The sequence below is a fragment of the Lithobates pipiens genome, unplaced genomic scaffold, assembly GCF_037356315.1.
Source record: "Lithobates pipiens isolate NorthernLeopardFrog02 unplaced genomic scaffold, aLitPip1_a1.2 Scaffold_18, whole genome shotgun sequence".
Taxonomy (NCBI): domain Eukaryota; kingdom Metazoa; phylum Chordata; class Amphibia; order Anura; family Ranidae; genus Lithobates; species Lithobates pipiens.
The window spans coordinates 471,647,053-471,719,141 of record NW_027507758.1 but is presented as its reverse complement, the minus strand read 5'-3'; the positions used below and the strand labels follow the sequence as shown (position 1 = coordinate 471,719,141).

At 42.7% G+C, this 72,089-nt stretch overlaps 1 protein-coding gene across 1 annotated transcript; it reads left to right on the top strand.

Moving 5' to 3' along the window:
* The first annotated feature begins 33,768 nt into the window (after positions 1–33,768).
* On the top strand, positions 33,769–65,139 carry MRPS22 (mitochondrial ribosomal protein S22). The gene is made up of 8 exons (XM_077488317.1): positions 33,769–33,926; positions 38,383–38,543; positions 39,603–39,767; positions 45,104–45,247; positions 47,846–47,929; positions 52,579–52,724; positions 63,706–63,808; positions 64,872–65,139. The coding sequence occupies exons 1-8, from the start codon at positions 33,794–33,796 to the stop codon at positions 64,962–64,964; spliced, it is 1,029 nt and encodes a 342-aa protein (XP_077344443.1). The 5' UTR covers positions 33,769–33,793; the 3' UTR covers positions 64,965–65,139.
* Positions 65,140–72,089: the final 6,950 nt, after the last annotated feature.

Sequence of the window (72,089 nt, the reverse complement as noted above, 5' to 3'; positions counted from 1 at the left end):
ATTAAAATAATCGTTGTGTGTGGGCACTACTCCTCTGCAGCATGTCCTAGCCTAAAAGGCTAAAACTGGTAAAGTATCTGTGCTGTCAATCTATAATATAGTGGAAGGGCTGGGCACATTATCCAAGACCATTATCCAAGTTCCTAAACTGCATATTAATAATGTTTTTATAACATTTTAACAGCTGCTCATTTTAATGAAATTGCTGATTTTCTATTAGATAAGAGTTACATTAGTGTTACTCCAAAAAGTAATCATTTTACAATGCAACAAAACTGCTTTGAATAAGTGAAAGAAAATGAGGAACAGAGCAGAAATACTTCAAGGTTTTACTTCTTGTTTGTAACTATGTCCTACATTCATGACCTAACCTGATCACATTGCCAAATTCCTACACAAAGCTTCCTTGGAAGAAAAAACACACACGAGCAATGGATGCGTATCATAGTGAACCGAATGGAACTGAAGCAATAGTACAGCTGTGGGTGAAAAGCAGATTTACAGGCAGAGACTTGTTCTGAACATGGTGCCAGAACTGAGGGAGATTTGGGGCAGAGTGACCCAAGAGCATCTCACCCTGCACCCCACTCTGCACCCTCCCTGACCTACACCACTCATAGAACTCCTTTTTCCGCTGCACCACCAACACTCTCCGAGGGCAAGCCTGATTAACAAGAGAAAACAGCATATATCAAAAATCAAATAAATTTGTTGAAAAGGAATGTTTGCTTAATCCTCCCGCAGTGTAATTAAGAGTAGTAAATGTTTCTGTAATGTTCTTGCACTGGAAATCATTGCACTGTTGAATCCTGAAATTCTTACTAGAGAAAAGTATAAAAAAAAATACAAGCAGAATTATAATGACAAAAGACATTTTTTCTCACCGTAAATGTGCTTTTTGAATAAATAGCGACATTGGACCCTGAACCCCTGCACAGTTCTACACAAAAGGGGTCAGGCCCCGTTCACATCTGAGTTCCCATATCACTTTTTTGCATGTTTTTATGGCCTCCCTCTGCTCCAAAAAACGTTTCAAAGAAGCTCATGTACCAAATTTTGCCACTGAACCAGGCTTGCATGTTTTGCCGCAATTTTCAGGCATTTTGTCACACAACAATTGTGGCAAAAATCACACCGCGTTTGGAGTTCCATTAAGAAATAATGAAAAGAAAGAAAGGAAAAAAAAGGGCTATGTATAGCAAACAACCAATTAGCTGCAACTTTTCTGTGAGATATTAGCACAGTTCCAATACAGTATAACTTTATAAAGTTGCGCTATTTAAATGAACATAAAAAGCATTAAAAAAAACATAAAAAAACACATAAAAACTGATGTATACGAATATTCCAGGTGAGTTTCACCACCATCCACCACCTTGAGGTGTGATCCTGTGCATTGACACCACCATCTAAGGCTAAAAGGCTTGCTTACCAAATTATGTGGACCTTTCATTACAAAGTACCCAGCCAGGCCTTTATACTTTATACTTAGACGGCATGTCAATCCTCCCAACACGATTATCTTTGGAGTTCCCCCCCAAAAAAAAAAAGGCTCCACATCACAAAATTAATTGTGGATACAGTAAGGCTGCTTTCACACTGGGGCGGTATTCAGGCGTTACAGCGCTAAAAATAGCGCCTGTGTAACGCCTGAAAAAAACCGGCCCCTTTAACTCCAGTGTGAAAGCCGGAGGGCTTTCACACTGGAGCGATGCGCTGGCAGGACGGTGAAAAAAGTCCTGCTATCCGCATCTTTGCAGCGGTGAAGGAGCGGTGTATTCACCGCTCCTATACCGCTCGTACCCATTGAAATCAATGGGACACCGCGGCAATACCGCCGGCAAAGCGCCGCTGCAGCGCCGCTGCAGCGGCGCTTTGCGGGCGGGTTTAACCCCTTTTTGGCCGCTAGCGGGGGTTAAAACCACCCCGCTAGCGCCCGCACATCGCCGCTAAAACAACGGTAAAGCGCCGCTAAAAATAGCGGCGCTTTACCGCCGACGCTGCTCCCGCCCCAGTGTGAAAGCAGCCTTAATAAAAAGGTTGCACTTGCAAGACAGATGCAAATAAAGGGCCTTAATTCGAATGCGTAGGCTGGCACACATACACAAAACCTGTCTTTCCAGGACACAAGAGTAATGGAGATCTCTGCGTGTCACTCCGCCCTTAAGAAATAATGGCACCACAAATGCATTGCATGTTTTACTGCGATTCTGTAATCACAAGCAGAACCATGCCTTTCTGCCTGCAATTCCAACACGCTCTGGTGTGAACGGGGCTCTATCGAAACCCAGAAAGTAAAAGTGATATTAAAGAGAGTGTTTAGTCTTTTTACATATCCAATTTTTTATGCACAGGATGAAAAATACCATTAAAAAATTGGTTTAAATTTATTTAGTTTGATAAATATAAAGTATTGCATGGGATTTTTTAATATTTATACATCCAGCCAACATGCAGAACTCTTGTATCCTTTTAATATGTTTGCCTACCTACTGTATTTTAACGCCTTGAAGCCTAAACCTTTTTCTGACACTTGTTGCTTACAAATTAAAAACAGTATTTTTTGCAAGAAAATTACTTAGAACCCCCAAACATTATATATTTTTTTAGCAGAGACCCTAGAGAATAAAATGACGGTTGTTGCAATATTTTATGTCACACTGTATTTTCACAGCAGTCTTTCAAACTCAATTTTTTGGCAAAAATTACACTTTCATGAATTAGAAAAAAGAACAGTAAAGTTTGCCCAATTTGTTTGTATAATGTGAAAGATGATGTTGCATTGAGTAAATAGATACCTAACACGTCATGCTTTAAAATTGCGCACACTCGTGGGAATGGCGACAAACTACCATACTTAAAAATCTCCATAGGCAATAGTTTAAAAAAAAATTACGGTTACAGTTTAAAGTTAAAGAGGAGGTCTAGTTGCTCTCACTCTAACGATCGCAGCAATACCTCACATGTGTGGTTTGAACACTGTTTGCATTTGCGGGCACGACTTACATGTGTTCACTTCTGTGCGCGAGCACGGAGGTATGGGACACTTTAAATTTAAATTTAAAGTTGAAGCTGTTATAGCTGCAAAGGGTGGGCCAACCCTACGGACTAAGACTGGAATGCCATTAAATTTCTGTGCATGTAAAGGCAGGTGTCCCAATACTTTTGACAATATAGTGTATATATACAAGGAGTTTCAAAGACTATTAACCCATAGACACTACAAATGATGAATTTTGACTAACATCGTGCTGCTATGGAAAGCTGTATATCATTGCTTTTGCATAGTTTAAAGTCATTGTAAAGACCCACATATTTTAATGAAACTAATAAACATGATATACTTACCTGCTCTATGCAAAACCACTGTCTAGATTCTCCTCTTCTTGGGTCCCCCGCTGGCGCTTCTGGCTCCTCCCCTCCGCTGAGTGCCCCCATAGCAAGCCGCATGTTATGGGTGCACTCGTCCGTGCTTGCTTCCAAGCCGGCCCTGTGTCTATGACAGTGGTCTATAAACTGCAGCCCTTTGCTTGCTTATACCCATCCTTTGGAGCACTGTTCTTCCCACTGATATGAGGCACTATTCCTCTCACTGATACAAGGCACTATTCCTCCCACTGACACCAATGATGAGGCACCATTCGTTCCACCGACACCAACAACAGAGCAAAATTCCTCTCACTAATATAAACAATTGGGCACGATTCTTCCAACTGATATCAACGATGGGGCACTATTCCTTCTCCTACTGACCACAGTCACTCCCACTGACCACTAAGCCTGAGGCATTGTTTACTCCCACTGATGCTGGGGTATTTTTTACTCCCAATGGCCACAGTCCATCCCCATAAAGTCTGAAGGACAGTTAACTGTCTCTTTGTTTGGAAAGTTTGGAGAAACGTTAAGCTATTGTATGCCTAGTCACCACCAGGAAGGTCAAGCATTATCTTACCCGTACACTGCAAAACGTTGTGACTTGACAACGTATGATGCTGAATAAACTGCCTACACAACTGTGCTCTTATGCAGGGTTCTAAAGCTCGCTCACATTCTTGGGGTGTCGTATTTTCAACAACTTGGAGCCATTGATACGGTTGAGTTTATGAAAGGACTAACCCCTTAACCGCTATTGCATATTAAGTGTATCTGGGATTTCCTGACAGATAAATGTACAGTGGGATTTGTAAGGTGAAAGCCTCGGGGTTTAACGTCAGCTGATCCAGATTCTCTCGGTATTTTTCTTACAGATTTTATCTAAAGAAGAAACACATGACTGCAAATTGAGCAGCGTCAGAGAACGGCTCAGGTTGTTAGTGTTTCAGGGAGAGGAGATAATGGATCCTGACCTCATTAGCACTAATCTTTATCAACAAGTCAAGGTTTTAAAGATTTCGCTTGTAAAAAGAAACATTTGAGTCTGCACCTCATACAGATCTAAAATAGCGAGCAGGCGGAAAGATCTGATCTTTTGTGTGAAAGCATGGACAAAAAAATTCCAGCAGGATTTATTGTTTACTGTAAACATAACCCATACTGCTCTAGATAACGGGTTGGCAAAAAGATTTCTTTTCCCATGTGACTAAAACAGGGCATAAATCTTAGCTCCCAATTGTCTCTGATTTCGAGGGACTGTCCATGATTTGGAGCAATGTCCCTCATTCCTCCTCATTTGTCCCTCATTTTGGTCTGATCTATATAGATGTATAAAAAATTCACTTTTTATCTATGAAAAAGTGTTTCCCAGTGCTAAACCTTTCATCTGATTTCTAAATTGCTGCATTTGTAAATTCCAATAGCCAATATAAAGGAAGAGTAGTGGTAAAAAGCACTTTTGGGTTGAACCAATCTTTTATTTTTTGGACAATTCTCCTTTAAGGGGGCGTGGCAAGGGGTGTGTCCTTATGCCTGCATAATTTTACCGATAGGTGTCCCTCATTTCCATCTCTAAAAGTTGGGAAGTATGCATAAATGTGAACATCTATCATTGATACACAAATGATCCGATCCCAAATCATCTCTGTTGACTCTACCAGCACAACCACTACCGTAGAGATTTTAGGAAACCTACGCCTATTTCTGTGGAAATAATGGGAAATGCTGAAAAGAACTACACATCTGTGTCATAAGAAAAGACTAAAAGAAAATACCCAAAAAATCCCAGCCTGCCCAGTTGTTAACCAAAAGTGACTGTCATCCATCTGGTTGTTTTATATCTCATTATCAGTCTGTAAATTGCCACCTTTAATCTAGCTGTAATTTCCAGTTTCTGATCAATTTAAGAGTAAAATGATTTACTAAAGGCAAAAAGACTGTGCCCTCCACAAGTGTAGTTGCTCCAGAGCTTAGTAAATGAGGTAAAGCTTCACTTTGCAAAGAAAACCCAATCACGTTCAAGGAAAATAAAAAATACAACATATTTGCTTGCATGTGATTGGATGATGGAAGTCAGCAGAACTTCTGCTCATTTACTAAGCTCTGGAGCAACTGCGCTTGCACAGTGCACAGTTTTTGCTGCCTTTAGTTTATAGTGTATATGAAAGAGGAAGTAAAGCACTGCCTTTATTGTATTTTTTTCTGACCTTCAAAGTAAAGGCGGGGGGGGGGGGGTTATTTACTAAAGGCAAATCCACTTTACACTACAAGTGCACTTGGTAGTAAAGTCGCTGTAGATCTGAGGGGGACATGCAAGGAAAATAAAAAACAGCATTTTTGCTTGCACATGATTGGATGATAAAATCAGCAGAGCTTCCCCTCATTTCAGATCTACCCCTAAGATCTAAAGTGACTGCACTTCCAAGCGCACTTGTAGTGCAGAGTGGATTTGCCTTTAGTAAATCAACCCCACAATGTGCTAGTTTGCATTGCATTCTAGCACATTATGTTAAACTTACCTGCAAACGAAGCACTCCATATATTCGTTATCACTGCTGGAGGTCACATATATCATCGCCCGTCTTCCTTCCAGGTCTGTGGACTCTGGCTGTGTGACTGGCCGGAGCCACCTGATGTCACTCCTGAGCATGCTCGTTGCCGGTGATGGCACAGGCTCTGAAGAGCGCCTTCAAAGCGCATGCGCCGATTACGTCATCGGCGGCATATACAGTAGATATCTCCAAAACAGTGCATGTTTAGGAGATATTTACAGTACCTATAGGTGAGTCTTATTATAGACTTACCCATATTTAAAAATAATTATTGAGGTTTACAACCACTTTAATTGAACATTTTAAATTCTTGATTTTTCCATTTGTGTAGTTGTATTGAATATAGAAGTTTGTAAATGAATCACTAGAGAGAGTACTATTTCTCATTTAAATTGTTACTAAACCCAGGACCCTGCATTCACTATATCTGGTCTCCCACAGTACATAGAACATGGAAATGCGATTATTTTAGTAAATAAAAACTGTTGCGCTAAATACTTTTCTGATCAGCAGTTTATAGCAGTCTTGTGGCTTCTATCAATGTTCGGCAGAGCACTGGCTAAAGCTTGTAGGAGGAGTTTTCATTCTCCTCTGACTGTCCTATGAGGCTGCATGACTCCTGATCCTCTATCGGGAAAGTGATGATTTGCCCTTTGCTGATCACATGCCCCCTCCCAAAAGAAAAAAGAACTCTCTAGCAATACACACCAAACTGAGCATGTGCAGAGTGCCTCCAAGGGCTCTGTGCCATTAGCAGATGGATTGGGGACAGTAAAAGAAGTGGCGGATCAGTGGAAACAGGTTCAAACAGCCTTTTTACACAATCATGAGGAGTATGACAAGCATGCTTTACTGCATATATAGACTGATTTTATTGTTGTGGGTTTAGTAACACTTTAGCCTTTCTACCAGTGATGGCTGGTGTTTTTTTCTTTTGGGGGGGCGGCAAACAACCAACCCCCAGCCCCCCCGGTCGGTCAGCGTTGCCCCCCGGAGGACAGTCGGGACATCAAAGCCTCGCACCCCATCTAGAAAGTGGGCAGGCAGCGTCTCCGGCAGCTTTCTCCATCCTCCTGTGGTGTGGATCATGGCAGCTTCCACCATGCATCCCCCTCCTCCTCCTCCTTGGCTTCCAATAGGATCGCCTGACCTTTCAGCCAATCGGGAAATGGGTATCAGACCCGTGCTTCCTGATTGGAGGAGAGGTGATTCAGTGTTAGAAAAGTGAATATTCATTTTCTTTTCTAACACATCTGGGTGGGCTGCAAGCGCAATGCTCTGCCTGTTTTGAAGCCTATTAGAGGCTATGGCTCTAATTTTTCCCCTGTGTTTTCACCTGGTGACCTTGCCAGTAACATAACTCCTGCACTAGAGTGCCTCCACTCTGAATGAAGGAGCACAGATGAACCTTTGGACAGCAGCAACAGTCAGTCTGGGGGTAGGGGAGTGTTAGATGTACTAGCAGATATAGATACACTTACAAATTGAAGCCAAACTCTAGATAACACTTAAAAATCAGTCACAGCAACAGTTTTTTTTTCTTTTGGGATAATGGTTTTACATGAATAAACTAAGGCTGGGTTCACACATGCTGCGGCTACAGGTCGCAGCATAGGGTTTGGTCCATCCCTGTTCAGGTCTGAATTTTTCCCTTAATTTGCACCTGAATCAAAGCCAAAGATGCACCGTACCCTTTTTAAATGCAGACCGCAGCCACCACGAAGCTGTGTGAACTGGCTCCATTGAGAGCCAGTCACACTCTCCTGTCATGCAAATTGGATGCGGTTGTCGCAAATGTGTGAACCCAGCCTAAAGCTGATCATGGTAAGTATCCATGTTGGTAGTAAATGGTTTGTTCCATCCATTTAATTTATACATTTTAAGGAGAGCGTGTTATGTTTAAGAACAACAGACTTATTGGCCAAATCACCAGGTGAACAAAAAGGAAAGAAAGCAAAAAAAACAAAAAAAAAAACAAATGCACCCATCACATCTAAGAATTGGCAGGCTTTTCTTGTTAAAAAAAAAAAAAAAAAGAATTGGCAGGCTGCAATATAATAAATGCTTGCTTTTGGGTTTAAAATCTCTTTAACCCCCCTAGCGGTTATCCCGAGTCTGGCTCGGGTTAGGAATTTACTAATAGGAGCGGTAACCCCGAGCCAGACTCGGGATCGCTTCGCTGGATGCAGGGGAGGACACCGTGAGACTTACTTACCTTGTCCCCTGGATCCAGCGGTGTCCTCCGCGCTGTGTGAGTGAGCTGTCCTCCGCTCGATTCCCAGAGCTGAATGCCGCCGAGCTCCATTCCCTGTGACGTTACGGCGCACAGGAGCGGAGAACGGCGGCAAATTCAAAAAAGTAAAAGTACACAAAACACACACAGCACTGTAATCTTACAGATTACAGTGCTGTATTACAAAATTACACACCCCCTTTGTCCCTAGTGGTCTGTGAAGTGCCCTGCATGCACTTTTATATTATAAATACTGTTTTTTTCTGCCTGGAATTTGGAGATTGTCCATAGCAACCAAAAACTGTCCCTTTTTCAGTGTTTTAGGATTTGATTACATTATTGAATATTTTTTATTATTCTTTATTATATTATAAACTTTATCATACCCGGGATGTCTGCTAGACTCTGGTTTGAACATATTTAAGAGAGTTATTCCTAAGAATTACAGGACTACAATATAAGACGCCAAATTTCCATGCAAAATAATTGTACCGCTTTCAGCACCTAAATCCAGACTGAATCATACCGCCAGGGAGGTTAAAGAGTAACTCGAATTTTGAATTTTGTTTAAAAAAAAAGAAAACCCCTTGAGGTGATTAATGTACATTGCAGGTTGTTTGTGAGTATTCTGGCTTTTGCTGTGCTCAAAATAAATCCACTTGTCAGTAATACTGCACAATTAAGTTTTTTATACCTATTTTCATGATTATATATATATATATATATATATATATATATATATATATATATATATATATATATAGAGATAGATAGATAGATAGATAGATAGATAGATAGATAGATAGATAGATAGATAGATAGATAGATAGATAGATAGATAGATAGATATATTATTTTTTGCTATATTTTATTTCCACAAAATTTTATTGGTTGCCATACACAGCTGCACTCGATTCTGTTGGCTACAATCTTAGTAAATTCCCCTCAATGTTTTTGAAAACACACATTGATAATATTTTATATCATGTCTTGTAGACCTACCATATATATATATATATATATATATATATATATATACACAAATATACACAAAATGTGAAAAAAAATGTATATTTACTTTATTAGGCATCAGACATTGAAACAAACAAATGTGTCCTGACTATGGTAATTACCCTGACTTTTTTTGTAGGAAAATACATTAAAAAAAACATTCCCTTTGAGAATATCAGTGTTGGCAACGACTCTTTGGGGGAGCTTCAGTCTGCACTGGAACTGATAGTAAGTTTATTTATTATATTATTATTAGTATATTTTGGCCGCTTATTGTGTCAAGTGACTACTGAGGCTTTTGGTGTATATCTCATGAGTTCACTTGAAGGAAAAACTCAATTTTAAATGCAAACTGCTTCTTACTTGTTTAACCTTCTAACAATTTGCATCATTTTCTGAAACTGTGAGGGCTATTAAATTATAAATGATGAAGAAACAAATAATATTCTTAAATAATAAACTGAAATGTGTTGCGCTATCTAGCAAATAAAGTGCAAATGCATAAATATATAAAAATACATCAAGTGAAATTACAACAAATATAAAAGTATGATAAAGTTTAAAACACAAAATCATAAATTATAATATCATAAATAACTATAAATAATTATAACAAATAATTATATAATAATAAAATAAAATAAAACAATAATGTAATCAGATCAAAAACACTGAAATGTGCTGAGTTGCAGAATTGTAACTGTCATTACTTTCAGTGTTTGATGACGACTCTCCCCACAAATCATTATCGCTCAATTCTGCAAGTGATTCTAATTTATTATCACTATTTGCTAGCTGGTCTAAAACCGCTTTTGATGTAAAGGGACGTTTTGGTTGCTATGGACAATCTCCAGTTTCCAGACAGAAAGAACAGTATTTATAATATAAAACTGCATGCAGGGCACTGGACAAACCACTAGGGACAAAAGGGATGTGCAACTATTTCATACAGTAATGTAATCTGTAAGATTACATTGTACTGTATGTATAATGTGTGTTTCACTTTTTGAATTTGGCGCCGTGCTCCGTCCCCGTACGTCGCAACGCTCGCAGGGAATGGAGCTTGGCTCTGTGATGAATCGAGGGGAGGACAAGCCACCACACACTGCGGGGAGACATCGCAGGATCCTGGGGACAAGGTAAGTAAACTGTACTTGGATCCTGCGATGCGATCCTGAGTGTGGCTCGGGGCTACCGTTTTTGGTACTGAAAATCCACCCCGAGCCACACTCAGGGATACTGTCAGGGAGGTTAAACACTTCTAAATTCTCCTGCAAAAACTTTACTAACTTCGATATTTTATAAAGCGGTTGTATACCCGCATAAATTAGTTTTCATTTTTTTAAACCTCTAAGGATTGCATGCCGGAGGCTTCTTTCGGGCAAGGTCCAGCAGCATCTACCTGACCTTCGCAGAAAGAAAAAAACTGAGCAATATATTTTCACATTTTTGTCATGAAAACTAAACCCAGGTAAATAGCTAAATAAATGAAAAATACACATGTGGGAGCTGTTGTAACTGACAAAAAATATGTCTTTCTTTAAAGAGAGCCCTGCCAGACAGCAGAGCCAGGCTGGTGACTGACTTTACTGCAGGTAAGCAATACAGCATTGTTGCTTTCTTGCCCTCTGTCTCTGAAAGGGTAATTTGTGTCCCATAATCTTATCACAGTCTGAAGTCTCATGTACAGCTGACTGTATATATGTTTCTGTCACTTCAGCTTAGCTTTGATCAAATAGAATGTAACCCCCTTCTTAATGTCCCTATACATTAGCACAGACCAGGTCCGTCTTTATATTGATTGGACCCTGGGCAAACATTTTCTTGCCCGTTCCCATGCAATCTCACTCTCCACATGCTTTCAGACATACAATAAATAGCAGCTAGACTCAAAATCTGTTTCATTAATCAGATCCGGCAGCAATTTCAATTGGTTGCAAGAGGTTACAGTGTATCATTACCATTCACTGACTGGCTGCTAGAGGTTACAGCACACATTACGGCTCACTGATTATTTGCTAGAGGTTACAGAACATAAATTCTGCTTGTTGATTGGTTGCTATAGATTACTGTACATAAATTCTGCCCAGTAATTGGTTGCTAGAGGTTACTGTACATTATTACTGTTCACTGATTGGTTGCTTGAGGTTACTGCATATCCTTATCGCTCAATGATTGGTTGCAAGAGGTTGCTAAAGGTGACAGCACATCATCTCCTCACTGCCTGCACACCATGGACTGGGAAGGTGAGGGGACCCATCAATAGACAGAAAACTCATAGGAATCCTAGGACTTCTGGGATCAGTGGCAATGCTGGGGGAGGGTGTCATCTGTGTCAATTTTGGGGGTTAATGGGATCAGTGGCAGTGGTGGGGGTGGGATTAGTTGGGAGGCAGTACGCTGTGGCAAATTCTGAATCATGTAGAGCAAAGCTGGAAATCTTTGGCAAGTATATAGTAGGTGATTTTACGCTGACCACCAATGTAATGGGGAATTTACAATGACCACCAATGTGAGGGGGGATTTACAATGACCATCAATGTGAGGGGGGATTTACAATGACCACCTATATGAGGGGGAATTTGCACTGACCACCATGTAATGGGGGATTTTATGCCACCCACCAATATAAAACAAGGCATTTCTACACTGACACCAATGTAATAGGAGCATTTACGCCAACCACCAGTGTAAGGGGGAATATACACTGACCTCTGTGACGGGAGTCACTTTGGGCGGGGGGCTTGTGGAACCCAGCTTACATTGGAGAGCACTGGAAGCTCCTTGTTCCCCAGTCTCATCTGTACTAATCAGACTCACTGTACAGCCACACTGGAATGTTGTGTGTGTATATATATATATATATATATATATATATATATATATATATATACACATACACACACACACACACACACACAGGACTTTTTTTCTCAGAGAATAGGTGCAGGAACTCAACCATGCTCGCCGCACACACATATCTGCCAAATGGCATCAAATAGTAGCTCTTCCCTCTGCATACAACCCCCTCCCTCCACTGCCCTCATCTTCAGCAGTACTACTTCATGCAGTACTGCTAACATACATGCGTTCTTTAGCCCCTCATGATTCACAACAGACACAGTCAATAAAGGTTGAATAAAAGAACTTTTATTCTTCTTGTTGCAGTCCAGGTGTAATGGTGATAGTGGGAAATATGAGCTGCCTCCTCCTTCTGATTCCTTTTCAAGTAGCTAAGTCGCTTTCCTTTAATGAACTGACCAATGCCCCTCTGAAAAGCACCTTGGTAAATGGATGCTGGAAGTCCCAGGCCTCACCTGCCTTTCTTGCCTCCTGCAATCCTCCCCAGGCCAGTTCAGGAAAGTCCGGAGAACATCCCGATCTACTCCGTCCTCTTTGCAGCTACTTCCCAATTATTGTGGATAGAACCATCCCAGCCGGGATGCCTGGTTCACTTCCCCACGGTTTCTTGGATGACTTGGTGCACTTGAACCATCCAACACTGGTTTTGGTTCCTGCTCTCCAGTGTTGGGGCCTCTGAAACCCCAGGCCTTCAAGCCTGCTCCTTAGAGTCACATTTTGGCTGCTTCTCTGGATTCAGTTTCTTCCCATCCTCCCCAGGAAGCATGTGACCTCAGTATATATCTCAGTCCCGCCACTGCCCATACAAATTAATGATTGGGACAGGGCCATATATGCTGCCTGCACTCCAGTCCCCAGCCCGCCTTCTTTCCAGAACATTTCTTAGGGAAAGCAAGGGAGGATTTTCCAGTGCAGAGTACAGGTGGTCACACCCCCCTCTATTCTACTACTCCTCCCAAACCAAATTAACAACCAGGCCTAAACAAAAAAGGGTAAGGCACTGGCAATTTTACCTAACTCTTACTTATTTGCACCCACCTAAAGGTGGTGGGTGCTACACAATATTGATCTGAAATCTCCCAGCATACTATACTATATTACATTCACTTGCAAGGGAGATTATGCAGTAGGAGCATCAACAACTGGTCAGCAGAAAAATGGAGACCACAGAGGGTACAGCCTACCACGCACCCTCTCCTGCACATGACTGCACTGAACCCTGGGCACCTGTTCTGTATCTCCCTTTTCCCTGTCAAGCACTCAGTGGGATCTACACTACGCTAAGCTATTACTTGTAAACGCAGAAGCTGGACTTCAGTTTTACCAAGTGATAGTGGTGAGCAGGGAGAGCAGGGAGCAGAAGATCTGAGCCAGAGGTGGTGGAACTAAAGGAAAATCCACTTTGCAGTGCAAGTACACTTGAAAGTGCACTTAAAGTGCACTTGGAAGTAAAGTCTGTAGATCTGAGGGGGACATGCAAAGAAAACAAAAAACAGCATTTTAGCTTGCACGTGACTTGATGATAAAATCAGCAGAGCTTCCACTCATTTCAGATCTACCCCTTTTAGGGTTTTTAGATTAAGAGCGACTGCATTTCCAAGTGCACCTGCAGTGCAAAGTGGATTTGCCTTTTGTAAATAACCACCATTTTCTCATACTGTTGGGGACTCTTTGCTGGGTCATTTGGGGTGTAGCTGTATTATGGGATGTGTATGTGTATTTGCTGTGAAGAGGGGGGGTTCCTTCAACAGCTCTCCCTGCTGATTGGACAGTCTACCCCACCCTGAATGCAAAAGGAGGGGGGTTGTCCTGAGTGTTACCTATGTGATTCTGTGTTTCAATAAACAGTTCATGTTCCAGCTTTGCATCCAAACAAGTCCTGCCTTGTTCCTGGTTGTAATATGTGGCAATAATATCTAATATCTATATTCAGACCAGAGGAAGCGGTATATGACGAAAGCACTCAAGCGGAGTATGGGACATTTCATTATTACCTCCATGTAAGGGAGAATTTACACTGACAACCATTGTCGAGGAGAGTTGTACTAACCACCAATGTAAGGTGACACTTTTATACCGACCACCAATGTTAGGGGGGATTTACACTGACCACCGATGTAAAGGAGAATTTACCCTGAACACTAGTGTAAGGGCGATTCTGCATTTACCACCAATGTAAAGGGAAATGTACTCTGATCACTAATGTAATGAAGAATTTATACTAACAACCAATGTAATGGGGAATTTCTACACTAGCCACTAATGTAAGGGGGGATTTACAATCACCACCAATTTAAAGGAGGCTTCTACATGGACCACCAATGTAAGTGAGGATTCCAAACTGACCACAAATGCAATTTTTTTTTTTTTTACTGATTACCAATATAAAGAAGAGTTTCTACACTGGCCATTAGGGATGAGCCGAACACCCCCCTGTTCGGTCCGCATACAGAACATGTGAACAGGCAAAAAATATGTTCGAACACGCAAACACCGTTAAAGTCTATGGGACACGAACGTGAATAATCAAAAGTGCTAATTTTAGGCTTATATGCATGGTATTGTCATAAAAAGTGTTTGGGGACCTGGGTCCTGCCCCAGGGGACATGTATCAATGCAAAAAAGTCATTTAAAACTACTCACGTCTATAATGAATTGTCGGTTTGACAATACACATAAAAGTTCATTGATAAGATGAAGGAAGAAGAAGAACACAGAAGGAACGCCAGAAGATGGAAGAAGAAGAGGAAAGAAGAAATTAATATAGGACTTGTCAAAAAGCATCTCTTGAGTTTTTTTAACCCTTTTGACACTTTTTTTGTGAAATGGTAGGGGTACTTTTCACACGGGGGGGCGGGATCTGGGGGTCCTCTTGTTAAAGGGGGCTTCCAGATTCCGATAAGCCCCCCGCCCGCAGACCCCCACAACCACCGGGCAAGGGTTGTGGGGATGAGGCCCTTCTCCCCATCAACATGGGGACAAGGTGCTTTGGGGGGGTCACTACCCCAAAACACCCTCCCAATGTTGAGGGCATGTGGCCTGGTATGGTTCAGGAGGGGGCCTCTCTCTCATCCCCCCTCTTTTCCTGCAGCCTGCCAGGTTGCATGCTCGGATAAGGGTCTGGTATGGATTTTTGGGGGGGACCCCACGCCATTTTTTTTTTTAAATTATGGCGCGGGGTTCCCCTTAATATCCATACCAGACCTAAAGGGCCTGGTATGGAATTTAGGGGGACCCCCCACGCATTTTTTTTTATTTTGGTTCAGGGTTCCCCTGTGGGGAAATTAAATGTCGTTTTTATTAATGAACTTTTATGTGTATTGTCAAACCAACAATTCATTATAGCCGTGAGTAGTTTTAAATGACTTTTTTTCATTTATAAATGTAATTTTGCTGTCAGACTGTTCTAAACACGGGGAACATATGCCCCTTTACAGGCATACTATAGACACCGCCCAGGTACAAAAGTTAAAGGAATATTACACTTTTATTGTTTCACTTTAAGCATTATTAAAATCACTGCTCTTGAAAAAACAGCCATTTTTAAAACTTTTTTTGCATTGATACATGTCCCCTGGGGCAGGACCCAGGTCCCCAAACACTTTTTATGACAATATCATGCATATAAGCCTTTAAAATGAGCACTTTTGATTTCTCCTATAGACTTTTAATGTGTGTTCCGTGGCTTTCGAATTTGCCGCGAACACCCAAAATTGTTCGCTGTTTGGCAAACTGGTGAACAGCCAATGTTCGAGTCGAACTCATGTTCGACTCAAACATAAAGCCCATCTCTACTGGCCATCCATGTAATGAGGATTTACACTGACCACCAATGTAATGGGGATTTATATTGACTCCTAATATATTGGGAATTTACACTGACCACTAATGTAATGGGGATTTACACTGACCACTAATGTGATAGGAGCATTCACAGTAACCACCGATGTAAGGAGGGATTTACACTGACCACTAATGTAAGGGGGACCTTCACACTGGCCACTAGTGTAAATGAAAGTATTGTACACCAAGCCACAATATAATGAGAATATTTACAGTGACCACCAATGTAACTGAGACATTTAGCCTGTGTTCACATTTGTGTGCATCGGGAATACATGGAAAATTGATTTCCTGACACCACAGAAACATGCTGCCCTTTAGCAGATACACAGCAGTGCCATGAATTGTTAATGACACCCTCACACGTCTGCTGAGATGTGCATATTTACTTGCACCAAATTTACGGTGCCATGGCACCATGTTAATCTGATTAAGGTTTCAACCTCCAATTTACTTACCTTTGCGGAACAGGCAGATGTTAGGCTTACTGACCACAGTTGTAGGCAAAACTTTCCAGCATGCAGAGCTGGGCAGCAATAGTAACAACTTCATACTGAGATATTGGTACACAGACTATTCGATTTTTGAAATCTGTAGCTTTTTACATATTTGGAATAGATAATCGGCCATATAATCTGATAGGGAATAACTGTAATTTGCAGTTTACCACACAGGTGCAGATTAAGGATGACAAAGAGCATGCATACAATGCAGAATAAAACAAAATAGATTATGAAACCTTCACAGACATGGTGGACTCTTCATAGCAATAGGTCGTGGTTGAATCAGTGCAACATTTGGTTGCATAACATAGTCTTTGTAAGACTATAACAACAAAGTTTTAGTAAAAATATTCAGCACACAGTTACTTAAAATTATTCTCATGGGCAGGGTCCTTCTCAGTGAAGTTCAAGGTAACTCAGGTAACAAAAGCGAAGAACAGGTGGGAGCCAAGGTCCAAGGACAAAGAGCCAACCAACTGGAAATTGAGCATTCTGGTTGTAATTGGGAATGGTGTCCCCATACTATCTGTGCCTTTTGGAGAAGTGGCATGCTATTGGGCTCTGGCCCAACAGCCGGCCTGCCAGTTCACAGCAGGCCTGCCAAGAGATGGCCTGTCAGTTCAACTGGCTGCTACACACCTGGCCTTTCTTAACTGCTAAAGGAAGGGGACCTACCTTCCCTTGGTGTGTTTAGGAACCCAAAGTGTTGTCTGAAGTGGAGTTAAAGGGGTCTGTGTCAATCCCAGGGACCTCTTTCCATAGAGCTTGCAATTTTTTGCTGGTGTGCAGCTTTATGCACTCTGTACTCGGGTTAAGGGCCAAAGTCTGACGCTTCCAAATCTTCTTATTCCACAACAATTGGTCTTTAACAAATTACTAGAGTTTAGAAACGTTCTATTTCCACTTCCAAATACAGGAATTCAAAGTCTGTTCATGTTGTTCAGTGAATGGTCTCAAATCGCACTGCACAGAATCCCCTGTGACTTGCGGTTCCCAGTGTAAACTTAGGCTCAAATATGTCTTCGTATAGACTTCTTTGGCATTTCTAAAGAAGACCAATCTAAAAATGTGTAATGGAATATCCAGCAATCCAGAAAATATTTTCTAGATTGCTTGGTTAATACGAGGCTATAAAAATGATGTGATTGGTTACTTACTTAATACAGAACCTTTCCTCTTCTATGTTCAGCTTCAGCAGAAAATGTCAACGCACAATGAAGTTTTCAAATACGACAATTTTGGAGTTAGTAAAATAATCTGCTTCCACTTAGCATTTTTAAAGTATTTTGCCATCCTGTAGTTTCCAGTTTTATAAATCTCTAAAAACAAAAAGCAGCTAGTGAAGTAGATAATAACAATGAAGAAACAAAAAGCTAATTTCTGTATCAATAAGCCCTTATGACTTTTTCAGCCCCGCATACTGTAATTCTAGAGCTTGGTCAGACATAACCGTTCCCTGTTCAAGTTACCTGCAACTTTCAGCCTTGCATAGTTGCTAAATACTGTAGTTCTACAAAATAGAGAAAAAGAATGAAAAAAAAAAGAACAAATGAAATTTTAACAAATCTCATGTCAGGAGATCCTTGTTTTTACTGACATGTTTAAAATTGTTGACTTTACCATAGGAAATAGGATATATTGGCAAATTCTAAATTGTGTTATATCACAATTTGCCCAAATATATTTCAGATTTTCTCCAAAAGGATGGGCAGCTTTGATATGGAAAATGTCCCTGAAAGTTAATAGGAATGCAGAAAAGCACATGGCACAGATGGTTATAATATGTCATGGAAATGAACGCATTGCAATTTTTTTCATTAACACAAAAAAAAAAAAAAAATTTAAAGGTAGCATTGCGTATATAGTCTATTATTGTTTTGTGGAATGCCATTTGCCCATCTGGTTAGTACACAGCATGGTGTGATCTATGCACAACCACAACATCTAACAGGATATAGAAAAAGAGGGCAAATCCTATATGTGTCACTGGAGTTAATGTGTAGATAAGAGGTCTGTCACTGCACAAAGCAGATATTCACACATGGTTTACATTTGTGTTTAATTCAGAGGTTGTTAACCTTTATCGGTCAGGGACCTGGATTAAGCCTGGCATTTTGCTTTGGGACTTATGGTTTGGTCTTGAATTAATAATGTATTTTATTTTTAAAAACTTCACTGTTAGCTGCATATTTTCCCCAGTATTTTCGTAAGTGTCAAGAAACAAGATACTGTTGCAACTTGATAGTAAAGATTTTAGAGATGGATTATTTTAATATACCTTTATGCAGCTCATAAAATGTACTTTTTCAGGCACTGAATAACATATCCCATTGATAAAAATCAAGACACAACATTTGTCAAAGCTCAAAATCCTTACAAAAAAGACAAGCCATAGAGTAATAAACATGGAGATTGCAATTAATGGCCTGCTTCTGAAAATGCTAGCTGCCTTGCACCATGCTTATCTAATGATGTTGATTTACTAAATAGGAAAGAATATTCAATTTTCAAGTGCATATTCATTTGTCTTTTAGTTAATAATGAGAGGCTGTGTTCACGTTAAACACTGGATTATGTGCAAGAAACAAAGAAAATAATGGATTATTGCATGCACATGAATTGATGATTGGAGTAAACACAGCTTCTCCTTATTCACTAATAAAAGTCAATATACAGTATACAAGGGAACTTTCTTCGCTCCATTAGTAAACCAACCATATGGAGACTCTTTGAAAAAGCAGAAGTTTGGCATCCCCACTGCAATAATGGTGTTGTAAAAAAATAAAATTATAGAGCACGCTGATGTGCTTTACAATTTTGCCCTTGACGCCACCGCTCCAGTTCTCCGAAGCCACTGGAACACAAAAAGGAATAAGAGTTGTAAAGAGGAAAAGGGAGAGCGGTGGAGAGACGGGTTTAATGACATGGCTCTCCTGCCTTTTTTTTTTCTTTTATTTATGCTCTCCACCAATTACAGAATTCTCCATGCTCCATTGATCCCAGAAAACACCATAAGGCTTCACCAGCTACACACTGAGGCCCAGTTTTCATGGCATGGTCTGTGGTGTGGGTAGCACAGTGGTGCATAATGGGGAGAGGATAGAAATAACAAAATAGATGTACCTGAAGAGAAAGCAAGTACATACTTACCTTTTCTCCTGCAAATTCTACCAGAATGCTGCTCCAGCTGAGTCCAAAGCTGACACCTGTGGGGTTAGTCTGATGATGCTGAGAAGAAACAGAAAGAACTTTGTGGACAAACCTTCACTCAAGAAAGAAAGGATATATAGAGGATGAGTTAAATGTAATGTAGAATTCACAGGGAAAAAAACATTTCTGGGTGTGTGGACCTTGCAGCATTCAATGGTTCCTTCTTCTGGTCTCTATGTCCTTACAGGACTTATTAGTGACATAATTGTCAGAGGGAGGAACCACTGAACACTGCAGGAGACCATGTTGATTGACACTCCCGGATGGGTCAGTTTTCCTTCAACCCTCTTGGGAACGGGGTGGGGGCGGTGGATTTATTAAAACTGGAGAGTGAAAAATCTTGTGCAGCTCTGCGTAGAAACCAATCAGCTTCCAGGTTTTATTGATAAAGCTTTATTGAACAAGCTGAAGTTAGCAGCTGACTGGTTATCATGCAGAGCTGCACCAGATTTTGCACTCTCCAGTTTTAGGACATTTCCCCCAGGGTGTCCACATTCAATGGTTAGAGTTAAGTATTCATTTTTTAACCAGGCAGACATTGATCTGTGGTCCATAGTAAATCAGGCTCGGTGCTTTGGAAAGTGCAGCTGGTCTTTCCCACGTGTATAACTAAAATAAATGCTGAAAATGCAATGCATTATCTTTAATTGGAGCCCATCTCTAGGCAAAAATTAAACATTACAAATACATATATGGGAACTGTTTACATGCTAAAGGATTTCTATTATGTTTAGCTTTTTTAGTATCCAGAAAGCACAACCTTATTCTCAACCTCCACTGCATCAACAGTATAATTTGATCAAATACATAACCTCCGTCTGCTCATTGAACAGAAAGGGGTGACGTAACACACTGATGAGGTCATCTGCCTGCTCTCTCTGCTCTCTTCTCCTGCCAGCATATGTGCAATGAAGCAAAGACTGATTGGCTCCTGGGGCTGACCCTTCATACTACAAGAGTCTGATATCAGAACAAACATAGGCGCTTAAAGCAACAATATTTAAAAAAAGCATTTGTTTATTTTTGACTGTCTCAATCTGGAATGCAGTTTGTTTTTTTAAATCTGGCATCAGGACATGCCAGTGAAAGTTGACCATAGATGGACAAAGTGGGTGATAACTTTTGGCTGGTTCAACATCGTCTTTTTTAGTTGTTGTAGAGATAGGAGTGGCCTCACAGTTCATCCCAGTGCACTAAGTAGATGGAGAAGCAAGTCAAATCCAGTGTGTTACTATCATATTATGTGTACGGCCTTCTAAAGACAAATAATAAATCACCTTATAGCTGGCAATAAAATTGAAGCAGATTGGTGTTCAGTATCTTCTACAATGTCCTATTTTGTGCTCTCCAACCTTTAAAAGCTGATTTAACAAATAAAAGCGGTTTGTAAAAACATTATTTTAACAGGCCATGTGTGCCTCGTTCTTTGCATTCACCGATCCCAGGCTGCTGCGTCATTGGCTCATACTCAGTGCTTTTGAAATTACTGCCATGAATAGTTATTTACAGCGGACACTTTATGACAGCTGACACTGGTGGGGTTAATCTGGTGGTGCTGAGAGGACACATGAAGAACATTGCAAACAATCCTTCACCAAAGAAAGAAACTTTATATACAGGTTGAGTTGAAAGGAGTGTAGAGTGATTTTGCACATATATTCCTTCTTTGTCCAAGATATATATATATATATATATATATATATATATATATATATATATATATATATATATATATATATATATATATACATTTTTTTTGCCAAATAAATATGAAATATATTATTATTAGGTAATTGTCAATCTAGCCATCAGATGAATCTCTAGGCTAATTTCGCATATGCCACATTTTATCTCTCTCAGCTTTGTAGCGAGACAAAATATTATTTAAAGAAAACATGCACACATCCAACAAATTAGCAAGAATATTTGACGAAAGTTAGATTGCATCACATTTCAATAATTTTTAAGCATATTTCCGACCCCTCCACCTTGCAATCCTGGGCAGCCAATTGAGACAAATTTGCACAGGTCTGCGACCAAATTACCACTGGAGGTGGGACACAATTTAGAAGTGGCCAAGTGCAGATTTCATTTTGTGGCAGTGTTACTTTAGAGCATTCATTATTTATACATTTCTTTACTATTGCAAGTATAGCAAACCTGTGTAGAAATAATTCCAGTGACAGGGATTATGGAAAAAAATCTAACATTTAGAGGGGACATATTTTATGCAAATAATTTAAAGGAGCACTTTCGTAAAATAAATGTATAAATAAAAATGTATTCTGATAACTGTATGTGGTTAAAATATTAACAATATTGAGTATAAAAAAATTATTTTACTTGTTTCCGCTTATTAACAGACATATCAAGCTGGTTAGCAAAGGTAGTAGGAATAATCTCTATTTTATTGACAGGGAGCTACTGCATGAAAAAAAAAAGCCAGAACAAGCCTTGCAGCCCACAATTTGACCAGTTTGGGTCCTTGTGTGTACAAGGTTAAGCCCGGAAAACTGGAAAAACTTCTTGGACTCTTGGCTGTCTTCTGGTCTTTGTTGCAGAAGCACTGACAATGGATACAGCGTGAATGATGCTGCGTGCTACATTGTATTTTGGTTGTAGCTAGAGCAAGGGCTAATCTTTTGACCTACTCAAAATGTTTGCTCTAGCAAACCCCTAAGAAAAATACATTTAAATAAAGTTGTTGAAGTTTCTCCCCCCCCCCCCCCCCCCACTCTAAACCCTTATTAACTAGTAGTTATTAATACATAGCCCTAAATTATTCCTTCCTTCTTTTTTTTTTTTCACTGATTCATACACATTTTTGTTGTTTCATATATTTGTTTGTTCATTTATTTTTGTATCAGTGGATTAAAAAATATACAAAATAAAAGGGTAATTAAACGGTACCAAAACACATAAAAATTGAGAATAAAATAAATTAAAGTTATGTTAACTTTAACAAGTATTATTTTAGACTTTTGCTGGAGAAACGTAATATTTTTTTTTTTTTAAACTTAGATGATTCCCAAAAAAGTAAATAAATAAATAAAAGTTCCATATACGCACACACACACACACACACACATTTATATATATATATATATATATATATATATATATATATATATATTTATATATATATATATATATATATATATATAATTATATTGCTGTGCTTGGTGCATAATAAATAATTAGCACTCTATAAACACAGCTTTTAAACACTTTTCAGTGAGTAGCTGGTAATTTTTTATTTGTAATACATTTTATACAGTTTCTCTGATACATGGGAATAGTGGATGGTTCACTGGCAGATCATACATGCAGGATGTGAGTGTTTCCATTGGAAGGGTGTTGAGGTCTCCTGCTATACTATAAATGAGAAAGAGTTGACTTCTGCCTTAAAGGAGATTCTACCATACTGAGTTTATGACTCATAACCTAGAGTCTACTCATTCTGGTAAGTGGCCATCTCTCATTATACAGTGGAGGTGCACCTGGGTGATCCACCTTTCTTTATGATTCTCACTATGAAGATGTGCATGTGATTTAAGTTGAATATTGAATTTTTCACATTTATTTGGAGTGATTTACAAGGATTGGACTGTGTCACTCTTCACAGGACTGTATCACTTATGGGACTCTGTCTTTTTTAGCTAATATCACAAATCTATTACATTTTTTTTTTCCTGATGTTAGCGCAGTAATTTTTTGTTTGTTTACTCTATAAACACGCAATGGTATGCACAACTTCGAATCCATATGTTCATGCTGGGCAGATTTCATCTGCCCCACTATTGGCTAAAATCTCATAACTGTTTTTACCTTCGGTGGTCTTACGAAAATGTTTTTTTTTTTTAATAAAATATAATTTAAAAAAATCCTATAAACAGAAATTTCTTTTAATTTCAATGAGAAATGTATCAGGAGGATTTAACACTAAATTACACTAATCATAGCAACAGAATTGAAGACTGTAAACTATACAAGACAGTTTTGAGAGTTGGAACCAGTGAAGTGGCTGTAGCATTATTGATTTTTGATAGCACATCAAATCCTGCACCAAATTGATTTTTTACAGAAAAAGATTCCAAGCAAGCATGTGATTTCAAATGGTATAGAGGTTAAAAAGAAATCACATAGCAAATAAAGACTGGGTCTCAGTACATTTGATGAGTGAACAGTGACATCTAGTGGAAATGCAGATGTTTGCATTGTTGCATTTTATAGGACTATCCATAACTTAGTTAAGGTCTCATTTACACTATTTGCAGTGGTCTGTGTTTTTCCAGATAAATGCAGATCACTGCTAGGGCACAAAGAAAACAACTGTTTTCTATGTGCTCTGTTCAAAATGCAACTCTGGAATGATGTGTGGTGCACTGGATATCACTGCATGTCACTACACATCAGAGCAATGCACTTTCCTGCTGTGTAGTGACATAAATGAAGTGTCACTACATGACACCTCATATAAAGTGGAAATTAAGAAAAATAAAAAAAACAAGCAGTGCGTTGCGCTGTGAAATGCGTATGATTAGGACAGGAAGTGAGGGGAAATATCCTTCAAAGGAGGTACAGACACCAATTAAAACCAGACAGAGGTTCTAACCCTTTATACTAACAGAAACTTGGCCTTTAAAACAATGTTCTTCTGATAGACATTAATGACAAGAGATGACAAAGGTGGAGATTTTAAAGCTATATTAATCCCTCAGTTTTTAAGCACTTTAATCTACTGATTTAATCACTTACTGGGTATACCGCTTGTTCTTTAAACCTTGTTCCAGTTTAAACTGGTGCAAAGACTGCTGCCCCAAGTTTTCTTTTTCAGGGTGGCTCCTTTCTCTTGCAGCATCCTATAGAGTCACACTTGCATGCAGAAACCTAAGTTGTGTCCCCTTACACTGTGCGTCTATAGGAACACACAGCCCCATAGCTTAGGATGGCAAGGCTTTACCATCTCCAAGCTAAAAGTCTTGTTTTTTTTTCCCTATAAAAATAACAAACATGTTATACTTACCTGCTCTGTTGCAGTGGATTTGCACAGAGCAGCCCGGGATCCTCCTCTTCTCGGGTCCCGTTGAGTGCCCTCATAGCAAGCAACTTGCTATGGGGGCACCTGATCGAAGTCACAGCTCCGTGTGTCTATTCACTGAGCCCCGCCCCAGGCCGTCTCTCCCCTGATTAGCTAGCTGACAGCAGCGAGAGCCACTGGCGCCGCTGCTGTGTCTCAGCCAATGGCGCCGCTGCTGCCTCTCAGGCAATCAGGAAGGAGAATCTCGGATGGCTGAAACACATGTGTACATCGCTGGACAGAGATGGGGCTCAGGTAAGTATTAGGGGGTCTGCTGCTGCACACAGAAGGCTTTTTATCTTAATGCATAGAATGCATTAATATATATATATAAAAACTTCTGCCTTTACAACTGCTTTAACATACTGGCTCCATACTGCACTGTCCACTGGTAAAAAAAATGTATGTGAAGACTGGAAGTTCAGGAAAGCAATACCAAGAGAGCAGGAGCCAGCAGCATTAGAAATTGTAAACTGCAAGTGCTGGGGTGAAAATGTTAAGGGCTCATGCCCACTTGACTTAAAAAATGGCTGCTTTTACAGGTGTTTGAGCTTTTTTTTTTTTTCTCTGCCTCTAAATGCTTCTCAATGTTAGCCTTGGGAGGTTGATTTACTAAAGGCAAATAGTCTGTGCACTGCAAGCGCAGTTGCTCTAGATCTGAGGGGAAGCTCTGAAATGAGGAAACGCTCTGCTGTTTTCTATCATCCAATCATGTGCAAGCAAAAAATGCAGTTTTTTTTCAATTTCCCTTGCATGCTCCTCTTAGCCCTTGTACACACGGTCGGACATTTCCGACGGAAAATGTCTGATCGGACCGCGTTGTCGGATAATCTGACAGTGTGTGGGCTTCATCTGACTTTTTCTGTCAGAATGTCCGACCAACACAGTTTGAGAGCTGGATATGATATTTTCCGACAACATGATCCGACCGGACTTTGTCCGATCGTTTGTAGAGAATTCCGATCGGACAAAGTGCCACGCATGCTCAGATCAAATTCCCAGACCAAAGCTATTGGCTACTAGCCTGAACGTAGTCCTGTTGTAACTAAATAACGTCATCACGTTATGAATGATCGGATTTTCCGACAACTTTGTCCGACCGTGTGTATGCAACACCAGTTTCGGACTGGCGGATTTTGTTGTCGAAATATCCGACCGTGTGTACAAGGGCTTAGACCTACAGCAACTGCACTCGCAGTGCACAGAGTATTCGCCTTTAGTAAATCAACCCCAATTTCACATGTGTACTACTGAATAATTTATTTAGTTTCGCTTTCGTTTCATTTGTTTTTGTTTTGTTTTTTTGTTTATCGGATCATTCGTTAATATCGGCATTCGTTAATTCAGATGCATTCGTATTCGTTAAGTTCACTAACAGTTACTTTAGCCAAATTTGAAAGGAAATTCCAATAAAAATGTAAATCTAAGCTATCCCAAATTAGCTGCTATGGCGCAGAGACCTGAACAGAAGAATTACTGACTTCAGCTATTTTACCTATAATTTAATAGTTTTTAATAATAAATAATAATAAAAACTATAATAATAGTTGTTAATTTAATTATAATAGAAAACAGGAAAAACAAAATTATCTGAATGTAATCAATTTGTTAAACTGGAACGTTTTTCCTTCTTTCGGATTTTTGTATTTTCATTTGTTCGGATTTTCGTTCTTTATGACAATTCATTTTCACACTATAGGCATTTGCAGTTTAGAGGCAGAAAAAAAAAAAAACACCAAAGCTGCGTTCAGGAGAGGAGCTTTCGCACATATAAAATGCTCAAAAGCACCTAAATGCACATAAATTAACGCTAGGTGCATTTATGTTCACACGTTCATACACGTTACTAATCAATCAGGGAACGTTGCTTCTCTATACCAATCTCTTCACTGACTTCCACTAGCCCAACATGCAAAATTCTAAATACTAACCACCACAAAATATAAAGCCGTCCACAAGACTGCCCCCAGCTACATCACCATCCTCATATGCAAATAGCACCCAAATTGTCCTCTCCACTCCTCCCAAGACCTCCTGCTCTCTAGCTCCCTTGTTACCTCCTCCCATGCTCCTCTCCAGGACTTCACCAGAGCCTCTCCCATCCTCTGGAATTCCCTACCCCGATCTGTCCAGTCAGCCCTTATCCTGTCTGATTTTAGGCAATTCTTGAAAACTCTTTTATACTGGGAAGCCTACCCCACCTCCACCTAAGACCTGTACTTAAATTACCTCTATCAGATCATCCCCTGCAGCTATTACCTTTTACTCCCTTTAGATTGTAAGCTCCATGAGCAAGGCCCTTCTAATCCTTCTGTATAGAATTGTGTTGTAATTGTACTGTCCCCTTTTATATTGTAAAACACTACGCACACTATTGGCGCTATATAAATCCTGTATAATAATAATACACTCTAATGGCCATAATAAATCAACATTACCATTTCCCACCAATAGAATGCATTAACGCCAGATGCATGAACGTGTGTGAACGCACATGCAAAAAATGTGGCTTTTTTTTGTGTTTTTCTGCTGCTAAACTTCTGTAGAAGAAAAGGTATCATACAGAATACAGTGTGCTTGTGGCTTAACAAATATTTAAGTTGGGAATGTTTATTATATTGTACTCAATAGAGTAGATTTACTAAAATCTGGTGCAGCTGTGCATGGTAGCCAATCAGCTTCTAACTACAGCTTGTTCAATTAACCACTTCAGCCCCGGAAGGGTTTACCCCCTACCTGACCAGGCCATCTTTTGCGATACAGCACTGCATCGCTTTAACTGACAATTGTGCGGTCCTGCGACATTGTACCCAAACAAAATGTATGTCTTTTTTTCCCACAAATAGGGCTTTCTTTTTGATCACATCTGAGGCTTTTGTTTTTTTGCGGTATAAACAGAAAAGTGCTAGAATTTTAAAAAAAAACAACACAATATTTTGTACTTTTTGCTATAATAGATATCCAAAAATCAGTTTAGGCCGATACATATTCTTCTATATATTTTTTGTAAAAAAACGCAATAAGTGTATATTGATTGGTTTGCGCAAAAGTTATAGCGTCAAAATAGGAGATAGATTTATGGCATTTGTATTATTATTATTTTTTTTTTTTTACTAGTAATGTCGGCGAACTGCGATTTTTAATCGGGACTGAGACATTGCGGCGGACAAATCGGACACATTGACATTTATACAGCGATCAGTGTTATAAATAGCCACTGATTACTGCATAAATGTCACTGGCAGGGAAGGGGTTAACACTAGGGGCGATCAAGGGGTTAACTGTGTTCCCTATGTGTGTTCTAACTGTGTGGGGGGGACTGACTAGAGGAGGAGAGAGGTTGTTGTTTCTACTTGGTAGGAACACAAACTCTCTCTCCTCTCCCCTGACAGAACAAGGATTTGTGTGCTTACACACACAGATCCCGGTTCTCGGTCTGTCACGAGCGATCGCAGGTGCCCGGCGGCCATCGCGCTACAGCATCTTAACTGCTTAAGGACCGCTTCACCCCAATATACATGGGCAGAATGGCACGGCTGGGCACAATCACATACAGGTACGTGATTCTTTAGGTGCCCAGTCATGGGTCGGGAGCGCGCCACCGCCGGCGCGCTCCCGACCTGGTCCTGAGCTCCGTGACCATGGCCGCGGGACCATCGCCGCTGGTATCCCGCTGAAGAACGAGGAGAGGTCTGTGTAAACAAACCTCTCCCCGTGCTTCCCTGTGTGGCTGTCACCGATCGTCTGTTCCCTTTTATAGGGAAGGACGATCAGTGACGTCAAATGCCAGGCCACGCCCCCTACAATAAAGAAAACACATAACGTCATGCATAACACCTACACTGCCCCCTAGTGGTTAACTCCTTCACTGCCAGTGTCATTTACACAGGAATCAGTGCATTTAAATAGCACTGATTGCTGTATAAATGACAATGGTCCCAAAAATGTGTCAAAAATGTCCGATGTGTCCGCCATAATGTCGCAGTCACAATAAAAATCGCTGATCGCCGCCATTACTGGTAAAAAAAAAAATTCATAAAAATGCTATAAAACTATCCCCTATTTTGTAAACGCTATAACTTTTGTGCAAACCAATCAATAATCGCTAATTGCGCTTTTTTTTTCCCAAAAATATGTAGAAGAATACATATCGGCCTAAACTGAGGGAAAAAAATGTTTTTATATATTTTTTGGGGATATTTATTATAGCTCTATTCTTGGTTATAGCGCAAAAAATAAAAACCGCAGAGGTGATCAAATACCACCAAAAGAAAGTTCTATTTGTGGGAAAAAAAGGACGTCAATTTTGTTTGGGAGCCACGTCGCGCGCGACTGCGCAATTGTCAGTTAAAGCGACGCAGTGCCGAATCGCAAAAAGGGGCCTGGTCTTTTGGCTGCAAATTGGTCTGTGGCGGTTAAAGAGCCGACGTATAGCTACAACGGCTCACGCAGCAGTGCCAACCTGCCGCAGTGTAACTGAGGCTGGTTGGGAAGGGGTTAAGCTTTGACAATAAAACCTGGAAGCTGATTGGCTTCTATGCAGAGCTGTACCAGACTTTGCACTCTCCAGTTTCAGTAAATCCACCCAATTGTGTTACACACAAAAAAACTCTTTTTTTTTTTTAATACTACTTTAATAACAAATAAGCCCTTAGTGTGTCATTCATCTCTTCTCTTCTACATAATTGTTGTTTTTCAGCACAGATATACAGTACATGAATATCATTTCAGACAACACAATAGAGAAGGAAATGGCTTTCTCAGCACCAGATACATAAAAGGAGGTGGTTTGGGTGCAGTTCTTTGAAGATGTATAATCTGTCATTTTCCTGTTAAAGTGTATTTAAACCCAAGAATAAAATGATGGCACTGCAGCTTTCAGCTCCTTAGATGTGGCGGTTGCCATCTCTATTCACACTTCTTTGATCCTGCCACTAATACTGTCTGAAAATAACCTTACACTTGCTGTCCTGGGGTGACAAGGGGACTGAGCAGTGTTATTCCTCTAGGACAGGGAGTGGGCTAGGGCTACATAACACCTCCCTCTCAGCGCCTAAAATAACTTTACTTGGGCCTCCTGTCATCCCTTGTACAGTAGTGCTCATACTAAAAAAGGGAAGAGCAGCACTAGAAGCCAATCAAATGTGGTTCATGCACATCTTCTCCAGAACAGGAGGTGTTTTGTAGTCCATGGAGATAGCAGGGCCCTTCTATTCCTTCTGTGTTGCATTTGTACTGACCCTTTTTATATTGTAAAGCACTGCTGATATCAGATTGGGAAGTTATCAGCTCATGAAGATTCCCGGTGAGATGACAAACACCCTTTTTGTTTTTTTGGCACTTGTAAAACAGATATAATAAAAGACTTTCAATGGTATATTTAACAGACCAAAAGGAGTGTATAATAGAAATGAATTGTTATGGTTTGTTGACACGGGTGGCCAGGTGGTGGGAAAAGCAGCCATTCGGGGCTGTAAACATATCACTGCTGTTGCAAAAATGAATCCCTTCCTGACACCTTCTGGCCCTTTAAGAGCTTCTAAGGCTGGATTCACATCTATGCATTTTTAGTGCTTTTTGCAGATTTGCACTACAGAATGTGTTGCATAGGGAACCAGGTTAAATGGACTGTAGTGCAAATCTGCAAAATGCAAAAAGCATTAAAACTGCACAGGTGTGAATCCAGCCTAAGGCCTGATTCACACCTATGCATTTTCAGTTTCGCAGAAACACACTACAGTCCATTTAACATGGTTTCCTATGGATCACCTTCACATCTGTGCATTTTATGGAAAGGGCCAGGGACTTTTTTTTCTAGTTTTTGGTTCCAAAGACTTCAATGGATCAAAAACGTGTATTGAAAAATGCAAAATGCACCTGGAGTATGCAAACTGCAACCTGCATAGGTGTGAACCAGGCCTAGATCCCGGGAGGTGGGCATTCAGGTCACGTGACCACTTGTGATTGGCTTGTCACATGATCGGAAAGCTCCTGATCACAAGTATGCGTCTGGTCCCCACCGACTGTGCTGGGAGCGTGCAGATCGCGCACTCTAAGCACAGAAAACGGTTTACAGAAGGACACGTGGATTGCGGCCCCTTGGCCTGAGGCCCCGTTCACACCTCAGCGATTATCGGTCATATGAAGGGAATAGGATGACTGCACATCTGCCTGAGGGAAAACAACGCAATTCCGGCAGGCTCTAATGATCACAAAAGCACACAGTACTCTCTCCAATACTCTCAAACTAAGTTACTCTCAAACCAAGGTTTTACTGTTCTTTAAAGTTTTCCTAGACTTCCACCAACTTTGCATGCCCTCAGTAGATGGTCAGTTTCCGAATGATATATCAGAGAGCCTTAGGGAGTGAATACCTGCCCAATTTATTCTAGTGAGGACTACCCATCCCACATATAACTTTGATATATTTTAGACCCCATGCTTTCCCTCTATATTGCGTCCTCTTGCTTGACCTGGGGGTCCCCCTAGAGTCCTTGTCTATTCAGCCATTTTGCCTCATTGACACCGACAATGCTTGTTATATATTTATTTATTTAGCTCCAGAAGAAGCGCATTTTGTGGCACAAAACTAGTTGAGCACGCTTCAGAATCAATGCGAGTACCCTCTTGAATCAATGAAAAGCAGAATCGATATCTCCTGAGTTGGCGTCTGTATACCCCCCACTTATTACTCTAGGATTGTACCTCTTCAGGTTGTCTCATATGTTATTACACTGGGGCAAGAGCCAAACGCAGGAACTTTCTGGGCTATTAGCCTAGTCCAGGGATATGCAATTAGCGGACCTCCAGCTGTTGCAAAACTACAAGTCCCATCATGCTTCTGCCTCTGGGTGTCATGCTTGTGGTTGTCAGAGTCTTGCTATGCCTCATGGGACTTGTAGTTCTGCAACAGCTTGAGGTCTGCTAATTGCATATCTCTGGCCTAGTCTATGGAGTCTGGTAGGACTCTAGACTGTGGCACTGGCTGGTCACTAGGACACACCACAGTCACTGATGTACATGCCCACAATACATGCCATAAATAAAATTTGGATAATTTTTTTAAGCATGCCTATAAAGTCCATTATTTTCCATTCCTTAATGTTGCTGATCATTTGGTATTAATAATTTCCAAACATTCCTCCGCCTTATTACCCACATAGCGCCATTGTTTGTATATTTCTAAAGCCCCTCATGAAATAATACTTTGCCCGTCCCTCTCTCTCTCCCGCCCTGCCCACAGAGGCCGCTCTCGGTAGTAAAGCGCATGTGCAGGGCTCGGCAGAGGACTACATATCCCGGCACTTCCGTTACACATTTTGACAGGTCTAAGGTTGCCACCTCATCCCTTTAAACCCGAACAAATATGAATTACACAGGTTTTGAGGCTAATTTATTGCAGATAAGGCGCCAAGTGAGTTGAATTACTACCTTAAGCAGCCACAGAACCTGTGTAATTAATATGTGTTTGGTTTTAAAGGGATGAGGTGGCAACCCAAGACGGGTTGCCAAATCTGACGAAACACCTGTGTTTCATCAGATTTGGCGACCTGTCAGAATGTGTAACGGAAGTGATGTTCCATCGCTGCCATCTTGCTACACCCTGCACTCCTCCATAGTAAGGTTACACCCACCGGAGTTTTGCATTTTACACTTATTTTTAACAGTAAAGTGAGTTTATATAGTGAAATACAGTACTTAGAATTCCATCTAACTGGTTAGATGTTGAATTGTAAAAGCAGCGGCAAGCCTGCTTACCTTAAAAGTTTGCTAATCTGAAAGAAGTTTGCTGCTTTTAAAATTTAACATATGTAGCACTAACCCCCGAAGGAGCTGCTGGTTTTATTCGGGCTTACCGTTACCTCTTCTGCTCACCTCTTCATCCTAGGAGGGTCCCGTGGAAAGTAGCCCAAATGAAGATATATCGGACACGTGGTCCTTTTTGAAGATTTATTTAGGGGTAACACCAAAGAAAGACACAAGACACAGTCCTTCAATAGAGGATTAGAGGATAAGGGGAGTCCAGGCACCTGGTAATTGCGGGTTAGAGGTATCGGTCAGATCCAGAGAACAAACAGCTCCACAGACTGGATCCAGCAGTCACCGGATAGGCCCCTCTCACTTGACCTAGCAGCCGATGAGATGCCAACAAAGTCTCTGCCACAGACTTGTCAATTAAACTTAGAGATTCTTGAGAGTTTTTAGGAGAACTACCATACAGTACCAGATTCTTTCAGCTGACCCGGCGATACTGTAAGGATATTGATCTGGGATGCGTCCTCAAACTGAGTTTCCAGGCTCCTCAAGAGACACCAACCTTGCGCTCGGTCCTCCACTGGAAAAGTCCTCCCCTGGATCCTCCAGCTTTTCTTGGCTTATCCCCGCAGGCGAGACAGCACAGGACCACCCCTGGATCAGTAGGCCCCAAGACATTCCTTGGCTTACACCCTCAGCTGCGAAGCCTCGGGCCAGCAGGCCCCTAGGCGCAAGACCATGCGACACAGACCCCAGGCCAGGAGGGCCCTGGGGTTGGGATCATGGACCCCGGAAAACAAACCCAGGAAAATGGAGTCGGTACCTTAAATACCCTCTCCCAGAAGGCACAGCAGGGACACCACACCCACTGAACCATTTCCGAGCAAGAGGCGATGCATCCAGCCTGCTGCTGTTCCACACCCACTTATGGTGACAGCGACACCTACAGTCAGGTGGGAATCAGTGCAACCCAACTGGACTGGTACAGAAACCAAAACTTTTAGAGAAATTATTCTGAGCCAAACTACAGCTTCAGATAATTAAATTTGAAAAACAAAATAGTGTCTGCTCATCAGGAGCAGGGCGCTACACATATAACTAGTCAGACATAGTTCTAAGTACTGTATTTCACTATATAAAATCACTTTGCTGTTAAAAATAAGTGTAAATTGCAAAACTCCAGTGGGTGTAACAAGTTGTCTGCTTTCCTCCTTCTCAGTGTAACTTTACTATTTGAGGGAATGCGGGGTGTAGCAAGATGGCGGTGACGGAACGTCACTTCCGTTACACATTCTGACGGGTCGCCTAATTTGACGAAACACTCTTTGCAGAAATGCGCAGGCGCAATTATCGTCTATCGGCAGTAGACTACATGACCCGGCATGCATTGCAGCTGTCCTCCCCACACGACGGGGTCACTGCAGAGATGGCTGCCCGCATAGCATGTCTGCTGAGGAGGCTTCACCCGGAGAGGACGAGTGTCCGGAGGATGCTGTGTGCTGGAGGTGAGTCCTCCAGTCACAGGAGAGGCAGGGCTCACAAATGGGGCTCATTCACCTGTAGAGGCAGACATGCAGCATTGTGACACCGGAACTGTCATTTATTGTCATAGACGGGAGGGGGAAGTGACATCTATTTCAGTGTCTGTATATGTGACCTGAAGAGCTGACACTCTAGGGATGCTTGGGAGTGAGGAAGTCCCCAGTCACACAGTGTACTCCAACACACAGCGTCCATGAATGAGACACCAGCTGTGATTGGATGATGACTGATAGCCCCGCCCCTCATGCATAGATTCTATTTCAGTCACAGAAGATGCAATGTGGGATCCATGAATGGATGAGGGGGGTGGAAGGGCGGGTATAGGTGGGCACTCTTGATGACAGACCCTTAGTAAATCATCATTGTTTATTTAATAGTTAAGTAATCAATATCCAAAATCTGTGTATAGTGCCACTATAAATATTATAAATGCATATATAAAAAAACTCATGCCATATAAATAAAGTGCTGTGCTGCTCAAATATTTCATAACATTCTGTGTACAAACACGCATTAGTAGTGAAAGTCCATATTGAACAATATGTTGAAGATCCCCCATATGGGATATATAAAGGGAAGCAGCATCATTTACTTGTATCTATAGCTTACCGGTAGGTACAGTAAATATCTCCTAAACGTGCACTGTTTAGGAGATATTTACTAGAGTAGCAGCTGGTGACATCACCAGGGCGTGTGCACTCAATGGAAGGCGTGCCATCTATTGACAACCATGCCATGGTCGTGACATCATTGCAACTTGGCCAGTCAAACCTCCGAAGCCTGGGTGAAGATGGAGACCCTGTCAGCGGGTGACAGCGTGCCGCTTAAGGGCTTTGTTCTAAGGTATGTAATGCATACTAGCACATTATGCTGTTATTTTTTGGGGGAAACGTTTATTTATTTTTTGTTTACTACCACTTTAATCTCTGCCACACCAGAAGATTATAGTATGGAGAGCATCAAAGGAGGACGATTACTACTAAACCAGGGGCCGGCAGCACAGCAAACCCATCACACTGATAGGAAATAACATCCTTTCTGCTGATTTTCTTTTTTCTTTTTTTATTACTAAAGTATGCATTAAGGACTTGCTGACCGCACTATAGCAAAATGACCGCTACAGTGCGGATGGCTAGTTCTTGGACCAAATGAAAATAACTCACTGCTCCAGGTGTAAATGATGCGCGCATATCAAACACATACACACACACTGCTAGCCCTGGCTCGCCTCTGTGGTAAATTGTCAAAATAAGAAAAGCTTGCACCTCATGTGGGCTCCAAGTTAAAGTGGCAGTAAACCCTTACAAACCACTTTGACCTACAGGTAAGCCTAAATTAAGGCTTACCTGTAGGTCCAAGAAATATCTCTTTAACCTACACGGTTTAGGAGATATTTGCCGAAAGACAGACACCGCTGTCTACGGCGCATGCACCGTAGACAGCGGCGCGCAGGCGCACTGAGCGTGCCGCTGTCAACGGCGATATGCCGCGAGTGGCGGCTCCATGCACATGCACGGGAGTGGCGTCATCGCGGCTTCGTCGAATGACAGCGGCGGAGGAGCGAGACCCACCGAGAAGATGGATGCTCCGGACTACAGGGGACAGCGGTGACATCGCTGGCTCCTGTGTCAGGTAAGTGACACATAATGGGCTACTATGCGATGCATAGTAGTCCATTATGCTTTACCTTTGCAGGGAATCAAAGAGGAAGTAAACTCATCAGGCTTTACTTCCTCTTAAAGTTTATTGGAATATGAAAATATCCAAAATGACACCAGCAGTGGTCAAGGTAGATACACGTTTTTACCCAACAGAAATGTGCTTAATCATTAAGTGAGGTGCAGCCTTTTCTTATTTTGGCTAGTTCTTGGAGGCCATCATTTGACAGCCTCCCATGATTGTGCCCGCTTATAGGCACAGGCAGCGTGCTCTGTGATCAGTGTCTAGGGGACACTGCTGATCACAGATCAGGGTAAAGAGCCAATAAGCGGCTCTTTACCCCATGATCAGCTGTGTCCAATCACAGCTAATCACGGATGTAAATAGAAGCTGGTTATTGGAACTCTTTTCCTCATGCTGACATGCATGAGAAGAGTGCCAATAACCGACTTCTCTAAGGCCCCTTTCACATGATCCGAGCGGGCCACCCATTTACTTCTATGGGCAGGTGTATATCAGCGGAGATGTGTCCTCTTACACCCGTCTGCCATCCGATCCATCAAGATCCACTCAAAACAAATGAATGGCGATAGGTTCCCCATCCGTCCAGCAGATCAGATAAAAACAGACAGGCTGTCCGTTTTCATTTGTTCTCACCAAAGAGGACAGTGGAGCTCGACAGATCCATCCCTGCACAGTAAGCAGAGACGGACTGTCATACGCCAGCTCAGCGGCAATCAATGACTCAATCCCAGCTGAGCTAGCGGAGTCCGTCAAAATGGATCTGCTCCATGTGAAAGGGGCCTAAAAGGGACATGTACACTGAAAAATTAGGGCACTTATCAGTGTAGTCCAAACCGTTTCCAAAATTTATAATAAACTTTGAATGTTTTTGGGTTGTTTTTTTTTATTTTTGGCCTTTTTCTGTTTAGCAAAAAATAAAAAAAACAATGGTGATTAACCACTTTAATACCAGGCACTTATACACCTTCCCGCCCAAGGCAATTTTCAGCAGCGCTGTTGCAATTTGAATGACAATTGCGCGGTCATGCTACACTGTACCCATATCAATTTTTTTTATCATTTTGCTCCCACAAATAGAGATTTCTTTTGGTGGTATTTGATCACCTCTGCGGTTTTTATTTTTTGCGCAACAAATAAAAAAAGGCCGGAGATTTTGATAAAAAAAAAAATTTCTTTGTTTTAAGTTTTTGTAAATAAGTATGTTTTCTTCTTCAATGACGGGCACTGATGAGCACCAGTGAGGTGGCACTCGTAGGCAGCACTGATGGTTACTTATGGATGGGCACTGATAGGTGGCACCGAAGAGACTGATGGGTGGCATTGCTGGGCATCACTGAATTTTTTTCTTTTCATAATGGTGCCAGTCAGTGCCCATTTGTGGGCACTGATTGCCATAGATTGGGCATATGTTGGCACATGTGGATGGCTATGGGCGATGTACCTGACCATCCACATGTTATGTGCTTCCCTGGTGGTCCTGGCAGTCTAAAGTGGGCATCAGAGGGGGGGGCTGTGCTGATAAACAATCAGCACAGACCCTATCCCCCCCCCTTAGGAGAGCCACCGATCGGCTCTCCTCTACTCGCGTCTCTTAGACGCGAGTGAATAAAAGCCGATCGATGGCTCTTCCTGTTTACATCGTGATCAGCCGTGATTGGACACGGCTGATCACGTGGTAAAGAGCCTCCGCCGGAGGCTCTTTCCCGAGATCAGTGTAGAGGTGTGTCAGACTGACGCACCACACCACCGTTCGCCGCGATGCACGCCCCCACGGGCACGCGGCGGCTGTTATCCTGCAGGACGTCTTATGACGCTCAGTCAGGATAACGGAACCACCGCCCGGCTGTCATTCTGCTATAGGCCAGACGGGAAGTGGTTAAATACCACCAAAAGAAAGCTCTGTGTGAAAAAATGATAAAAACTTTGTGTAGGTACAGTATTGCATGACCGTGCAATTGTCATTCAAAGTGTGACAGTGCTGAAAATTGGCCTGGACAGGAAGGGGGTGTAAGTGCCCAGTAGCCAAGTGGTTAAAGTGTAGCTAAAACTTTTTTTATATTTTGGATAGAGTAAGGGAGGGTTATAACCCCTGTCAGCTTTTTGTTTGTTTCTTTGTTTCAGACTTTGACGTGCAGATGAGTCTGTGCAGCTGCGGCACCCTCCTCTATAGGTTGCCTGCACATAGTTTGGGGCAGATGCAGGCAGAACGGGTCTGAACAAAGTCATTGTATGGTTCCATTCACTCAGCTTACCTAAAAAAAAAAATAAAAAAAAAAGTGTCCTTAACTTTTTTTTATTTCTCTTTGTGGGAGATTTATATATAGAACTCCCTAGACAGCTAAAAGCAGGTGGCGGAGCCATAGTTTTACTGCCCCCTTACTGGGCACCTGAAGAAAGGCATGCAGCTGCTCAGTGCTGTACACATTGTGCAGCAAAAAATGACAGTCTGTAGCATTTAGTGAGCAGTACCACTGCTGTCAATGAGACCCAACCGCAAGGCATGTGGTTCAGCCTTCTTAGGGTTAAAACAGGTAATGGGGATTGACATATCTCCTCCTGTCAAACACCCTGTGAAAAGGTTACCACCAGAAATCGCTTTTCAGAGGGGTGGCAACAACTGCCACATGTGAGAACAAGCCCTTTGACCACAAGGACTGTTCTGTAGAGCTCCTTATTACCCGTGCAAAGTGTGTGACGTCATCCAGAATTGTGACATTATGTTTTTCTCTTCATCAGCCAGCAGTTCAGTGAGCAGACCTCCCGGGTTTACAGATCCAGAAGTACAGAGCATACTGAGGAAAATGACTGGTCTGGATCTGGAGAAAATTTTTCAGCCAGTGAAGCAAGACAGTAAACCACCCACATACAAGTTAATGACCCAAGAACAATATGAACAGGTATGTGTAGGAATGAAAGCCCCTCGCAGTGCTGACTTCATGAAAACCGGGTGTAGTAAGTCTTTTACTTTACTGAAGGGGCTGAGCACAGCACAGCTCTAGAACTGTGGGCACATACGCATCCCAGTGATTTTTTTTTTTTTTTTATGTCATTATTGTGCTGCAGTATGTACTATGCATAAGACAGCCATTAATGTATTGTAGTGTGTTCAGGCCTAACTATAATCCTACTGTCAGTGTTCATTGTGTCATTGTTGGCTTTAAAGGCTTTTAACTGCTTGCCCACTAGGGCAATTGAAAAAAAATTTGCACACATGTTAAATCTAATTTTGTAATCGAAAATTACTTAGAATATATATATGTATGTGGGTATGTGTTTTTTAAAGCAGATGCCCTGGATAATAGTGGCTATTGCAATTTGTTACATATCATTTGGGCAGCCATTTATCAGACACACATTTTTCTGGAAAAAGTACACATGAATTAACTTTAGGGCACACAAACGCAATGTAATACCCAATTTTTTTTTATTTTTTTTTGGTAAAATATAAAAGATGATGTTGCATCAAATAAATAGATACCATGAAATATGGCCCTAGAATTATTGCTTTCGCTGTGATGTTCACAGCGATACCTCACGTGGGTGGTGTAATCACCATGTGCCAGACCCACGTTTAATTTGCGTGTATGCGTGGCAGGATGGCGGGCTTTAAAATGTTGTTTATATTTTTTTACACTTTTTAAAAAAAAAAATAATTTTAACTTTTTTGCTATCGCAAAGGGTAAAAAATCTCTGTTGGCAGCTGTCCTGACCACTGAATGCAGGCTTGGGCTCCCTTGGTGTGAGCCCATGAACCACTGTGGGGGGGGGGGGGGGGGGTGTATTGGGAACCTTCTGAGTAATTGGGCAGCTGTAAAGCTGTCTAGATAACTTTTACAAGACTGCCAATGACCAACTGAAAAATTGGTACTAGGGTTATGGCTGCAGCCCTAATTTGCTCAGAGTGTATTGAAGGAGCCGGGGTGTGCTAACAGTTTACTTTTTATCCTGTCACATAGGCCATTCAGAAAGCTACAGAGGCTGCAATGAAGCCCTTGGAGATGCCACCTATATTGGAGGAACGGCCAGCAATAAATGAAACCCTGACTGTGGATGAGATTCTTTCTGGTACAGATACTGCCAAATATGTGTTCACAGATATAACTTACAGCACACCACACCAAGTGAGTATACTGCCAGGCTGAAGCAGCATGAGGGCTGACTTGGTTCACTAAACTCTAAAATAAAATATATTGCAGCTTATATGTTAGATGGTGTGGCTGCGTTATCTTCTTTTTATCAAGCTCCCCCCCCCCCTTTTTTTTTTTGGTCACATGGTGATTAACACACTTCCTGTCTTAGAGTGACAATACTCCCTAACCCTTCTGTTTTCAGAAGAAAAGAAACAAGATATTACATAGAGGGGTGTGGTTCTGTAGTCCTCAGAGCTGACTAAGAACAATGTAACAGGCAAGAGAGCACACAGTTATCAGCTCACTTTCTGGCAAGATCAACAGTCAGAACACCTGTCAGATGTTATTTGTGGTCTGTATCCCCTTCAGAGAGAGGAAGTGTCAAGAATAGGGACATGGCTTGCAACAAATCACCTTTTTTTTTTTTTTGTGAAATAGGAAAGGCTTGGAACCTGTGTCAGGATGTAACTGTCTGTGTCTTGTCCCAGTGACGACTGATCCACTCATGTTTGGTTCTCCTGTCACAGTGAGTGGTGAAGTTTCTCCAACAGGATCATGGAGAGCTATAAAAAAAAAATGTCAGTAGGTTTTATCTTCCCAAGCCAAAAAAAAAAAAAATGCCTTTAGTTGGGCTTTAATGAGTTATTCACTTGCCTTAGAACAGGTCCCTCTGAATATATTTTATAGAATACAATGGGTACTTTTAAAACACATGAACCTCAGATATTTTGTAAGAACACAAAGGTCCGTTTCCAGCTAGAGTTATGAATCACCAGACTATTTTGCACATGACTTGTTTTGTTGTGCTTTAACCACTTCAGCCCCGGACCAATTAACAGCCTAAGGACCAGAGGTCTTTTTACAATTTGGCACTGCACTGCTTTAACTGGTAATTGCGCGGTCACGCAATGTTGTACCAAAACGAAATTTGCGTCCTTTTCTTCCCACAAATAGAGCTTTCTTTTGGTGGTATTTGATTGCCTCTGCGATTTTTATTTTTTGCAATATAAATGGAAAAAGACCGAAAATTTTGAGAAAAAAAGATTTTCTACTTTTTGTTATAAGAAAAATCGAATAAACTCAATTTTAGTCATACATTTACGGCAAAATGTATTCAGCCACATGTCTTTAGTAAAAAAAATGTCAATAAACGTATATTTTTTGGTTTGCGCAAAAGTTATAGCGTCTACAAACTAGAGTACATTTTCTGGAATTTACACAGCTTTTAATTTATGACTGCCTATCTCATTTCTTGAGGTGCTAAAATGGCAGGGCAGTACAACCCCCCCCCCCAAATGACCCCATTTTGGAAAGTAGACACCCCAAGGAAATTTCTGAGAGGCATGTTGAGTCCATTGAATATTTTTTATTTATTTTTTGTCCCAAGTGATTGAATAATGACACAAAAAAAAAAAAAGAAAAGTTTACAAAAAGTTGTCACTAAATGATATATTGCTCACACATGCCATAGTTATATGTGGAATTGCACCCCAAAATATATTCTGCTCCTTCTCCTGAGTACGGGGATACCACATATGTGGGACTTTTTGGGAGTCTAGCCGCGTACGGCACCCCAAAAACCAATCGCTGCCTTCAGGGTATCTAAGGGTGCAAATTTTTGATTTCACTCCTCACTACCTATCACAGTTTCGAAGGCCATAAAATGCCAAAATAACACAAACCCCCCCCCCCCCCAAATGACCCCATTTTGGAAAGTAGGCACCCCAAGCTATTTACTGGGAGGCATGTTGATTCCATGAAATATTTTATATTTTGCCACAAGTTGCAGGAATATTACAATTTTTTTTTTTTTTTTTTTTGCACAAAGTTGTCACTAAATGATATATTGCTCACACATGCTATAGGCATAAGTCAAATTATATGGGGGTTTACAATAAAGGTTTAACCCCGTGATCACCCCCCGTCACCAGTGTCACTAAGGCTGGGTTCACATTGCAGCGGTTTATGAGAACGGATGTGATTCGCACCGCACTGCAGTGCAAATCACATCCGATCTCTGTGCGATTCAAGTTCAGCCATACAGATAGTATGGCTGAATTCGCGTCGCACCCGCCGCAAACTCGCACGGGACCCTTTTTTGGTCCGCAGCAGAATTGGATCGCATGGGTGTTCACACCATGCGATCCAAGTTTGCAGATCGCACTGCGATATGCGAACTGATCTGGGGGTGTCATTAACATTTCACTGACACTCCCAGCAGTTCGCATAGGGCAGTGTGAACTGCCGCCGGGAGGCATGTGATGCGGGAACAAGCCGCGCATTCGTGGCGTTCCCGCATCGCTCCAGTGTGAACCCAGCCTAATAAGCGATCGTTTTTCTGATCGCTGTATTAGTGTCACAGGTGACGCTAGTTAGGCAGGTAGGTATTTAGGTTCGCCGCAGCTTTTTATAGCGCCAGGGACCCCCATATACTACCGCATAAAGCCCCCTGATTGCCCCCTAGTTAACCCTTTCACCAGTGATCACCATATAACTGTTACAGGTGACGCTGGTTGGTTAGTTATTTTTTTATAGTTTCAGGGCACCCTCCATTTATTACCTAGTCTCACTAGTGTACCCCTAAATTTAGGGGTGTCTACTTTCCAAAATGGGATCATTTGGGGGGGGTTTGTGCCATCTTGGCATTTTATGGCCTTCAAAACTGTAACGCCCTTAGAAAGCCTGAAGGCGGTGCTTGGTTTTCGGGGCCCCGTACGCGGCTAGGCTCCCAAAAAGTCCCACATATGTGGTATCCCCGTACTCAGGAGAAGCAGCAGAATTTATTTTGGGGTGTCATTTCACATATGCCCATGGCATGCGTGAGCAATATATCATTTAGTGACAACTTTGTGAAAAAAAAATAAAAAAAAGTTTGTAATTTTCCCGCAACTTGTGGCAAAATATAAAATATTCCATGGACTCAACATGCCTCTCAGCAAATAGCTTGGGGTGTCTACTTTCTAAAATGGGGTCATTTGTGGGGGTTTTGTGCCATCTTGGCATTTTATGGCCTTCAAAACTGTAATAGGTAGTGAGGAGTGAAGTCAAATATTTACGCCCTTAGAAAGCCTGAAGGCGGTGCTTGGTTTTCGGGGCCCCGTACGCGGCTAGGCTCCCAAAAAGTCCCACATATGTGGTATCCCCGTACTCAGGAGAAGCAGCAGAATTTATTTTGGGGTGTCATTTCACATATGCCCATAGCATGTGTGAGTAATATATCATTTAGTGACAACTTTGTGTAAAAAAAAAAAAAAAAAAAAAAAAATATATATATATTTTTTGTCATTATTCAATCGCTTGAGGCAAAAAAATAAAATATTCAATGTGCTCAACATGCCACTTATCAATTTCCTTGGGGGGTCTACTTTCCAAAATGGGGTCATTTGGGGGGATTTTGTACTGCCCTGCCATTTTAGCACCTCAAGAAATGAGATAGGCAGTCGTAAACTAAAAGCTGCGTAAATTCCAGAAAACGTACCTTAGTTTGTAGATGTGACAACTTTTGCGCAAACCAATAAATATACAATTATTGACTTTTTTTTTACCAAAGACATGTGGCTGAATACATTTTGGCCTAAATGTATGACTAAAATTGAGTTTATTGGATTTTTCTAATAACAAAATAGAAAATATCATTTTTTTTCAAAATTTGCGGTCTTTTTACGTTTATATCGCAAAAAATAAAAATTGCAGAGGCAATCAAATACCATCAAAAGAAAGCTCTATTTGTGGGAAGAAAAGGACGCAAATTTTGTTTGGGTACAACATTGCATGACCGCGCAATTACCAGTTAAAGCAGCGCAGTGCCAAATTGTAAAAAGACCTCTGGTCATTTACCAGCAAAATGGTCCGGTCTGAAAGTGGTTAAAGCCTAACTCCAGAAAAGTAAAAAATGTTTCCTTGCAGTGGGGCTGTCAACACACTACAAGAGTTAAATGCTTGTTTAGGTCCAAGGGACACAAACGGTTTTCCCTAATTTTTCCCTTCCCTGGCAGATAGCTCTCCCCATACACTGTTTCTCTGTGTTCTCACATTTAGTGCAGGGCTATGGACTCTGCATCAGTCTTGATGTCGTCAGGGACATCTGACTGGCAGAACATAGATGAGAAGAGGCTGCAGGGACCGGCAAGGAGAAGTCTGCATGAGCGAAGGATCAGTCAGTAAATTGGCTGTTCCCCTAAAGCAGGAGTCTCCAAACTATAGCCCTCCAGTTGTTCAGGAACTACAATTCCCATCATGCCTGGTCATGTCTGTGAATGTCAGTGTTTTACAATGCCTCATGGGACATGTAGTTCCACAGCAGCTGGAGGGCTATAGTTTTTGAGATCCCTGCTAGAGCATGGATGTCGAACCTGCAGCCTTCCAGCTGTTGCAGAACTACAGGACCCATAAGGCATTACAAGGCTGACAGTTGCAAGCAATACTCCCAAAGGCAGAGAAATAATGGGACTTGTAGTTCTGCAAAAAAACGGGAGGGCTGCTGGTTGGACACCCATGCCCTAGAGGTAAACAAGCATTTAACCCTTGCATTATTGGGCCAGCCCCACTGAAAGTATTTTTACATTCCTTAGAGTACAGTATAATAAATATATATATAATATTTTAAATGAATGCAGTTTATGGGTTGCTTCTCATTTTACTGTCCAGGGCACCCTGGGCTCAAAGAAAGTCGGTTAAATGATGCTGGCATCAAACTGAGGACATTTAGGGTTCATGCACCCAGGACCCTTTAAAAAATGCCAGCGCTAAAAGCGTTTATCTGTGTTTTATACGTTATCGTTATTGCGCGTTATCCCGCGTTTTTGGGCATTCTTTTAATTAAAAACACTCTTTTTTTTTTTTATAACGTAACAAACGTCAAGCGTGGCTAAACACGACTTGATGTGTTTTTGGCAAGTTTTTTTTTGGGGGGGGGGGGGGTTGGGGTTTGTTTTTCCTGCTCCTGGAAGCACAGGTTGTCGTTGTTTTTTTTTTTTTTTTTTTTTTTTTTTGTTTGTTTTTTCTCTCTATTGCCCTTAATCCTCCAAACGCCTCTGACAGTTTATGTGTGCAATGACACATAGGATAACATGGAGGGGCTTATAGAGGCAGATTAAAAAAAAAAAATAATCCCCCAAAAGCAGCTGTAAAAATATCCTGTGTGCATGAGCCCTTAGCTGTAGAAAAAACTCTGAATTCAAGTTGAATATTGTAGCAAAAGTTGGTTTTCGCATTTTTGTCTAATCGACTAATCCTATGTATTTTGTGTGTATGTTTTTTTTTTTTGTTTGTTTGTTTTTTATGGCTGGAGTTTTACTAAAGATTTCTATGTGTTTGTTTGATCGTAGGAAAGGTTTATTGTGGTGCGAGAGCCAAATGGTGTTTTGCGGAAAGCCACCTGGGAAGAGAGAGACCGAATGATCCAGGTTTATTTTCCCCGCAAAGGTCGGAAATTGGCTCCTCCACCTGTGTTCAAAAAGGAAAATATTCAGGTAAATGACACATTTTAACCACCTTCAGACCGGACCATTTTGCTGGTAAATGACCAGAGGTCTTTTTACAATTTGGCACTGCGCTGCTTTAACTGGTAATTGCGCGGTCATGCAATGTTGTACCCAAACAAAATTTGCGTCCTTTTCTTCCCACAAATAGAGCTTTCTTTTGATGGTATTTGATTGCCTCTGCGATTTTTATTTTTTGCGATATAAACGTAAAAAGACCGCAAATTTTGAAAAAAAATATTTTCTACTTTTTGTTATTAGAAAAATCCAATAAACTCAATTTTAGTCATACATTTAGGCCAAAATGTATTCAGCCACATGTCTTTGGTAAAAAAAAAGTCAATAATTGTATATTTATTGGTTTGCGCAAAAGTTGTCACATCTACAAACTAAGGTACGTTTTCTGGAATTTACGCAGCTTTTAGTTTACGACTGCCTATCTCATTTCTTGAGGTGCTAAAATGGCAGGGCAGTACAAAACCCCCCCAAATGACCCCATTTTGGAAAGTAGACACCCTAAGGAAATTGATAAGTGGCATGTTGAGCCCATTGAATATTTTATTTTTTTGCCTCAAGCGATTGAATAATGACAAAAAAAAATTTTTTTTTTTTTTTTACACAAAGTTGTCACTAAATGATATATTGCTCACACATGCTATGGGCATATGTGAAATGACACCCCAAAATAAATTCTGCTGCTTCTCCTGAGTACGGGGATACCACATATGTGGGACTTTTTGGGAGCCTAGCCGCGTACGGGGCCCCGAAAGCCAAGAACCGCCTTCAGGTTTTCTAAGGGCGTAAATATTTGACTTCACTCCTCACTACCTATTACAGTTTTGAAGGCCATAAAATGCCAAGATGGCACAAAACCCCCACAAATGACCCCATTTTAGAAAGTAGACACCCCAAGCTATTTGCTGAGAGGCATGTTGAGTCCATGGAATATTTTATATTTTGCCACAAGTTGCGGGAAAATTACAAACTTTTTTTTTTTTTTTTTTTTTTTTTTTCACAAAGTTGTCACTAAATGATATATTGCTCACGCATGCCATGGGCATATGTGAAATGACACCCCAAAATAAATTCTGCTGCTTCTCCTGAGTACGGGGATACCACATATGTGGGACTTTTTGGGAGCCTAGCCGCGTACGGGGCCCCGAAAACCAAGCACCGCCTTCAGGCTTTCTAAGGGCGTTACAGTTTTGAAGGCCATAAAATGCCAAGATGGCACAAACCCCCCCCAAATGATCCCATTTTGGAAAGTAGACACCCCTAAATTTAGGGGTACACTAGTGAGACTAGGTAATAAATGGCGGGTGCCCTGAAACTATTAAAAAAATAACTAACCAACCAGCGTCACCTGTAACAGTTATATGGTGATCACTGGTGAAAGGGTTAACTAGGGGGCAATCAGGGGGCTTTATGCGGTAGTATATGGGGGTCCCTGGCGCTATAAAAAGCTGCGGCGAACCTAAATACCTACCTGCCTAACTAGCGTCACCTGTGACACTAATACAGTGATCAGAAAAACGATCGCTTATTAGGCTGGGTTCACACTGGAGCGATGCGGGAACGCCACGAATGCGCGGCGGGTTCCCGCATCACATGCCTCCCGGCGGCAGTTCACACTGCCCTATGCGAACTGCTGGGAGTGTCAGTGAAATGTTAATGACACCCCCAGATCAGTTTGCATATCGCAGTGCGATCTGCAAACTCGGATAGCATGGTGTGAACACCCATGCGATCCGATTCTGCTGCGGGCCAAAAAAAGGGTCCCGTGCGAATTTGCGGCGGGTGCGACACGAATTCAGCCATACTACCTGTATGGCTGAACTCGAATCGCACAGAGATCGGATGTGATTTGCACTGCAGTGCGGTGCGAATCACATTCGTTCTCATAAACCGCTGCAATGTGAACCCAGCCTTAGTGACACTGGCGACGGGGGGTGATCACGGGGTTAAACCTTTATTGGGGGGGTTAGGGGGGCACATTAGAACTAAAGGGGGCTAACCCTAACTGCCCTAACAGTTACTACAGTCACAAATGACACCAATGCAAAAAAAAAAAAAAAAGCAATTGGTGTCACTGTGACTGGGGGGGCAGGGGTAATTGGGGGGGTGATCGGGGGGTAAAGGGGGGGTGTGAGTGTGCCTGGCATGTTCTACTGTATGTGTGGTGTGTTGGTGCAACTCACCGAACCTCTCTCCTCGGTGCCGGAACGAAAACTACCGACACGGAGGAGAGAATACATCACTTCCTCTCCTGTGTTTACATTACAGGAGAGGAAGTGATGTCACCGGACATTTTCATTCGCCGGGAGCGATCGAGAGGGGGTGGCCATGAATGAATGGCCGTCCCCTCGTCCAGGATCGCTCCCGAACGAATACCGACCGCCGCAGGCACCGGGCGGGGGCCCGATCGGGCCCCCGACCGGCGGGCAGGCAAGGACGTACATGTAAGCCCTTATGCCTGCCCGTGCCATTCTGCCGACGTACATCGGCGTGCGGCGGTCGGCAAGTGGTTAAATGAGAGAATCCCTGCTGAGTGCCAGAACTGGGGTGTGATGTCTTCCTTGTTCCTTGCAGCATTTGTTTAAGTTGGATCGACATGAAGAGCTCCTGAACCGCTGTATTATCCAGTTTGAGCCCGATTCCAGTGAATATATAGCGGTAAGTACTCATTGAGACCTCCTTGTACCTTGATTTTCAGCTTGTGATCTTTAGCACAGGAAATTTTATCACCATTATATTGTACAAGAATATTATTTCAGAACAGATTGGTTTTAGGCACTGTAGCTTATAGTTCTTAAATACACATAATACAAAATGAGAATAAATGTCTCTGCCTAATACAGTAGCATAGGAACTGATCAGCATCTATGACTGAACAGATTCAGTCTTCATTTACAGTAAATGAGTATAATCTAAAGTTAGAGCTGGACACCAGGTAGATGCACAAAAACACTTTGTTGCTTATGTGTATTTATTTTAAAAGCAGTAATCAAGTGAATTTCTTTATCGTACATCATAGGACACAGAGTCTCAAGTAATTACTTGGTGGGTTATAGGCCTACCTTCAGGTGTTGACACTGGTATAACCAATACAGGAAGTTGACTCCCCTATATAACCCCTCCTCCTTCCAGGAGCCCTCAGTTTTTTCGCCAGTGTCTAAGGTGTTGGTCACAAGTGAAGATGTGCTCTGCGGAGCTCCAGGAGGGATCCATGCTGGATTTAAAGAAACCTCCACAATCAGATCCATCCTCGCCACTGAGGCCATAGGATGGTACCTGGACCTCGATGCAAAAACAAAATTTGTGTCCTTTTCTTCCCACAAATAGAGCTTTCTTTTGATGGTATTTGATTGCCTCTGCGATTTTTATTTTTTGCGATATAAACGTAAAAAGACCGCAAATTTTGAAAAAAAATGATATTTTCTACTTTTTGTTATTAGAAAAATCCAATAAACTCAATTTTAGTCATACATTTAGGCCAAAATGTATTCAGCCACATGTCTTTGGTAAAAAAAAAAGTCAATAATTGTATATTTATTGGTTTGCGCAAAAGTTGTCACATCTACAAACTAAGGTACGTTTTCTGGAATTTACGCAGCTTTTAGTTTACGACTGTCTATCTCATTTCTTGAGGTGCTAAAATGGCAGGGCAGTACAAACCCCCCCCCAAATGACCCCATTTTGGAAAGTAGACACCCTAAGGAAATTGATAAGTGGCATGTTGAGCCCATTGAATATTTTATTTTTTTGCCTCAAGCGATTGAATAATGACAAAAAATATTTTTTTTTTATTTTTTTTTCACAAAGTTGTCACTAAATGATATATTGCTCACACATGCTATGGGCATATGTGAAATGACACACCAAAATAAATTCTGCTGCTTCTCCTGAGTACGGGGATACCACATATGTGGGACTTTTTGGGAGCCTAGCCACGTACGGGGCCCCGAAAACCAAGCACTGCCTTCAGGCTTTCTAAGGGCGTAAATATTTGACTTCACTCCTCACTACCTATTACAGTTTTGAAGGCCATAAAATGCCAAGATGGCACAAAACCCCCACAGATGACCCCATTTTAGAAAGTAGACACCCCAAGCTATTTGCTGAGAGGCATGTTGAGTCCATGGAATATTTTATATTTTGCCACAAGTTGCAGGAAAATTACAAACTTTTTTTTTTTTTTTCACAAAGTTGTCACTAAATGATATATTGCTCACGCATGCCATGGGCATATGTGAAATGACACCCCAAAATAAATTCTGCTGCTTCTCCTGAGTACGGGGATACCACATATGTGGGACTTTTTGGGAGCCTAGCCGCGTACGGGGCCCCGAAAACCAAGCACCGCCTTCAGGCTTTCTAAGGGCGTTACAGTTTTGAAGGCCATAAAATGCCAAGATGGCACAAACCCCCCCCCCCCAAATGACCCCATTTTGGAAAGTAGACACCCCTAAATTTAGGGGTACACTAGTGAGACTAGGTAATAAATGGCGGGTGCCCTGAAACTATAAAAAAAATAACTAACCAACCAGCGTCACCTGTAACAGTTATATGGTGATCACTGGTGAAAGGGTTAACTAGGGGGCAATCAGGGGGCTTTATGCGGTAGTATATGGGGGTCCCTGAACACCCATGCGATCCGATTCTGCTGCGGACCAAAAAAAGGGTCCCGTGCGAGTTTGCGGCGGGTGCGACACGAATTCAGCCATACTATCTGTATGGCTGAACTCGAATCGCACAGAGATCGGATGTGATTTGCACTGCAGTGCGGTGCGAATCACATCCGTTCTCATAAACCGCTGCAATGTGAACCCAGCCTTAGTGACACTGGCGACGGGGGGTGATCACGGGGTTAAACCTTTATTGGGGGGGTTAGGGGGGTACCTTAGAACTAAAGGGGGCTAACCCTAACTGCCCTAACAGTTATTACAGTCACAAATGACACCCGCTGGGTGATCAGGGGGTTAAACCTTTATTAGGTAATAAATGGCGGGTGCCCTGAAACTATAAAAAAATAACTAACCAACCAGCGTCACCTGTAACAGTTATATGGTGATCACTGGTGAAAGGGTTAACTAGGGGGAAATCAGGGGGCTTTATGCGGTAGTATATGGGGGTCCCTGGCGCTATAAAAAGCTGTGGCGAACCTAAATACCTACCTGCCTAACTAGCGTCACCTGTGACACTAATACAGCGATCAGAAAAATGATCGCTTATTAGGCTGGGTTCACACTGGAGCGATGCGGGAACGCCATGAATCCGTGGCGGGTTCCCGCATCGCATGCCTCCCGGCGGCAGTTCACACTGCCCTATGCGAACTGCTGGGAGTGTCAGTGAAATGTTAATGACACCCCCAGATCAGTTCGCATATCGCAGTGCGATCTGCAAACTCGGATCGCATGGTGTGAACACCCATGCGATCCGATTCTGCTGCGGGCCAAAAAAAGGGTCCCGTGCGAATTTGCGGCGGGTGCGACACGAATTCAGCCATACTATCTGTATGGCTGAACTCGAATCGCACAGAGATCGGATGTGATTTGCAGTGCGGTGCGAATCACATTCGTTCTCATAAACCGCTGCAATGTGAACCCAGCCTTAGTGACACTGGCGAGGGGGGGGGTGATCACGGGGTTAAACCTTTATTGGGGGGGTTAGGGGGGCACATTAGAACTAAAGGGGGCTAACCCTAACTGCCCTAACAGTTATTACAGTCACAAATGACACCAATGCAAAAAAAAAAAAAAAAAAAAGCAATTGGTGTCACTGTGACTGGGGGGGCAGGGGTAATTGGGGGCTAAAGGGGGGGTGTGAGTGTGCCTGGCATGTTCTACTGTGTAGTGTAGTGCTTGTGCAACTCACCGATGCTCTCTCCTCGGTGCCGGAACGAAAAATACCGACACGGAGGAGAGAATACATCACTTCCTCTCCTGTGTTTACATTACAGGAGAGGAAGTGATGTCACGGGACATTTTCATTCGTCGGGAGCGATCGCGAGGGGGTGGCCATGAATGAATGGCCGTCCCCTCGTCCGGGATCGCTCCCGAACAAATACCGACCGCCGCAGGCACCGGGCGGGGGCCCGATCGGGCCCCCGACCGGCGGGCAGGCAAGGACGTACATGTAAGCCCTTATGCCTGCCCGTGCCATTCTGTCGACGTACATCGTCGTGCGGCGGTCGGCAAGTGGTTAAAGGGAAAGATTCCCCCTTTTCAAGTTAAGGCGCACTCTACCAGAGCGGTTGGTGCTTCTTGGGCAGTGCGTCACCAGGCCTCCAGGTCTCAAGTCTGCAAGGCCGTGACTTGGCCTTCAGTACATACATTTGCAATATTTTATTAAGTGCATGTAAGATGGAGTGAGGATATCGCCATTCGGGCGCATTGTGCTGCAGGCAGCAGTATAAGTCCTCAGGTCTGGGGGTTACCCTACGGGCTCAAGTAGCATTGCTATGGGACATCCCACCAAGTAATTACTTGAGACTCTGTGTCCTATGATGTACGTTAAAAAAAATAGGATTTTTAAAACGGCTTACCTGTAAAATCCTTTTCTTGGAGTACATCATAGGACACAGAGCTCCCGCCCCTCTGTTTTATGGGGTGAGAGTATATTACTTATATTGCTTGGCTACAAAAATTGAGTGCTCCTGGAAGGAGGAGGGGTTATATAGGGGAGTCAACTTCCTGTATTGGTTATACCAGTGTCAACACCTGAAGGTAGGCCTATAATTCACCAAGTAATTCCTTGAGACTCTGTCTGTCAAACCATACATGGGCAAGCTGGATGTACCCAAGTTGATCGATAGATCAACTTTGGTACAACGGGCCTGTCAGATTTTACATGCGATTATTGCGAACGGCTGTTATTTCCACTAGCAATAATCGCTTTGTTCTCTTGGCGGGGACGGCTTCCCCTGCACCCTCGCCTGAAGAACACAATAGCTCAATGGAAGGGGTCCCCATCAACACTGACTGTGTTGATGGGGTAATCAAGCGATATTTATTTATTTATTTATTTTTCTCTGCAACCCGCGAATGCGGGAAAGGTGTTTCCCTCTCGGACATTTATCACCATGTTAACAGATGTCTGCGACGCCAGATAAACAGCCCGATCCTTTTTTTTTTTTTTTTTTTACATGGAATAGAGAACGCTCTTTTCTGTGTTTTGTTGCAGAGCTCTCAAACACGATCTGATGGAAGGGATTTAGTGATCAAGGCAATTTAGATTAGTGAGTGATCTGGCAGTCTGTGGTTAAAGTGACGCAGAAATTAATCTTTCTGAAGGTTTGTGCATATTTAATTTCTGTGTTGTAGATAAGGAACCAAACATTCGAGGAAATTGACAAGCAAAGAAAGTATGACCTGTTACGGTCGACTCGGCATTTTGGAGGCATGGTGTGGCACTTGTGCTCTGTGAAGAACATTGATGGACTTCTTATAGACCTGCTTCAACGAGATTTGTAAGTTACTAAGAGAATCTTACAAATAAATGACTATTGTATAAGAAAATATTTAAACATTCCATCTTTCTGTCATTTAAAGTCATTTGTAAAGCTTTGTTTATTTTTAAAATATAATAAACATGTCATACTTGCCAGCTCTGCTCAATGGTTTTACACAGCGCTGCCCCAACTGTCCCCTTCTGGGGTCCCCCCCCGCCAGCACTCCTGGCTCTACCCTGCTGCTCTCAGCCAAGCCTGTGAGAGCCAAGAGAGGGGAGACGTGCAAAGTGCTGGATCCAGATCGGGTTCAGGTGAGTATTTTGGGACAGGGGATGCTACCATTTTAACCACTTGCTTACTGGGCACTTAAACCCCCCTCAGTCCCAGACCAATTTTCAGCTTTCAGCGCTGATACACTTTGAATGACAATTGCGTGGGCATACAACACTGTACCCAAATGAAATTTTTATCATTTTTTTCCCACAAATAGAGCTTTCTTTTGGTGGTATTTAGTTACAGCTCGGAGTTTTATTTTTTGCTAAACAAACAAAAAAAGATGCAAAAAAAAAAAAAATCATGTTTTAATAGTTTGTTATAAAATTTTGCAAACGGGTCATTTTTCTCCTTCATTGAAGTGCGCTGATAAGGCGGCACTGATAGGCTGCATTGGTGGGCACTGATAGGCTGCATTGGTGGGCACTGATGGGCTGCATTGGTGGGCACTGATGGGCTGCATTGGTGGGCACTGATGGGCTGCATTGGTGGGCACTGATGGGCTGCATTGGTGGGCACTGATAGGCTGCATTGGTGGGCACTGATAGGCTGCACTGGTGGGCACTGATAGGCATAGTTAAGGCGGCACTAATAGGCACAGATAAGGCGGCACCGATGGGCACAGATAAGGCGGCACTGATGGGCAAAGATGGGCACAGATAAGATGGCACGGATGGGTGGCATGGATAAGTGGCACGGATGGGCACTGATAGGTACCACAGATAGATGGGACTGATGGGCACTGATAGGTGGCACTGATAGGTGGCACTGATGGGCGGCACTGCTGGGCACTGATGGGCGGCACTGCTGGGCACTGATGGGCGGCACTGGGGTGCAGCACCTTTGAGGCAGATTGGGTGGCACTGTGGGTGGCACTGTGGGCACTATGGGCACAGACGGGGGGCACTTACTTTTACTTTTATTTATCCTTCAGGATGGCACTGCGGGAGGCAGGTGGGCACTGGCAGGTGGCATGTGGTGCCTTGCATTGCTGGCCGTGATCGGGACTGATGTCCCGATCACGGCCGCCGGTGATCGGCTTTTTTTTTTTCTCCTCGCGCTGTCAGCGCGAGGAGGAATAATAGCCGATTACCGGCTCCGTTCTATCACATGATCAGCTGTCATTGGCTGACAGCTGATCACGTGATAAGGGGTCGGGATCGACCCCTTGCACGGATCGGTGATCAGGCGAGTCTCATAGACTCGCCGATCACAGAGCGCGCCGCGCGCGCCCCTCAGGGGGCGCGCAGGCCGCTCGTAACCGGGACGACGTCAATAGACGTAGTCCCGGAAATCTAGGTCCGCGCTAATGCCGTCATTCGGCAATAGCGCGGTACCCAAGTGGTTAAAAGGTTTTTATTTTCTTACATCAGCGGACACAGAGCCATAGTAATTACTATGTGGGTTATATATCGGACCAACAGGTGCTGGACACTGGCACGCCCCTAAGGCGTGTACTTCCCCTATATAACCCCTCCCATTACTGGGAGTCATCCGTTTTTTCGCCCGTGTCTAAGACGTTGGGCACGATTAAAGATGTGCTGTGCTCCACGGGCAGTAATCCTTGATGAGAGCCAGCCATGCTGACCAGATCCGTTCTGATGTCTTTTTAATGGGCTAAATGAATGGTACCCGGGCCTCGTGATCAGAGAAATTAGGTTTTGCTTTCGAATGTTTCTCTTTGAGGGCTGGGCCCTGGGATCCAGTACTTTTTGGTAGTAAGGCCATAAAGTTTTACTGGCAGGGTGCTGTCGCAGGTCCAGGATTGTGGGTTAACCTGAGAGTTCCCCCAGTTCCTGAAGGTTTCCTTTAAGGTCTCAGAGCCTACCGTGAAGGGTGAAGATTGGGTTTTTATCTCTGATAAAACCCTGCTGTGAGGATAAGGTAAGGGAGATTTTCTCAGGAACTTCTCCTTCTATGTATAGTGTTGTCATGTCTATCTGTCACCACTGGGGGCTGTATTGAGCACTCACCATCCCTACGCTGGAAACAGCAGAAGCTTTCACTCTCCTCTACTTCAGCCACCACAGACCCTCTGGTAAGAAAAGGGGGGGGTCTGGTCTCTTCCTGTGCCCCCATATTGGCGTTATTTCTCTTCAGGGGACATGCCAGTGCATCTGCCTTGTTTTTTTTTTTAAAAATAAATTATTTTTTAACCACTTCCCACCCGGCCAATGCACATATACGGCCGGGTGGGAGCCGTCTACTTCTGATAGGACGTTCAGGAACGTCCATCAGAAGGAGCGGGATCGCGCGCGTGCCCGCGCAGCGGCGCGATCCTGATGCGCCCGTGTCATCCGGACACGGCGCATCTCAGATCGGCAGGAGGGCTCTCTGATTGGCCCTCCTGATCACATGACGGCCGTGTCCAATCACGGCCGTCATGTGATGTAAACAAACAGCCGGTTGCTAGGCTATCGGCTCCTCCTCTCCTCACACAGAAGTCATCGCTGAGGAGAGCAGATTGCTGCAGCGGGCTGATGATCAGTGAGTATGAGCTGTTTTTTACAGCTTTTTACTCACTGATCACCAGTCTAGTGTAATACACCACACAGTCCCCACATATGTCCCCAAAACATACATGTCCCCAAAACATACATGTCCCCAAATAATAAAAACACATGTCCCTAATAATAAAAACATGTCCCCCACATATGTCCCACTAAAATCACATGTTCCAATGATTATCTGCACACGTCATCACCTGCACACATATGTACATGATCATTTGCGTACATATGTCCGTGATCACACAAACCAATTATTATACACTTAACAGAATTTTTTTTACCAAAAACATGTAGCAGAATACATTTTGGCTTAAATTTATGACAAAATTTGATTTTATTGGATTTCTTTTAAAATAGAAAAAAGAAAATATTGTTTTTTTTTCCAAATTTCCGCTATTTTTGCGCTTATATCGCAAAAAATAAAAAACTGAGTCATGAATAAATACCACCAAAATAAAGCTTTATTTGTGCGAACAAAATGATAAAAATTTCATTTGGGTACAGTGTAGCATGACCGCGCAATTGTCACTGAAAGCGCTAGAGCGACGAAAACTGAAAATTGGGCTGGGAAGGAAGGGGGCGAAAGTGCCCTGTATTGTAGTGGTTAAAAGAGGGCAGACTGTGGCCGCTCAAAAAAGCTGTTATCCCAGTTGGTGATATCAGAGATTCCCTTAGTGGAACGGGGGTTTTGGCTCAAACCTTTTAAGGTTCCAGAACCAAACAGAGAGGTAAGACCCATTCTAGATCTCGAAGATCTGAATCGGCACTTAAACATCCGATCCTTTCATAATTTGATCGGCTGTGTCCATCCTGCAAGGAGGGGAGTTGCATATCTCCATGTGCCAAAGTTTACCAGAAATTTCTGCGGTTTGAAATATAAAAGAATTTTTTCGGTTGTGGCCCTGCCATTTGGCTTAGCCACAGCGCCACGAGTGTTCTGAAAGATTCTGGCACCTCCTTTAGCCAGGTTAAGGGCTCAAGGCATAGTGGTCCTAGCCTATTAGAAGATCTACTTTTAATAGATCATTCAGTCTCAGGTCTAAAACCAGAGTCTGATCTTAATGTAGGTAATTAGAAAACTGGACGGCCGCACTCCAACTCGGTGCCTTTATTCAAACAATCACAGGAACACAGCAAATGACATCACAGCAAAAAGTGACAGCTGCCGCGTTTCACACTATAGCAAGTGCTTATTCGTATATATCTCTCTTCAGAGTCTGATCTCAGCCGTAAATATCTGAAATCTCTAGGTTGGATTCTCAACCTAGGAAGATTCTCCTTAAAACCATCAAGGAGATTACGGTATTGGGGGGCTGGTTATAGATGCCATACAGAAGAAGGTATTCTTACCCCAGACAAGAATCAGTTTCATTGTAGGACTTGTTCAACTTATCAAAACAAGGAAAGTTCCTTCATTCAGCTGTGCAGGAGATTTTTAGGGGAAATGGTGGCCTCCTTCAAGGCCGTCCCTTATGTGCAGTTTTACTCAAAGACTGCTTCAAGATACCATCCTATCGGTCTGGAATAAAAATTCAGGCCTTGTTTGTTTCCAATACGCTTGGCTCCCAACATAGTCAGAGCCTAAATTGATGGTTATCAAGCAAAAGGGAAAATATTTATCCTGGAAGGTGTTAACAGATGCCAGCCTTCTAGGCTGGGGAGCAGCCCTGGAAGAAGATTGTCCAGGGGAGATGGTCCAGGTTAGAGGACCTTGCCTATCAATATTTTTTGGAAGTTTCAGGCAGTACGTCTGGCCCTAGAATCTTGGCTGTCAGACTACGGGACTGTCCTGACAGGATTCAATCTGACAAGGCCACGGCGGTGGCTTACATCAATCGCCAGGAGGGCACGAGAGGTTGTGCAGCCCAAAAAGAGGTGAATAATGTTCTAGCTTGGGCAGAACACAACACTCCTTGCTTATCGGCAATTCTCATTTTTCAGGCATACTACTTGAGTCGCAAACAATTATTTCCAGGAGAATGATCTCTTCACCCCGACATCTTACTTGCAATATCTCAGAAGATGAGGTATTCCGGACATGGACCTATTCGCGTCCAGATTCATTGACAGGGTTGACAACTTTATGTCAAACAAGGGTTCAGCTAGCAGCTGGAACAGACGCATTAGTCTTCCCATGGGATCAGTTTTCAGTCCAGTTCTGCTACTTCCGCGCCTTCTCCGCAGGATTAAGCAGAAACAAAAGGGAGGTGATTTTGGTGGCCCAGCGGGTCCCAGAAGATTTACTGAGATCATAAAGATGGCAGTAAGAGAACTTTGGGCTCTGCCATTATAGCCAGACCTTCTTCACAAGGTCCGGTATTTCATCCTACCTTACGGACGAAAAATTTAACAGGTCTGACTGTTAAATCCCACTCTATAAAAGATTGTGGGTGATCTCCTTTGGGAGTGTCTACTTTGATTAGTGCCAGGAAGCCGCCATCCAGAATCACTTACTATAGAGTCTGGAAGGCATATGTTTCTTGGTGTGAACCCTATCAAGGCACCTCTAAGTCCTAGGGATTTAAAATTGGTCTTATTTGCTTGCTGAATCGGCCATTTGAATCTTTACGAGAAATTTCCTTGGTTCTTTGACAAGAAAGATAATCTTTTCTGGTTCCCATTTCTTCGACTAGAAGAGTATCGGAACTAGCGGCTCTGCCTTGTAAGAGCCATATTTCTTCATGCATAAGGATAAGGTGGTTATCCTGAATTCCTACCAAAGTGGTAGCAAGTTTTCATTTAAACCAAGTTATTCTTCCTTCTTTCTCCCCAAAGCCTTAATCTTGGGAAGAGAAGGTACTACATTCTCTTGATGTTGAAAAAGCGAACAGAGTCTATTTAGAGGCGACCGCTCAGGTTTATAAAACACAGGTTTTGTTTGTACTGCCAGAGGGTCCAAGATGTGAACAGGCGGCGTCAAGATCCACTATTTTCCAAATGGATTTGTCAAGTGATTATTTAAGCTTCAGCTTAAAGAAGAGAATTCTTCCTTCTCATGTTAAAGCACACTCATCCAGGGCGATTAGTGCCTCTTGGGTGGTGCATCATCAGGCCTCTATGGCTCAGATCTGCAAGACCGCAACTTGGTCTTCGGTTCGTACGTTTATCAGATTTTATCAAATCTATATTAAAGGCCATGAGGATATTGCCTTTGGGCACAGTATGCTGCAGTATGAGTCCTCTGGCCTCCTGTCTTTTGTTATGTTGCTATGGGACATCCCACATAGTAATTACTATGGCTCTGTGTCCCCTGATGTAAGAAAATAAAATAGGATTTTTAATACAGCTTACCTGTAAAATCCCTTTCTTTGATGTACATCAGGGGACACAGAGGTCCCTCGCTTCTTATTATACACTTGTATTGCTTGGCTACAAAACTGAGGACTCCTAGGAATGGGAGGGGTTATAGCACCCGTCAGTCCGATATATAACCCACATAGTAATTATTACTATGGCTCTTTGTCCCCTGATGTACATCAAAGAAAAGGATTTTTACAGGTAAGCTGTTTTAAAAATCCTATTTTTTTTTTTTTTTAGATATATTAATGCAGAGAATACATTAAAGATGTATAAGAAGATTTTTTTTATCTTAATGCATTAAGATAAAAAAGCCTTCTGCATGCAGCAGCCTCCCCAGCACCCCCTAATACTTACCTGAGCCCCATCTCTATCCAGTGATGTCCACGATTGCCTTGGTTGTCCATAAGTCTCCCTCCTGATTGGCTGAGACACCGCAGCGGCGCCATTCCTTCCGCTGCTGTCAATCAAATTCAGTTGTCTAATCAGGAGACGAGGGTGTGGCCGAACTGGGTCTCCATGCCTGACTGAATACATGGAGGCTCGGCTCGGGTGCCCCACTAGGGACCCGAGAAGAGGAGGATCTTGGTTGCTCTGTGAAAAAAACACTACACAGGATAGGTAAGTATAGCGTGTTATATTTATAGGTAGAAACCAAACTTCAGAATCACTTGATTCACTGTGATTGGACCCGCTGATCGTTCGGAGGAAAGGCAGAACGGCGGTCTGCCTATGTAAACAAGACATACTGCTGTTCTTTCAGGGAGGAAAAGAGAGATCTTGTGTTTCTGCTAAGAAACACGGATCTCTCTTCTTTTTTTTTTTTTTTTCGTCCATTGTAACCATCCACCACACAGTTAGAAAATACTCCCTAGGAGCACACTTAATCCTTTGATCACCCCGGGTGTTAACCTCTTCCCTGGCAGTATAATTTATACAGTGACAGTGCTTTTTTATTTTTTTAGCACTGATCATTGTATTGGTGTCACTGGTCCCCAAAAAGTGTCACTTAGTGTCAGATTTGCCCGCCGCAGGGTCCCAGTCCCGCTAAAAAACATTGATTGCCATCATTACTAGTAAAAACCATAAACATAAAAAAATTTAAGTCCATAATCTATCCCATAATTTTTAGACGCTATAAATTTTACACAAACCAATCAATATACGCTTATATTTTTTTTTTTTTTTTTTTTACAACCAAAAATATGTAGCAGAATACATATTGGCCTAAATTTGATGAATAAAATGTTAGAATTTTTTTTTATTTTATTTTTCAAACTTTGATTATTTTTTTTTTTGGGGGGGGGGCTTTTTTTTTGTTTTATAGCGTAAAAAATTAAAACCGCAGAGGTGATCAAAAACCACCAAAAGAAAACTGTGTGGGGGGAAAAAAAGGACATCAATTGTATTTGGTTTCAATGTCGCAAGCAATCTGCGTTGCTTTATCCGTTAAAGCAACGCAGTGCCAGATCGCAAAAAATTGACTGGTCAGGAAGGGGGTAAAACCTTCCGGAGCTCTGGAGTGGTTAAAGGGATACGTTTTTCTTGAGCTTTTCTTGCACTAAAGGTGCCAATAATGGTCAACAATAAATTCATATTCATTTAAATTCATGATATTAGGGGTGCACTGAATGGAACTTTTAGTGGCAAAACAGAAAATGTAGGCTGCACTTTGCCAAAAATGACAGTTTTTAAAAATCTTTTATATTTTTATATAAAATTGTATGTATTTAAATGTGACTTTTTAATTAATATTAACAATTTAAATTAATATGAATTTATTGTTGGCCATTATTGGCACCTTTTTTTTTTTTTTTTTTTTTTTTTAGTGCAAGAAAAGCTCAAGAAAAATGCAGTCTCTAACCATCTCTTGTATCATGTCCTCAGTCTCTTACTTAAACCATACTGCTAATAGTATTAGCAAAATTTCCATTTGGTGCACCTCTAGCAGACACGATACAGAAGATGGTCAGAGACTGCAGACATGATACAAGAGATCAATGCAGCCTCACCAGTGCCTGTCAAATGCAACCTCACCAGTGTCCGGGTCAGAGTGGCTATCTTCCACTGTGTCACAGAGCTGGATTGGAATTTCCCAGGCCTGACCGCCGCAGTAGCCGTGTCCCGCCTCCTGTGATACACATCGCACTGATTCAATTTCCCAGCATCGGATCAGTGTGCCGTCTAACACAGGAGGCGAGACATTGTTACTGTGGCCGACCGGACAATTCCGCTCCGTCATACACGGAGATCACCGCTCTGCGCGAGGAGGGAGGACACTGTTTTCGGCCAATATGTTTCAGGGGCCAAAATTTTGGTGCACCTCTAATAATGATTAAAAAGTCTAATATAATGTAATAATTCAAATATATATTTCAGCACCAAAACTTCCATTCGGTGCCCTTCTACGCACTACATCAATGCTTGAGCTGGCCTCTACATGGCAGATATGTGGATTGGCCTTTTTCTCATCCTAATTTTGCAGTACCGAACCTGGACTCTGCTGGACAGGACATTGCAGGGATAGCCTGGAATGTGACTTTCTAGAACTGGATTCTGCTTGGGTGCTTTCTAGACATTGAGTACTGGTAAAGTTTAGCTGCAGAGCACTTTCTAGATCCAGAGCTATGGCATTACCTCAGGGCTTGTATGTCTTGCAAGACTCACTCTGGGAGTTACCTCACTTTTTGCACCACTTGGTGTTTTTTTTTTTTTTTTTTTTTTTTCCTGCCACTACTGATTTTGCCATGGAAAGGGTTAGTAACAAGGGACTAAGCACTGATATCATCAGCTGGGTGAATAGTCACACATTCCATGCTCTTTCTTCTTGAGTCCCACCCTTCTTCATCTGCTTCTGCAGTATGTGTTTCCAGTCCCTCAGACAACCTTCAAGGCTAGAGGTTAGAATCCAGCTAGGTCCCCACTTCTTCTATAAGTACTTGCTGAGTGAATTTCTTGCGGGACTTTGGATGGTTTGAGAAGGTTCTTTAGGCTCACAGGCCAATCCCTTGCCTCTGGCACAGATTACTGCACTTTCTCCAGTTCCCCTCAACCTTAGACCCCTTGCTCCACTCACTGTCCCTGCAGAGCTGTGCCCCATGTGGGCCACCATCGGAATTTGTTATTTTCTTTTGGCGAGTTCTAGTTGATCAGCTTCTTAAGTGTTTCTTTCCATGAGTTTTATTGCCCTTTTAGTGGTAAACTTATATATATTTTTTTTCTTTCTTGGCCTTGAGCATCATGTTGATTCTTGGTGTCCTATTTTCAGACACCCTACTTGCTAGGGGACGCAGCCTTATCTGGCTTCAGACTCTGGCATTGGCCCTTAAGGCTGCATTCACACCTGAGTGTTTTCAGCTCGTAAAACGCCCAACAAGCAAAATCCCATTCATTTTAATGGCACTTGTTCACATCTGAGCGTTTTGTTACCTGAAGCAAAACTACTGAAAAACACCCCAAGCTCAAAGGACGCAAGCTTCTTTGGGGCAGATTACAGGCGTTTTTCTGCCATTTTTTACATTGGTGACCTGAACAAAATCGCAGCAAAAAAACATGGTGACACTGGCAGGCATTGATTGGCACTGACACTTGTTAGCACTTCGCTCAGGTGTGAATTCAGCCAAAGGCATCTTTGGGACTAAAGGCAGTCCCCAGTTCTGTTTTGTTGGACCTGTGGTTGTTGCTGTTTTTCCCACCCCTCAGCTGAACTGCTTTGGAATGTCCTGAAAGAGTCTGAATTCCTGTGTCCCTCCAAGTAGTGAGAAAAGAGTTTTGTACTCACCTTAAAATGCTCTTGGCCCTACTTAGAACAGACTGAGGCATGCTTGGTGGAGGAGGGGTTATCTTGGGTTAGCCTACATGTATTTATTTATTTTTCTTGCCATTATCCAAGCCTACTGTAGGTGTCAGTATAACCTTACAGTATCTGAATTTGTATCTCTCAACAAGTTCCAAGAAATTACTTTTCAGCGAGTACAAAATGCTATCCTATGCACCATAAGCTCTTTAAATTAGAAATTTAGCAGTTTTAAGAACAATGTTTAATATGTATAACAAAGCTATGAAAAATGGGGTCCATTGCACATTAGCAATTCGTACAAATGTATTCTAAAACCTAGTGTCACTTATGGCTCATACTATGTATGTTCAGGAGAGTGTACGGTCTGCTTTTTCCCCTATAAGTAAACTCAGTCTGTAAGAGTACAGAAACGGCAATGCATCACTTAGACCCAGAATGAGTAGTGTATGGAACACCACTGTATGCAGATTGGCCCCTTGTAAGTTTTTGTAAAAACTAAACCAAATTATACAGAAAAAATGTGACCAAATGGGGAGTCTTAAACCGATAAACAATGTTCAAAATAATTGTTTCTAAAGTATAGTAAATTTTAACAAAAATGCACAGTAATAAAAGTGAATGAAGCACATGGTATAAAACTGCACTCGGTCGTAGGCACAGAGTAACGAGCCTCTAAACCAACCATTCTCAACTGGGGTTCCTTTAATCTGCGGCAGATTGACCTCCCACCTTATGATGCCTGCATAGTTCGGGCCAACATCACTTGGTTGGGTCAGCAGAATATCCATGATCTTTTTTAGTTAACTGTAAGGGGGCATTCTTCCTACTGAAGACCAATTTGGCTGCTCCAAACTAAATGAAGAGATGGTAGAACCTAGGTGCTAAATATTGCAACAAATATATCTGTAATCTCTGTACAAAGTGGGGGTGATCTTTTTCAATTTCTGTGAAAAAAAGGGAACTAGACAAGCAAAATACATTCAGCTGCCAGTGAGGTGGAAGGGCAGACAGATGCCTATCTGCCCCCTGATCTAAGACAACCCTCTTTGTATACCAAGCCTAGTCATTAGAAAAAATACATATTGGCATTAATCACCCCCCCCCCCTTTTTTTTTTTCAGATTAGATGACGCTGTGAGTTTAGTGCGCCTCTACCACATGGTACATCCTGATACTGAGTGTGCAAGAGAATCCCAGGGAGCCGACGGCAAAGATCTTATTAAGGTAACACTTGAATTTTCTCTAAGTATGATGTATTTTGAAGTCTGGTAAAATTATACTTGCTGCAAAATCTTTGTCATGGGGCATTGAGGTACAGAATATCTAAGGCCTCCATCTTGCATATTATAAAATGTGTTGAATAGTCCTTTAGAGAGATGGGGCTTTTGTTAAGTTATAAATGAGAGGTGTAATATTCCTTCGAACTGCTGAATATAAGGACAATTATTCAGCCAATAGTGACCTTTAAAGATGCTGCATCTTCTTCTGTATAGCTCCTCTGGTATATTCAGACCTTTTTTAAATACATTGTATGCCTTGGGTTGTCATTCGATAAATCGTCTGTGCTTTGCTGTGTGTTTAAAATATTTAAAGATTATATGTTCAGTGCTCCAGCGCTGCAATATTTCCCTCTTACGAAAAGGTGTTTATCTGCTTAGTTGCAGTGCTATACAATAAAGGAGACCAGTGTTAAAAGCATTTGAGACGCATTAAACTATTGCTAGTGAAACAATATTAAATTACTAACTGGCTGATATTAAAGTGGTTGTAAACCCTCACATATACCAAGTGATCTGACTGGCCTCAGAAGATACACAGAGATTAAACAAATCCGCCTACATACGTTGTACTTGTTTATCTATATCAGTTCAAAATGCACAATTTACATAGGATCTCTCAGCAGGGGGTGGAAAGCTGAAGTTACATCAGTGAGGAGAGCTCTGAGAGCTGATTGGAGGGACAAGACGCACCCCCTCCTCACGGCACACTGGAACAGAGCTGAGGCTATGGCTCTGCTGGAGACCCCTCCCCTGACACCATTTTTCTCTTGGTGTCAGAAAAACCTGTCAGAAATGACTGACTAATGCAGATAGAAGAACAAAGCAGCGAACAGAAATGACACTTAGCGCTTCGGAGTGAGACAAGTACACACTATAGAGGAATATGCTTGTTCATATTTCATGTCTAAGGTTTACAACCACTTTTAAATCATTTCTAATAATTTGCTATTCAAATTCTGGAAAGCAATCAATTCCTTATCTGTAATTTTATCTTTTGATTTTTGCAGATATTTATTAAAATGGAAGCAAAGAATCCAGGATATATAGAACTGGCTTTACAAGCATATCAACAGACTGCCAGCAGTGCAGCGTTTTCTTGACACCACTGCTGGACTTCTCCAGAATTCTACACTTCAGTTTCATGAAGCCATTTCCTACCATGCAAAATGTAGTGTGTGTCCCAGCGACTACTAGATGTGTATTTCTGTGCTGGACACATAAGTCTTCCCTACTACTTTGTGTCACGATTTCTAAATAAATATTCAGTAAACTGTTTCTCCTGTTGCTTAATGAGCATTCATAATTACTGTTACTGCATTTCCCCTGTTCAACAAGGTACTTGGGGGGGGGGGGGGGGGTGTTAAATGTGTAAAAATAATTTTCTGTAGGAGGCTAGAAATGTACCTAATTAATCCATTAAAATTAGTGCTAAACACCGATATCCAAATTCTATATTATATTTATGATGCATTCGTTTAGTCTGCATGTACTGTGTTTTTAGGCAAGATTAATCAAATTGCTTTTCTCACTACAACCCCACTACTAAAACAGTAGTTTAAGAATTATAACTGAAATGTAGCAGCTGCTCTAAATACTTCTGCTTTTTAAAGAGGAAGTTAACCCGGGAAAAAATAAAATAAACCCTGCAAGGCAAAGGCATAATGAGCTAGCATGCATAGCATACTAGCTCATTATGAATAACTTATCTGAGATTGAAGCCCCCACATTCTTCATCTCTGCCACTGCCAGGTATCCCGGAGTGATTTCCGGGTCTCGCTGCTCTCAGGTGCAATGCACGCGGGAGCCGCCAGTGACAGCACGTTCGCCTTCACTTGCGGCGCGCCTGCGCTGTTGTCTACGGCGTGAATGCTCCATAGACAGCGGTGCCCTTTTTTGTAAAATATCTCCTTAACCGTGTAGGTTAAGGCAATATTTCTTGGACCTACAAGTAAGCCTTAATCTAGGCTTACCTGTAGGTCAAAGTGGTCTTTAAGGGTTTACAACCACTTTAAGGAAAGTTATAAGTGTTCAGTGTCAATTTCTTTTTTTTTTTTTTTTTTTTTAGCAAAGTGATTAAAGGATAAGTTCACTTTTCATAATAAATAGAAGCGTTTTCCAATGCCATTTCTGGCCCAGCCATCCCAATGTGCTCACCTCTCATTTACCTTGTCCACAGGATGTTTAAAATCTTAATAACAATAATAAAGTCCAGTGTATTTGTATTTTTCATCACTTCCTGTAGCTTGTATCCACATTCACTGCCTGTTGGGTAATCTCCCAGAATCCTTCACTTACTTGTTGCATCATAGAAGAGGGCATATTCACTACTCTGGACTACACCTCCCTCATTACAATTCCACCTATTCCCTATACAATCACCTTTTGTAGTACAAGGGCCTGTCTGATTGGATTGTTCAGGTGTGTCCTCTATTCCATAATTCCAGTAAATCTAAAGGAAATTGTACAATCAGATTGCATAATGTATGGCCATCTTTATACAAGTACATAAGACGGGGAGTGGACAGAGGCCCTTAGTTGTCAGGCCTCATTCACATCTCCAGGTAGTGAACACTCGCATTCCCACGTGGGTTTGTTTTGGAAAATTTTCACTCATTGCACATGGTTCACATGAATGGGCTGCCCTACACATGACAAATGCCCCAGAGAAGCTCCAGAACTTTATTATGGAGCGGAGTATGGTGCGTCAGTGCAGTTTTTGGAGCATTTGCTGTACTTGGGGTGCCTTTTAAGATGTAATGACAACACAAACATGATGTACATTTGCAGTGTTTCTAAAACGCATGGCAAAGCACACATTTTCTGTACAGCTTGCCATGCGTTTGGAAACACACAGATGTGAATAGTGCCTCATTGTTCTTGTGTAAATGCACCGATTTTCACTTTCAGGCCCCATTCACATTTAGAGTAGTCGGAATGCATGTTTTTTTGGCTAGATTTTTTTCCAGTGACACACGTAAGGCAGCCCGTTGAATACAATGGGCTGCGCTACACCCGGCAAAGTAGCTTTATGTGACATTTTTTTTTAAAGTTCTTTTTACAGCATTTGACACCTGTTTTTTCACGAGGTAAAATGTGTGTTTGCTTCTGTGTTTGGTGTGCCATTAACAATTAATGACACTGAAAGCAAAACTAGTTAATTTTAGTGTATAAATGTGGCCGTACACTATACAATATGATTTGATTATACAATCTCCTTTAGATTTACCAAAACTATATAATAGGAGCAGACACCATCAATCCTATCACTCTGTTTCAAATCAGGCAGGCTCTTGCACTACATCAGGGGTGTCCTGTGGGCTGCATGTGGCCCCAGAGAGTTTAGCATGCACCCTGGGCCTGTCTAAAGAGCTGCTGGGGAAGCCAGGCAAATGCACACATGAAGGAATTCCTTGGGTGCTGTAAAAACTTAGTTGATGGGTGAAGGTGTGCTAATGAGGTCAGCTGGTAAACGCCTTCCTGTGTCTTACTGGCTAGTCTGTCCCCTTTTTATACCAGGAAGTTTCTGAAGTGATCTGCAAATATGGCCATACAGCTCCACCTGCTGACTGACGCTTATTACGATTTTGTTTACAAAAAATATGTACAAGAATGTATATCGGCCTAAACTGAGGAAGAAATATTTGTGTTTTTTTTATATTTTTTCTCATATCGTCTTCCAGGACAGCCTTTGAGATATAGGGCTCCTCCCTCCGGGACAGGAAACACGTCAAGCCAATTAAATAAAAGGTGTGGTCCTCCAGGCCCTCCTCAGTTTTTGTGTTTCCTGCCGGACGGGAAGGAGCACGTCTTGGAACTGGTAAGGGGAGCTCCTTCTCAGGGGTTTTGCCTGGGGAGAGCACCTTGATGGACCTGACCCTTAGCACCCCTCGGTCCGAACGAAGGGAGGAGAGGGTAGCTTTCAGTCCCCGCTGCCATTCAAAACGTTCGGAGAGAACGGGACCCCGATGCGCGGCAATCTCCCCCTCGGAGCGCTTTCCGCTCGTACCTGTCGGTCGGATGGCGGCGGGAGACGTTCGTTCCACCGACCGGCGTCCGGGTACTGTGAGCGTTGCGTTCGTAAAGAACGCACGGCGTCGGGGCGGAGTTTTTGCGTTCTGGCGTACGGAAGTGGGAGAGACGCACTTCCGCCGGATTCGCGTCATCAGGGGGCGCCGCAGGACCCGTTCCAGTCCTTTGGGCGCGGCGGTGTGACTACAGGGTTGCCTGGAGCAGTGTGAAGGCTCAGAGAGACTGAGTGATACACAGGAACCATGGAGAGTGCGGTTGTGCAGGTGGACTCCGGTTCAACAGGCTCCAGTACCTCTCAGGTAAGCTTGGTGAGGGCAGACCAGGACTTACACTGGGGGGTGGGGGGTCACTCTGACCCGTAGTACCTTCCCGGGGTGGAGAACCTGCTGGTGAAGGGGGGCACTTCCTAAACAGACCCTAGAAGCACAGTGGTGTGGTCAGGGGTGGTATTTTAATGGGACCCTGTTTTTCTTTGTTTTTAGGTTAAACAGGACAGAGCCCAGATACCTTTACCCAGAAGGAAATGTGCCGTGTGTGGGGCTAAGTTAGGCACCGGTTGGGAGAAGCCGCTTTGCCCAGATTGTGTCAGTAGCCTGGTAAAAGAGGACTCGGTGGCAGCTTGTCACAATGTTTTAACATCCGTAAAGGATGAGATTGCATCCACCTTCCAATCTTTTAAAAACATGATGGATAGGATGCAGGGTCCCTCTGTCTCTTTACCCAGAGCCGTGAGTATGCCTTCCTTATCCGAACCAAGTCAGGAGGAGGAGGTGGATAGGGAGAGGTTACCCAGGTCATTAGCCTCCTCTAGGACAGGTTCTACTTCAGAATCTGAGGGGGAGGAAGAGGCCATTAGATCAGCCAGATACAAGCTGTCTTTGGATGATGTGGGTGACCTCCTCAAGGCTATATATGACACCTTGGAGATCAGAGAAGAACAGGTCCAGCTTTCAAAACACGACATGATGTATCAAGGGTCGAGTGTAATGAAAGACAGGGTATTCCCCGTCCATAAGTCGCTAGTGGAGGCGATTCTGCTGGAGTGGGAACAACCGGAAAAAAGGCCATTTTTTTCAGGTAGCCTTAGAAGGAGGTTCCCTTTTGAATCGGATGCGGTGCATCCCTGGAACAAGGTTCCCAAATTAGACGCTCCCTTGGCTAAGGTCTCTAAGAAGACAGATTTGGCCTTTGATGATATGGGTTCACTCAGGGACCCTATGGATAAGAGGGGAGATGTGCTGCTCAAGAGAGCCTGGGATGCCTCTTCCATTGGGCTTAAACCGGCCCTAGCAGCTACCTGTGTGGCCAGAAACTTGGAGTGTTGGCTTACACAGTTACAGTCACATATTTCTGCAGGTACTTCTAGGCAACAGCTGTTGAAGTCCTTTCCGCTACTGTTTAAGGCTGTGGGCTTTTTAGCGGATGCCTCTGCAGAATCAGTCAAACTGGCTGCTAGATCAGCAGCACTAGTGAACGCTGCCAGAAGGGCCGTTTGGCTTAAAACCTGGTCAGGAGACGCAGCTTCAAAACTAAAGTTGTGTGGATTACCCTTTTCAGGGGACCATTTGTTTGGGCCCGGCCTGCAAGAGGCGTTAGAGCGCACGCAGGATAGGAAGAAAGCGTTCCCAGAAAGGAAAAAGAGACCTGAAGGGAAACGCCTTTTTCGAAGCCCCAGGCAGCAAAACCTGCAGGAAAGGGAGGTTCGCCCCAAAAAGCATTGGACGGGTCACAAGGGAAGAGGCAGAGGAGGTATCTTATTCAATCCTCCTCAACCCTCCCCTAAAACCCAGTGACTCCTGCGTCCCGGTGGGAGGAAGACTGGGGAAGTTCCTCCCACAGTGGGAAGCCTCAACCGAAAGTCCGTTCATTCGAGATCTTGTAAGGAACGGCTACAGGTTGGAGTTTGGTTCAGTTCCCCTCCCAAACTTTCAAGTAACAAGGTTACCAAGGGACCAAGAGAAAGCAGAGGCTTTGGCTCTTCTTCTGGGGGATCTGGTGGACCAAGAAGTAATGGTGCAGGTGCCTCAGGAGGAGCGAGGCTTGGGGGTTTACTCCCACGTATTCGTGGTAAAGAAACCTTCGGGAAAGTTCAGGTTAATACTGAATCTCCGTCCCCTGAACAGATTTATAAAATACAAGCGGTTCCGGATGGAGTCAATCTTCTCGGTAACCAAATTCCTGTTTCAGGGCTGTCACATGGCCACAGTGGATCTCAGGGATGCATATTTGCAAATCCCGATTCATCCGGAATCTCAGAGATTTCTCAGGTTGGCGGTGAGGTTGAACACGGGTGTGTTACACCTCCAGTTTCGAGCTCTCCCCTTCGGGCTTTCAGCCTCACCAAGAGTCTTTACAAAAGTTCTAGCAGAGGCACTGGCCCCATTAAGGCTCAAGGCTATAACAGTGATCCCATATCTGGACGATCTACTGTTCATAGCCCAGTCGGCCCAACAGCTGCAGAGGGACATACAGGAGGCTTTGGTTTTTCTGCGCTCACTGGGGTGGCTGATAAACCAGGAAAAATCCCAGCTGTCCCCCTCACAGGAGGTCCTGTATTTAGGATACAGGATTTCTTCAGTGGAAATGAGGGTATTTCTTCCGGAGGAGAAGATCGGCAAGCTAGAGCAGGCGGTAGCCCAGCTTCAATCTGGTCGGGAAGCCCAGATCAGGGAGGTGATGAGAGTCCTAGGGTTGATGACATCATGCTTTCCAGCGGTGGCCTGGGCAAGACATCATCAGCGTCCTTTACAAAGACTCATGCTCCGTTATTGGGATGGCAGGCAGGAGAGCCTGGATCAGGTTATGCCCCTATCCTCGGCAGTCAGGAGGTCTCTTTGGTGGTGGCGGGCCCAGGTCAACCTAGACAGGGGTCTTCCCTGGTCCCCACAAGCTACGGTGGTGGTCACGACCGATGCCAGTGCGCTGGGTTGGGGTGCCCACCTAGAGGGAACCTTAGCCCAGGGTTCCTGGTCGAACCTAGAGACAGGTCGTTCCTCAAACCAGAAGGAACTTCTGGCAGTCTGGAAAGCTATAGAAACCTTCCAGTCCCGGTTACATGGCAGGGATCTGCAAGTTCGCTCAGACAATGTGACAGCAGTAGCCTACCTGAACAAGCAAGGGGGAACCAGAAGCCCTGCACTACAGGTAATTGCGGACAAAATCTTCTGCTGGGCAGAGAAGAATTTGTCCTCAATATCAGCCATTCACCTAAAGGGAACTCAGAATTTCCTGGCCGACTTTCTCAGTCGCCAGAAGATAGGTCAGGACGAGTGGTCCCTCAACAAGGAAGTGTTCGAGGAGATCGTGTCATGCTGGGGAAGGCCAGAAATAGACCTATTTGCAACAGAAAGCAACAGGAAGGTGACACAATTTTTTTCGGTTCACCCACAGGATCGGGCCAGGGGGATAGACGCCCTTGCCAACCCATGGCTGTTTGGCCTGTGTTACGCCTTTCCTCCAGTAAGGATGGTGGCGGAGGTTCTGCAGAAGTTCCGTTCGGAAACTACGGACCTCATTTTAGTAGCTCCTTTTTGGCCAAGGAGACCCTGGTTTGCCAGCATAAAGAAATTGGCCGTACATCCTCCGCTGTTTCTACCAGTCAGGGAGGACTTACTTTCCCAGGGGCCGATCCTGTGCCCTCAGATAGAGAGGCTCAAGCTTGCGGCCTGGTATCTGAGGAACAAATCTTAAGGTCACAGGGTTTCTCAGAAAGAGTGATTAAGACCTTGTTAGAATGCCGTAAACCAGTTACTAGGGCAATTTACGCCAAGGTAGGAAAGAGGTTTAATTCCTGGTTGCGAGAACAGGGGATTGCAAGTCCCGGGGTCCCGGCAGTCCTAGATTTTCTACAAGCAGGGGTAGAACTGGGCCTATCTATCAGCACTCTAAAGGTACAGGTGGCGGCCTTAAGTGTTTTCCTTCAGTCCTCCCTTCAGCAGAATCCATTTGTCAGGAACTTCTTCAAGGCTCTATCTAGATCTAGGCCTGTGAGAATGAAGTCCTGTCCTACTTGGGATTTGGCCTTGGTTCTTAGGGCTCTGACCCAAGATCCATTTGAACCATTAGAGGGAGCTTCACTTAAGTGGATGGTACTAAAGACTGTATTTTTGATAGCGATCACGTCAGCTAGAAGGGTCAGTGATCTGCAGGCGCTCTCGGTCAGAGAGCCATTTCTGTTAATCTTAGAGGACAGGGTA

Bases quoted from the DNA above. Each gene is read 5' to 3' on its own strand.
- MRPS22 (XM_077488317.1), top strand. From the start codon at position 33,794: ATGACCCGGCATGCATTGCAGCTGTCCTCCCCACACGACGGGGTCACT. The intron at 38,544-39,602 runs GTATGTGTAGGA...CCTGTCACATAG, and splicing joins CCCAAGAACAATATGAACAG to GCCATTCAGAAAGCTACAGA. The intron at 52,725-63,705 runs GTAAGTTACTAA...TTTTTTTTTCAG, and splicing joins GACCTGCTTCAACGAGATTT to ATTAGATGACGCTGTGAGTT.